Raw genomic sequence first — 60,948 nt, forward strand, 5'->3', positions numbered from 1 at the left:
TAAAAGTTAAAACATTATCTATTCCATTTTCAGTGACTACCTAACCTTATCATAACTATTTTTATATTTCCTCCTCACTTTATCAACTGAATTACATACTACTTGAAAAATCAATTTAGTCTTACCACTACTAGTACGATTTTATACGGAGAGTAGTTGTAGATCTTATATAGGAGTGTCGAAACGGGTAGCGGGCAACGGGTAATCCCGAATCCGACCCGTTAACCGCCGGGTATCGGGTACCCGTTACCCGACGGAATCGGGAAACAGGTCGGGGTCGGGTATAATAATTTTGGGTTTTGCGGGTATCGGGTATCCCGATACCCGACCGGGTAATCCCGATAGTCCCGAAAATACCCGATATATATTGATATTTTATAATTTTTTATTTTTTTATTTTACTTGCTCTTCATGATGTAATTTTTTTTAATATTTTAAATGGCTTGATCTCAATTCTCAACAAAATTAAATAATAATAAAAAGTTTCAAGTGAGACTATTACATTCATCAAATAGTATTTTTAAAAAAACATCTAAAATATACAAATAATATTTAAAAAACGAAGATTTCAAAAAAAATGTTTCGGGTCGGGTACCCGCGGTGTCGGGTGCGGGATACCCGACTAAATGCGGGACGGGTATCGGGACTAACTTTTCGGCCAAAATCGGGTGCGGGTACCCGCGGATATCCATTTCGACACCCCTAATCTGATATATAGGAAATTTCACTAATTCTACAGTATCAATTGCTATTATCGAACACATTGGTTCACTGAAATTCATTGTAGCTAGCAAGTTATACTAGATGTCAATCCATATGTCAAAATGTTCCGATCATCGAGCTTGTCAAAGCTCGATTCTCGATACATGAATTAATTTGAAAGTGAAAAATTGATAACTAATTATGTTAATCAAGGTTAATATAATTATATAAAGATAATGTATAATTGTGGGGATTCCGGTTGGACCATGCCATATCCACTGAAGTATCACAAATGGAATCATTCTATGGTTTTAAAGCAGTCTACAAAGGGAATATTCTTATTTAAAATATTGTGCACCTTTAAAATCTCGAGTGCATTTTAACCACTTAAGTGTAACTTAATTGGTTGTTTCTTTTTAAAATGTATCACCGATTATTGTGTAACTATATTTATTGGAAGCCACCGTGTACCTATGTTTCGTTTTGAATTCCCTCCCAATTGGATTGAGGCATACTATTGATTAATCATCCATCTATTTTTCTAGGATGTGAAGAAGGATATAAGGCATCTATAATGCAAACACTATTTTTATCTCATCATTTCATTTGTAGTATTATTTAACTATGGGGGGGCATATCTTACTTTTAAAATTTGTTAATATTTATTAAATACAATTTGTGTATACAATTAATTGTTCTTCCTTGAACTAGTTAGAGAAAACATCGCCTCATTGATGTAGAAATTATCGACATTGTAGAGATCCATACAAACGGGACGCATTTAAAAGAAAGAATGATTTAAATATATATCTCAATTGGAAAAAAAAATAATTATAAAAGTTGAAATTATGGCATGAAAACGAGTTGAAATGAAGAAATTAGGAGTATATATGAAAATGAAAATGAAAAAAAAAATAGAAAAGGGCTTTGGCTATGGCTAATTGAAAAATGGTAAAAGTAAATTCAAAATCGGATATGGCTAGTTAAAAATGGTAAAAGTAAATCAATTCAAAATAAAATTCAAGATGTGATTTTGACGGCGTTATGAATGCCCTAACATGATTTTTTTCAAAATAGAGTAATTTTTTTCTTCTCGACATTTTAATAGCTGTACTTTATAGTTAGTACTACTAGTTGAATGGGAAGTCGACTAAATTGATGAAAGTTTACTTTCTGGTATTAAATAAGATATTTTTATTTGCATAACCGTTTTGATCATTACTTAAATATTAAATATCTGAGCGCGAATATTGTATTAAATATTTTTTACTATTATATCATTTATTTGAAATAAAACATAGTACTAGTATTTTGTAAAATTCAACGTATCAACTCAAACATTCTATAAAAAATTCTATATATAATTAAAACAACGCAGTAGTTTGATTATTTTTTATAAGTAGTTGAATTGAATTTTTAAAAATTAATTCATGCTAGATATTTTTATGTATATCTTGTAAAACGGTCCTTTTGAACAAGAATATCTCCAACTGATTTACATTCAGCATTAAATTCACTAATATTTCTTATGTATTAATTGATCATTTGATTAGATGTTATTTTCGCAATCAATTGATATATATGTGTGTGCGTTTGTGCGTGTGATATCATGAAATTAGGCCGTGAGAGTGAACCACTTTTTGTGACAAAAGCATATATAGACTATTATTGGTCAACTTAGCAATATGCATATCACATATTTTTGGGGAATAGACTAGTTCGACTATATTGAATTTTAACCTCTTTATAAAGTTTGATTTAAATTTAAATACTGTATAAATTACACTCGCAAATTAAACAAGGTGTGACTGGCTCATACTCAAAAAAAATTGGTGTCGATTTTCAGACATTTGATAAGAATATATATTTTCTGAGCTCAACCATTTCTCCGATAAATTTGATGTCTTATATTGGAATAAAAATTTAGTAGTCCAATCATATTATCACATATTAGTACAATTGAATAAATATATTTTTTCTGAAATTATGATTAGTTAGACCCATAACAGTGGCAATATTTCGCGAACATTGAATTTTTACTCCTTATATTGTTGAAAAATATCATACAATTAAAATAAATTATATAATATTTAAACGGATTATTGTGCTTTAAATGGAAATCCAGTAACGTACGTAATGCGTTTATAGATCTCTTGGAAACTTTATTTTGTTACAAAAATTTATTAGGGGTGTGAAAGTTTAGTGGAAGACTACAATTTGATTTTTTTCAATCATATCATCTATTAGAGCATCCGCAATAGGGCGGACGATAGGCCGCCCGATGCCCGATGCATCGTCCGCGCCATCGTCCGCCCACTGTGGGCGATGGGGACGATGCAACGCGTTTTTATTATTTTTTATTTTTTAATTCCAAATTATTTATATAAATACCCTCTACCTCACCTTCATTTGTAACATTTCCATTCACTTTCCCACACTCAAATTACACTATAAAATGGATTCCAGTGAATACTCAAGTCCGAATAGTCCGATGTTTGGGGGTGGTGCACGTTGGCCGGGTACAGACCCTGACAAATATCGGTCGTTCGACTCCAACACGCAGTACGATCCCGAATTCAGTACGGATTCGTACGGTCTGTCTGACATGGAGTCGTCTCCAACTCCAACCGAAGGACGTTGTTGGACACGCACAACGCCCCCATGCAATGTTAGGACCCGGCCAAAGCCGAATACCTCCATTGGATGATCGATGAGCTGCGCCGCAAGTTGGGACATTTGTAGAGTAGTCAACTTTTTTTCATTTCTAACTCGTGTAAAACTCTTTTTTTAATCAATGTAGGATTTGCCGTTTTTAATTAATCATGGTATTTTTTAATTATTTTGCATTGACATATTTGAAAATATTTAAATTAATTAACAAAATAATAGTGAAACCTTTAGGGCGGTCTTTAGAGCGGCTTATAGGGCGCCTCACTGCAGGTGGAAATGTAGGAGGATAAAATGCTGACGTGACGGTGCATAGGGCGTCCCTTAGGGCGCCCCATTATTAATGCTCGCTGGGAATATCATCTTTAAATATAGTATTTAATTTGGGTGTTGGCGATGAAACATTTGACTATTTTAACTTCTAGTTATAGGATATTGCTTAAATTTTATACCCTAAATTTTAGATTTGTTTACAAAATATCTTAACTAGCTTTTGAGAATCGAATTACCAATCTAGTAATTGTCGTTTTCAGAAAAAGAAAAAATCAAATGTACATAATATCAAACATATTATTCCTCGTCGATAATATGACTTGACTAGACAATTACATAAAAAAAGTGTTTCTTTAGTGATTTATCCTAAATTTTTGTACTCTTTTAAAAAGTGTAATGAACTACAAAATATTGATTTAAGTCCAAATTTGATCTTAAATACTCCAATATAATTATATTATGATTTTGATCCATAACATTATCTTTTATAGCTCCAAATCCTAAAATATTTATAATTCCATACGTGATGTGCTAACTACCAACAAGCCGCCACATGCAAATTAAATTTCTTTATCAGAGATTTAGATATGGTGGTGCACTATTTTTAATGTATACATGCATATTAATGAGTACTCTCTTCGTCCCACAACATTTGTCTCATTTTACAAATTTCGTTCGTCTCATAAAGTTTGTCTCAATTGGAATCTTTCCAGAAATAGACATTAATGCACCCTCAATCTCCTCAATGTGGGACCATTATTCCACTACACACCTCCATATAATATAAAGTCGAACAATTTCTTAAAATTCGCGTCGGGTAAAACTATAACAAACTTTGTGGGACGGGGGGCATTTACTAAATTTACACTGTGCACTTACATTATTCTAAAAAAAGATTCTTTCAAAAAATTATACTCCACTAATAAAATAATATTGTCTTTCGTCCCATAAAAATAGAGACACTTTACATTTTCATCAATCTCATAAAAATAGTTCATTTCTATTCATGGAAAGTTTTCCCTAGCTCATTACGCATATAAATTAGTTTATTTACAACTTATACCACTAGGGCCCATTGTTAAACATTAATAAGAATGTGGGTCTTACTATCCACTGACAGTATTTTAATTACTTTTCTCCTCCTCTACCCCTACTTTACTATTTACACATTGATTCTTGTGTCATCCCAAATGTCCCTATTTTTATGGGACGGAAGAAGTAAATTAAATATTCTCTCAGTCCAATAATATGAGTCTTATTTTGTCAGGTATGTCTACCAATAAAAATGTCATTTCACTTTTTAATATAAATGATAAGTATGTAGGTCGAATATTTCATTAATTCATTTCATTCACCTTATATTACAAAAATAGAGTATAGTATTAAAATGATATTCACATACCGTTAATTTTTTCAATTCAAATTTCTAAAAGATCATATCAAAAAAAGTAGAATGCTTATTGATAGAAGAGAGTACTATTTGAATAAAGAATTGGGTCATTTTCTCCGAAATGAGAAGAAATAGTAATAACCAACACAGTGAAATATGATAGTAATAAGAGATTGTATATCTTTGTTTTTCCGGCAATGAATCACAGATCAGTTAGTTAGACGTTTCTCCTTAAATATATAAGTCGGTATTCAAGTTATTACCACTAGATGAGGAAATTGTCACAAGCACATTATATATGAATAGAAGAATCATAGTTGAAAAAAAAAAATCGAAAATTTATGTGAAATTTCGACTATATACGAGTGGCTTGGTGACGATACCTTAATTTGTGTTGTGCCCTTTAAGAATCATAAGGGCCTAATTTTATTAAATTGACTTGTAAGAGAGCCACCCAACATATTGGGTTATTTCTAATATTAGTAGATTAATTGGATTGGGACTCTCGTCATCCATTAATCTTTCTTATAATTGGTTTGTAATATCAAAATATTTGATATAAGTAAAACGTCGCATTAGAATGTTATCTCAAAATAAAGATAGTTGGCAATACATTAGTGGGACAAATCTATGGTGCGATGTAAAACGTGTATGCATTCATTGCCACAAACATGTCATTTAAAACTAGGGGTAAGAGCACCTGCAACGCTGTGCCGTTGCGGTGCCTATGCCGTTCTGGAGGAACGGTTCCGCGGCGGCACGCATTGTAGCCGCCGTGTCGTCGCCATTCCGTGCCTATGCCATGCCGGGTGTCGTTGCCGCGGCACGCGGCACGACACATTCCGCCACGCGCCGAGGCGACGGGGCGGGCTCTCAGCGCACGCGTGACGCCCACTCGCTGCCCCGCGAGTGGGTTTCGTCACGGTGACGCAATAATTCTTTTTTTAAAATTCGAATTTAATAAAAAAAAATTTGCAACGGTATTGTGACCGTTTTTTTTATCCGTTTTGTATTTTTTTTTATTTTTTTAAATTTATTTACTCTATAAATACTCCTATTTCATATTCATTTCACTCACAAACACACATTTATTCCTCTCAAATCCTCTCTATTTTCACCCCAATTTTCATCTCAAATCAACTCTGTTTTTCTTCTCTCAAATTTAATCAAGCTAATGGATCCTTTTGAACAAATGCGTCAAATATTGGAACTATCACTTGAAGAAGATCGACGACGGGAGGCGGAAGAAGCCGCGCCGCCCCAACGACGCTCCCGTACGTACATCCATCGTAACCGGGAGGAAGCCGCCGCAAGGTTAGTACGCGACTACTTCTGCGATAACCCGGTTTGGGGAGATACGTACATCCGTCGCCGTTTCCGCATGGGGAAACCGTTATTTCTCCACATCGCGAATACTTTGGCAGCCCGGGAAGAGTTCTTCCCGGAAGGGTTCGACGCGGTCGGCCGTCCCAGCCACACGACGCTGCAGAAATGTACTGCAGCAATCCGCCAGCTTGCGACTGGACAAACGGCCGACATGTTCGACGAATACCTCCACATCGGAGACAGCACTGGGCGAATGTGCTTGCTCAAATTCTGCAAAGGCGTCCGGGCAGCCTTCACCGACGAATTTCTCCGGCGGCCAAGCACGACAGATTGTCAGTTCCTGCTCGACCTTCACGAAACAGTGCACGGATTCCCCGGGATGCTCGGCAGCGTCGATTGCATGCACTGGCAATGGAAGAATTGCCCGGTGGGGTGGAAGGGGTCCTACACGAGCGGCCACAAAGGCACCCACCCAACCGTTATACTCGAGGCCGTTGCCGACTACCGCCTTTGGATCTGGCACGCTTACTTCGGGGTCCCCGGGTCGAACAACGACGTAAACGTGCTCCACCAGTCCGACCTCTTGACCGAAGTTTTGGATGGTAAAGCGCTGGCCATCAACTTCGTCGGCAACAACCGGCTTTATAAAATGGGGTACTATCTCGCCAATGGCATCTACCCGAAGTGGCCTACCTTCGTGAAGACGTGCAATGGGTCTGCGAACCCAAAGCAGGCTCTTTTTGCGCAGAAGCAGGAGGCTGCTCGCAAGGATGTGGAGAGGGCGTTCGGGGTTCTCCAAGTGCGCTTCAACATCATCAAAGCCCAGGCTCGTACGTGGTTCATGGAGAACATGGTCGACATCATGTATACGTGCATAATCTTGCACAACATGATTGTCCAAGACGAAGGACCCGAGGCGGGAAATTGGTTCGACCCCGAATCCCCCAGAAGCTCAACCGCAAGTAGTCCGCCTCGAAGTGGAGCGCATCCGTCTATACAAGAACGGTTATCTATTCGTGCAAGGACACGCGACTCTAGCGCCCACACCCAACTCCAACAGGATCTAATTGAGCACATTTGGGCAAACTTTGGCGGATGAAATTATTAAAATTGTGTACTTTTATTTTTTTTAGGATTTTAAGTGTGTGCTTTTTATTTTTTTAAGTTTAAGTTGTAACTTTGTTTTAATGTTGTGTGTTTTTTAATAAAGTGTGTTTGTTTTTTATTAAAGTGTGTTTTTTAATTGAATTGAGTTGGAAATAAAAAAAATGAAATTGAATGAATAGTAATTTAAGGAACGGTTAAGGAACGGATGGTTGCAGGTTCCGTTCCTTAGTTAAGGAATGGAGTAAAAAAGTACAGTGGGGCCCGCAAATAGTAGTTTAAGGAACGGTATAGGAACAACGTTGTGGATGGCCTAATGTCCCCTAAATATACGAATTTAAAGCATTTTGATTTTGAACAGAACTTTCATGTTTGATTCAATTTAATATTGTTCCATATGAGGGGTAATGTCCCCTAAAAATGCTAAGATTATGTTGTTTTGATGAAGTGGTGTCATAGTAGATTTAGTTTTGACCAATATTTAATTTGTGAAATTTCTATAGTAATAATGTTTGAGTTTTTTGTATTTATTCATAATTTTCAAAGTTCATATACAAAACAAAAATCAAAACTCATGCATTTCAAAGTTTGTGTACAGTACAATATCTCAAATGAAGACTTTTTACTAATGTTCAAGGCAAATATCAAGTGAAGACTTTTTAACATATATTAGTGAATGATATTGCTGAAATTGAAAAATATATGCATAAACTACAAAAAGGAGACATACTTTTTCACATATTCAAGACACTGAAATTAAAAATTGACACTTAGGGTGCGTCTGGTAGCCACCACAAATTTTAACATGATTCTATTGTTAATGGGCTTTCCTAAATTGGTTGGTAGGCTTATACATTGTTTGGTTCAGCCCATGTAGGCTGATTGGGCTTATATATAATGTTTGGTTCAAGCAGGGTGTGAAGGAAACAAAATCTATTGTGACTAAATTACCCTCTCATCGTGAGGAAGTGGGCTCTTAAATAACAGTGCGTTGAGCTGTGATTTATAGTTGCTTGGCCACTTTACCTATACAGCTTCATGAATATCAGTTGTTTTGTGTTCCAAAAAACATTTTTTTGCATGATGAAATATCATTCACAGCCCTTGATGTTAGATTTCTCAGAACGATTTTGCTATGAGAACTTACTTTTAATCCTGGAATTCTCTATTGGGTTTTGACATTTGCTGCGTAGGAAGTGGTTTTAGCTAATGTGTTCTTAGGCATATTCTTTCTACTAAATTTTGCAATTAATTTTCTGCAATTTGTACTTGTTCTTTTACTTTATTTGAGCTTTATATGTATAAAGTTTTCACATTTAGTTTGCTTTATGCATGTGAGGCCTGAAATATTTATTTCTTTGGCTCAGGATTTCTTCCACCAAAATCACCTCAAAATCACCTCAAAATCACCTCATAAAATTCTTAGTTCGCTAATCTTTATTCTAAAATCACCTCAAACTCCATTTTTTTCTAGATTACATTATAGCTTTGGGAAAAAAAACTTAATTGATTTGGGATTGAAAGGAAATTGAACAAAAATTGAGGAAATTAGAAGTTGACTTTGGGGGAGATTTGAAGTGAAAAAGAAGACGTGCCGATTTGTGTTGATGAATTGTAAATTCTTCAAGCTTACTTACTCCATGAATTAAAGGATTCTTCTTCCATTGTCAATTGCTCCTAGTTTGATTATGCTTGGCTAAAAATCGTTTTATCCGTGAATGTTTGGAGTAACACGTTCTTCTCTTAATTCGCCTTGCTTGTTTAATCTTTTGTAATTGTTTTAGCTTAATTTTGAAATCAAAATCCTCAAATCAAATCATCTTTTAGTATGTGTTTTCTATGTCTTAGAGTTAAATAATCTTTCCTTCCCTGTGGTTTTATATGCAATTTCTCCAGCTAAACTATCATTTTTATAAGCTAACTGTCATTTTATCCGCTTAGATTATCATTTTATAAGGTAAAAGTATCATTTTATTAAACAAAAATGTCATTTTATACACCAAAAATACCTATCATTCTATCGGCTGAAAGTATCATTCTATCGGCTGAAAGTATCATTCTATAGGCTGAAAGTATCATTCTATCGGGCAAAAGTATCATTTTATCAGTTTTATGTCATTTTGTCACGTTAAAGTATCATTTTATCAGCTTATATGCAATTTCTCCAGCTAAACTATCATTTTTATAAGCTAACTGTCATTTTATCCGCTTAGATTATCATTTTATAAGGTAAAAGTATCATTTTATTGAACAAAAATGTCATTTTATACACCAAAAATACCTATCATTCTATCGGCTGAAAGTATCATTCTATCGTCTGAAAGTATCATTCTATAGGAAAAAGTATCATTTTATCCCCTCAAACTATCATTTTATGATATAAAAGTATCAGAGTTGAATTGAAAAAGCTTATGGGCTGGTCGAGTTTTCCCTCTTTCAACTTAAAATGCTTTTCTATCTTGTTAGTTGCTGTTAATCATAAAAAATGTGCAGGTTTAAAATTTTATTCACAAAAGCATATGCTTTAATATGTTAGGGCTCTCAACTCAATCTGTTGGTAAAAGACTTGATTGTTTAGAAACTGAGTTTTTGATGGATGGAAGCACACTCTGTTTCAGATGAGCAGAAGAATGTTGAGGTTGTGAACAAATAATGAAACATTTCGACATCATTTTATCCCCTCAAACTATCATTTTATGATGTAAAAGTATCATTTTATCATCCAAAGAACTAAAACTATCATTATGAAACAAAAATATCATTTTATCATTTGAAACTATCATTTTGTCCCCTCAAACTATCATTTTATGATGTAAAAGTATCATTTTATCATCCAAAAATCTAAAACTATTATTCTTTTTTTCATACTTAACTAAATTTACATTAAAACTCGCATAGTCCATAAAATCTTTATTTTTAAGGAACTAATGAGGTAGAATAAAGAAAAATAAATAAAGAACGAAAGTTTCAGCTGCGAACGGTGCACAAAACAAAAGGAATTAACGACTTCAAAGGGCAAATTGGTACAAATGTAAACTTTTCAGCCTAATCGACGGAAGTCGAAAACTAATACCACACCCTCACCTTGATAGAGTTGACACAAATGCGCCGATAGTAGTATGTGAAAGCCTGAAACCCGGCTATTGTTTTCCGGGTCGGCCGATTGGTGTGAGGCATACCAAACGGTGGATTAGGCGTGATGGAAGTTGGGTTTCACAGCAAATGAGGGCTACCAGACGAGCCCTTATGAAATCATTATTTTAGAATACGGACGCTGTTCAGTGGTTGTTAGGCGCAGTGCTGACTGCTGAGCGGCAAGGTGATGGATAATGGTGGGAGGGATAATGATGAAATGCAAATTCATATATTGTACAACTCTAAACTATGATTTGGATCGTTAAAAAATATCAACATATGACAAAATAATAGCAACAGAAAATGTCAACACAATATAACACAACATTAACCGTTGACAAAAAAAAACATTAACCGTTGACACTGTGTTGACATTTTCTATTGCTACTATTTTGTCATCTATTGACATTTTCTAACGGTTCAGATCATAGTTTGGAGTTTGTACAATATTTAGAGTTTGCATTTGATTACGTTCCAGGGTGGGAGTCATTAAATATATTTTTAATGACTATGTTATATCATTGGCTACTTAGGAAATAGTTTAATTAATTGATAGTATGTTCGAGCAAGAAAATATTGATTTCTCTTCCAAATGGGTGACGTTAGAATAATGTTCCCACTCTTCATATTCCTACACTAATCGTGAACATATAATATGATAAATAGGAACCATTCTGTCTATTGGATTTTGGATAATCTGAGTTTGAATTATACTCACTTCGTCTATTAGATAATTTTTTTTTTAAAAAGGTTGATTTGGATAAAATCTGAGATTGAATTAGAGCACCCGCAACCGTGCTCTTGCTAACGAGCACGGTTGTGGGCCAGACCCCACTTTTTCTGTCTGCTATTAAGCAAGAGCACAACACCCACAGCTGTGCTCTTCCGCAAGGACGAGCACAAGGGTCCCACCATTCTATTATTCAATTTAAATAAAAACATTTCCATAATATTAAAATTCATTAAAAAAACCGAAATAATATTACAAATAAAATAAAAAGACATAATTAAAATCCTAAAAAATAAAAATTACATAATTAAAATACTAAAAAATAAAAATTACATAATTAAAGTTAAAAATATCCCCGTGGAAGACTATTCATCCGGCGGCACTACCCCCAATTGTTTTTGGAAACCCAATATGAGGCCTCGTGCGATCGAAGTTGCACGGGGTCATAGTTGACCTATCGGCCATATTGAGTTGGGCCAAAATCCCCCACAACGAGTTGGTGGGGGTGGAGGTGGCGTATAGGGCACGGGAACGGGAGCGGGTTCGGGAGCATCGCCGGATGGAGTCGCGGCGCGATGGCGGTTGGCCGCCGCCTTCTTCCTTCCTTGCGGTCGGCGTTGGGAACTGCTCGGGCCGGCGTCGGGGCTACCCAAGTTAGCTCCGGCGAGTTGGCTAACCACGTCTTCGGGGCCGGCGTCGGATAGGGATACCGACCTTGACCTTTTGGAGGAGCCGCTAGAGGAGGATGTTACGCCTCCCCTATACTTCGGATGCGACCGCGTCTCCTGCCAAATGTTGAGGTACTTGAACGGCTTGTAGTTCATGGATTGGAAAGTGTTCATCGCAGCAGTGATGACGTCGACCTCGCTCCGGCCGCTTCCCGCCGACCGCTCTTCCTGGAGGTAATACCCCTGGAACTTTTGGATTTCTTCGTTGGCTCTGTAGATGGCGTTGCGCACCATACTCTAGTTGCGCTCGATTGTTCTCTCCGGCCGATTTTCATTATACCGGCGACAAATGCGCCACCAAAAGTGATCGCCGGATTGGTTCGTGCCAACCTCCGGATCTTCGGAGATTGACAAGAACACCTTGAACAATTGCTCCATCTCCGCCGGAGTGTACGGTGTGCGGACACCGCGAGTAGGAGGAGTCAGAGTTTGGGAGGGGGCGGTCGACCTCGCTCTAGGCTCGGGTGTCCACCCGTATAACCCTTCGGGGGCATCTTGGTCGTTGATCGGGTAAGGCCGGTAGCCACCTGGAACGCCCGAACTTTGGGTTTGAGGAGGGGCCGAATATTCCGTTTCCAGACTAGGAAACATTTGTGAACCGAACCAATCAGGGTTCCAACCGTGGGAGCCCGGAGGGTGATCGCCTTGGCCGGACATCGTTATGTTGTAGGAGTGGAAGAAAGATTGAGAATGTAGATGAGAATGGAAATGAGAGAATGTAGATGAGAATTGTGTAGAGTTGTGTGAATTTTTTGGTGTGAAAGTGGTGGTATTTATAGATGAAAATGTGTATTTTTGGGAAAAAAATTAAAAAAACAAAAGTGGGTAGAAAACAGATATATTTTTTTTGGGAAGTGGGAAAATATTTTTTTTTTATTTTTAATCGGTTTTTTTAATTAAAAATTGATTTTTAAAAAAAAATCAAATGCAACGGCTATGCCGTTGCCCAATCAGAGCCGGTCGCGTCACCTGCTCCTGGCACGGACGTGCTCGATGCATCGAGCAGCTCCGTGCCAGCTGCGCGAGCGCAGTGGCGGGCGACGTCTTCCGTGCCGCTGGCACGGACGAACGGACGCCTTCCTTCCACCATTGCAGATGCTCTTATACTCACTTTGTCTATTAGATAAATTTTTTTTAAAAAAGTTGAATAGATAAATTAGTGATATAGAGAAAAAATTTACACCAAACAAAATTCCCTAATAATCAGAGTGAATTCACTAAATCAAAACTTTGATTGACATCTTATATGTTTTTTTATTTATACTCGGTAGGTTATAAAATAATAGAGTAGCATACATCAGCAGTTCAAATAGAAATAGCAATAATAAAATAATAAAATCAACATATAGACAAAAGTAAACATTATACCGGTATCAGAGATGAATGGTCTCACATTAGCTCTAAGCAGAAGGATAAATTTTAAGCGACAATCACAAATAAACATGGTATTAAACACTCATCATGCAAACAAACTAAAATAAAGAGGCAAAATTCACACAAAAACCAGCAAAAAAGTAAGACGAAAGATCAAAAACCAAAAATGAAACACTTGAATCGAAAATTCGAAACGATGAATAAAATTTTATGATTAAGATAATAATAATAATAATAATAATAATAATAATAATAATAATAATAATAATAATAATAATAATAATAATAATAATAATAATAATAATAATAATAATAATAATAATAATAATAATAATAATAATAATAATAATAATAATAATAATAATAATAATAATAATAATAATATAATAATAATAATAATAATAATAATAATAATAATAATAATAATAATAATAATAATAATAATAATAATAATACAAGAGATAAAATCTTATTCAAGAGCCTAAAATAGAAAACTACAACTATTGATTGGCAGCAAATATGGCTTATTAAAGACCTAGGACCTCTTTTGTTTTGTAGTAGTTTTTTGGGTTTTTTTTTTATTTTGAAAACCTCTTTACCTTTTTAGGGGAAAAGACCTTACTCTTATTTAAACCTATATTAAACTTTGGTAGGTGATGTTCAAATAAAGAAATAAATATTAAAATAAATGTGGGGTAGGGAGGTCTACATACGTCAATAAGCAATACTAATACGAAATATTGAGCGATTTTATTTTCATAGTCACAGATTCTAGACTTTTGCAATAACTTATATTTGACCTACCATATAAATCCGAAGGACAATATCAAGTGGGCATCACTATAATTTGTAAGTATTAATATCCTATTGCATGACGTCATAATATTGATCTTCATTATATATAATTATCATTCTGGAACATTTTATAATTAGAAAAAAATAGTTGAAATAGAAGAAGAAAGTTTTGGGATGTGGACCCTCAACTTTCAAATGGGGAGCATTAATTGATTTTAATAGTTAATTAAGGCTACCAATAACTGAGCAAATCATACTCCTAATTAAAAGCTACATTCCTCTCTATTATTGTCTAAAAATGAAAGTTTTAGTGGACCCTTTTATTCAAATATTGATAGACACACGATTATACTCATGACTAGTGCAAATGATAACATATTCATATGATAATATAATATAAAAAAAATTGGGGTTTTGAATTGAAATATACTACTACAATATACACAAATCATTTAAAAAATTCTAAATCCAAAACCTTGATATTATGAGCGTTTATCATCCCACCATAAATATTTTGTATTCCTCCCGTTTTTTTAAGCAAAATGTTTTAATTTATTGTCTCTTAGTTTATACTCTTTTCACTTATCTACTTTATTCTCTTCTCATTTAACTATCTAAATGTCATTTTCTAAAAATTTCCAAAAGAAAAATAATACGGGCATTCCCGTATTATGATCGACCGGTGACGGTTCACTGGGATTCCTCGCGCCAAAGAGGGTTGGCGGCGTAAGAGAGTAACTTGCGAAGAAAGGAAAACAAAGAAAATAGGGTAATTCTGATGTATTGATTAATTGTTTTCAATTACAGAATCCCTATTTATATCTAAGGACCATAGGTTTGGTTCGACTCGATCATTCCGGGAAAGAACCAATAAGAAAACCTGAAACGGAGCTTATAATTACGCTCGACTCTAAATGTTTTTAATTCAAAAAAATCCAACAATAATTAAATAAATAAAGTACTAGAACTGCAATTAACGAGAAACAAAGTCGCCATATTTTATAGGCATCTTGGACTGGCGCTGGGGTCTTCCGTCCCTCCGGGTTGGCGCCACCAGCTGCATCTCCAACTCTTCCTCTTCCTCCTCGGACTCCCGATTCTCTGTAGCAACAGTATTAGTCAGTGATACGATGGTACTCGTATCAACTCCCTCCCCGATAACAAGCTCCTTGTCTGCAAGGAGATCAGGAAAACGAAGACGAACATTGGCCAACGATTCCCACGATGGCTGCGCATGCAGATCGTCGCTCCACTCCACCAAAACCTGCTCGATTGGGATCCCGTCCTGCAGAGCCATTCACCGATCCAACACTCGAACTGGTTTAACTACTGGTTGAATTCCCACCACCTCACTCGGCAGATCAGTCACAACAACCCTTTCATCACCTTCCACAAATGGTTTAAGTAAACTTACATGAAAAACGTCATGAATCCTGGCCCCCGGTGGTAACTCGAAAAGATAAGCGACTGGACCAATTCTTACAAGAACCTGAAAAGGACCATAATATCGCCGTGCTAGTTTTGCCGACAATGGTTTCGCCATAGAGTGTTGGCGATACTGTTGAAGTTTAAGGAGTACCTTGTCCCCTACTGCGAAATTAACATCTCTTCGCCGTTTATTAGCCACTAACCGCATCTTTTGTTCTGCGCGTTCCAAATTCTTGCGCAGCTTCACCAATAATTCTCCACGCTGCTGAATTATTGATGCACTATTTATTAGCTCTAAAAATACCTGCAAGTTTACAGCGTAGAACTAGTATATCTAAAGGTCAGTACCGGGATATCGAACACATGGAATAAGATTGCAACTGGATATCATATACTAAGCGTCATATACTATCTAGAGACACGGAGTTTTGGGATCCAACTATAAAAACAAATATAAACAAATATAAAAACAAAATAATACAAAGCAGGCTAAAGAAAGCAGAGTTTTAGGATCCAACTACTACGACCTAGTGATGATTAATCTCACAGAACCTTTACCTTTATGTGTCTCCATGATTATTAGGAAAGTCGCGATTTTCAGATAAGCTCTCTCTCGAGTGCACTTATCCAGTAGATTAGACTCTAACTATCAAAGTCTCCTTCCAATAGATTAGATTCTAACTCCTTAAGTTCCTAAGACTCAAGCCCTCACAAAGGGTCCCCTCTCTCGAGTGCAGATAAACCTATGTGTTGTACTCGTTCCTTTTACCGCGTAAAACTAGCTATCTCTCGATTAATCTAGTTAGACGGACATAGTTCTAAAGTTGACCAGACAAAAGAACAATAAAAGCACAAGAACAAGCAAAACAATCACAAGAGCTAGAAAAAGGTTCAATTCAATAAATCAAAACATATTCATAATAGTTTTCACCAAAAAAACTACAAATGATGTTTAACTACTCATAGACAAGTAGTAAAAACAAAATTAAAAGTATAAGACATGAAAGAAATTGATAAAACCCAAGGTTGAATCTTCAATCTTCAATCTTCTCTTTCCTGGATCTGCAGAGCTCCGCTCTAATGGAAGATGGATGAATTATGTGTGAAAGATGGAATGGAAGAAGTGTAGAGAGGGAGAAGGATTGGAGGCTCTGAGATGAAGATTATAATTTAGGTTATGAGTATTTATAAGCTAGAAAAAAATTTAGAATGGTAAAAAGTATCCTCCAATTAATTGAAAGTATAATATTTTCGAATCTGCAATTAAAAGGAGGGATTTGGGCAATAATTTCTTCATTCCTTGAATTTTCGCCTAATTTCCGTCAGCTTTAATTGCACTGCGCCATGTTCGTAGAATTGTCATAACTTTCTCCACAGACCTCCGATTGATACATGCAAGATATCCACGCGAAGCTCTTTCGAAGACGAAGAGAATGGCATGTAGTAAGCACTGACTGGACTTCAAAATCGCTGGAAGAATGAGCTCGAACAGAGGCTGCTGCACTTTGGCCTTTTTTCACCTTTTTCTATCTTTTTCTATCATTTATCAACAAACACGTCAAAAATACCAAATGTATAATATATGTAATTTAAGAACATAATTTGCATGATTGACATTTAAAACAAGTCAAATCTAGTCCTTAAAAACATGCAAAATCTGTGTTTGTTAATTATCTCCAGTACCTCGGGGTCATGCCTCTTTGGTGACGGTTGTGCCACTATCAGAGCCGGTGGCTCACGTCCATATAGAGCACGAAAAGGCGACGTGCCAAGGCCTTCATGGTGAAAACAGTTCAACGCTAACTCCACCCATGGTAAAAAAATTTGCCCATTTAGACGAACAATCTACTGTGAAAGATCTCAAATACTGCTCAAGTCCACGATTTCATACCTTCGTTTGACCATCAGATTGCGAATGATAAGCTGTAGAGAAATGCAGTTTCGTCCCGCTAAGACGAAGCATGTCCTTCCATATCTCCCCCAAAAAAATAGGATCCCTATCAGACACCAAGGTCTTTGGAAACCCATGATGTTTCACAACTGTCTCAATAAAAAGCTTGACCACCCTCATCGCGTCAAACCGGGCTGGAAGTGGCGCGAAATGAGCATATTTCGACAAACGGTCGACCGCCACCATAATAGTTGTGCAACCCCGCGAAGGTGGAAGACCCACGATAAAATCCATAGACATATCGTTCCAAACGTCCGTGGGAGTAGGCCCCCGGGTTTTTGTGTAGAATATTTTGTCGTTTGGCACTCCATACATGCTGCAACAAAACGCTTGACAGCTTTCTGCATACCGGGTCAATAAAAGTGGCCAGACAGTCGGCGTAGTGTTCGGTTGAAACCGGGGTGACCCGCTTGTGGTGTGCTGTGATGCTCATAGAGAAGGGCGTTGGTCCGACATCACGTTGCCAAACTGAGGTCGGAAAGGGGGAGGTCCCCAGCACGATGAAGCGTTGACCATCTGCGGACGTTGCAACGGTACACGGTCGTATAATCTCATATTCCCGTGACCTAGTTGTCCCGACGAGGGAATCCCAAGATGTGGTCTGATTGGGCCAAACCCTAAACCAGAACACTCGGTTGCACTGATTTGTGGGAAGGAGACTGGTGGTGCAGACGCCAAAAGTCCGAAGTGGGGTGTAGTGTTACCCCCAGATTGAAGAGGAGTGGTATACTATTATCCGAATATGAAACCCGACCTTGTAGTTGTGTAGGGTAAGCCTAGGGTTTGAGGCATCGTTGGTCTTTGGGTGGTGTTTGGAGCTGGTCGTTGAGTGGGGCTTTAGACCACCCCAAACTCCACGCTATCCCCGACGGGTCCTAGTTCATGTCATGTTCCCGTTGGACCCTGACGCATAACGGGAGACAAAAGGTCCCTGCTGGATCCCGACAAATAACGGGAGACAAAAGGTCCCGACGGTCCATGGTGTATCCCGTCGTGTAGCATGTCCAGGTGCGTCGTATCTCTTCAGCTCCCAATGGCTAGTGCACCAGTCAATAACCCCCGGCGGTTACAGTCAAGCCATCACGGCACACATAATGGTTGTTGACTCCATCAATGCCCCTGCGGGTGGACTTGGCCTATAAATAGGTATGCATCCATTGCATTCTTTACAGAACATACACAAGCATCCTTGTATACACGCTCTCTCCCTCTCTGCATAATCTTCCCGTCGAAGCTCTGCCCCCGCCTTACTCCCGTTCGCCGGAGCTCTGCTGCTAGCGGTGCTACTACTTCAGAGACGATGCCGTTTTATCTTTGGGGACGACACGCGAAACCGAGAACACTACCGGGGCGTATCTCGTCTTGCGGAAAGAGGTCTCCTCGACTCGGCTTACCACTTTCCACAAGTTTTCCGTGTAATTTGTTCAGTTATTTTCCGTGTAATTTTCCTTTATTTTCCGTGTAATTTTTCGCCCGGTAAGTTTGTATCTCATATTTTCCAACATATTTCGATTATGAATTGTTTATGTAATGCTAGATCGTGAATTGTTTATGTAATGCTAGATTGCCATATTTTATTGGATATGTGTTGCTCTTTTGTTTCTGTTTTTTTTTTCTTCTTCTACAGTGATTTTGAATATATTAAGTTTTTTATATTTTGTTTATACATTGATTTTATTACTTTGTGTGTGTTTCTGTTTTTTTTTTGTTTGAATGTTTCATAACACATAAAAAACAAGTTGAAACCTAACAACCCACAAATTATCAGATGTTGGACTTCTTATATAATTATATAGCTAAAGATTTTGAGTAGAATAAAATAAGATTACACTATGCAATGATTACCTTATTTGGCCAATTGCATTAGTTGTGGGTAGATCTAATTTACTTGAACCATACATATACCAAAGCCACCCCACAAAGTCATTATCATACAATATTATTCTCCAACACCACACCACCACGTAAATTTAGTGTGTAACAACATAGATTCAACCACTAAAAAGGAAAAATTAAATAAAGCAGTGTCACAGTGCAAAGCACTTAAATTAGTTGGATGATGCAAAAACAATGGAGATTGAAATTATTTATGGCCCAATCAAGTTATCAAGTGTCAAGTTATTGTCATTGAACAACTGTTTCAAGAACAAAGAGTCACCAAAACACTCTCAACTATAGTACCCACATTTAATTTCTACAGTAAAAACAATCATAGTCCTATTAAAATTATGTTGGAACATAATGAAATAAATTTCCTATTTTGTGAAGACCATGAGGATTGAAAGAGGATAATTTCGATCTTTATTGCGTAGTATAGTGTTTTTGTAAATATTTTCATTTAAATTTTCAAAAAATAGTTCATTAAAAATAGGGTAGTATTCAAATTGTCAAATGTATAAATAGGAGAAAGTAGCATAGAGAACTAAGAATCATTTTCACCAATGTAATACCAAAATTAACATTTGCATCACTGATAAAGCCTATTTCATGCATCAGTTTAGGGGTAAAAATACACTACTTGATTGGTTTATCGCGCAAAAGCAAGTGTTAATTGTGCAGGAATGCCGCTTAACCAAGGCAACAAGATCAAACTGATCAAGCAAATACAACAGGCGAAAAATGCAAAAAAAATTGGGGTAGTTGATCAAGGGGAGTAATCAGGCAGTTAAGGAGGGGACCACTGGCTTCCAGAGGAAGGACACGTGAGGCTAATTAGCTGGATGGTGCACATCATTCTGTTAGCAAGGACGACGTTCTAGAAGAGGACACATGCTGATACATGAGACGCAAGGACGGAGCTGAGTCATCAATCTGTTATTGAAAAACGCCATCATTTTATAAGGAAAGCATGTAGCAATCGATAAGTCGCTCGCTCACAGCGTGAGCGAATATCCTCTGCCAAGATCGTTATTCAGCTGGAGATTACGTGAAGTGCCTATAAATAGAGGATGTACAACCATAGTTAGGGAGTTCCTTTTACAGTTCTTCTTTTAGTTTAGTTTTAGTTTTAGTTTTAGTTTAGCTCAGTTCTAGAGATAGCTTAGATAGAGAAGTTTTTAGTTAGAAAGGACGACCGAAGGAAGCGCTACAGAATTCTCGATATCTGTCGGCGTAATCTCAAGTTTCCCGCCGAGGACCTCTCGGTTTTACTTGCTTTCGTATTCTCCCAAATGTTAGCTTAGTTTAATTCGCATGTTCGCTATACTGAGTTCTTAGTATAAAATTGAGTTGTTTTGTTTTTGTTCTCGCGTTTACTGTTTTCAAGTTCAGAACTCTTAGTATAAAATTGAGTTGTTTTGTTTTTGTTCTCGCGTTTACTGTTTTCAAGTGTACAATCATGTTGAGTGGCAAGATGCTTCATGTTTTCCGTAGCGTGCTTAGTTAGTTGAGTTCTTATTTTCAGCCTGTCATTACTTGATCCAGTAGTAATCAGAGACTTGATCCAGTAGATAGTTTACTTTTTGCCTAGTGTAAACTCAGTAGTTAAAATTCCCAAAATTAAAGCGTAGCAGCAGCCGAACCCTATTCACTACGCACACACTTGATACACCCGCTTCTCTGTGAGATCGACCCTAGTGCAAAATTGGGAGTTATATAAATTACATTAGTTGGCTAGCGAGAGCGTGGACGACTTGATCAAGTGGCAATGACATTTGCTAACTGATCCATCCGGTTCAGTTATCTTCCATATAGCTTAATCCAATCCTAAATCCGCGCTCGCTCTCGTCAGGCACCCTTCCAATCACCAATATCTTTCATAGTACTATAAAAATTGGAATACAGAATAATTTTTTTTTACCATAAGTCATAATAATACTCCCTCATTTATGACACAGAAACCTATCTACACTCTTTTTCTCATGCCATTTATAGGCGGCCACCAACAAAAACACAATTTCTGTATCTAGTCTGAAACAACTAGGAAGCCACCTATACAATGAGAGATTCATCATTTACATAGAACTTTTGATGCAAAATTGCATGCCATCCTCAGTTGTGGGGCTTTTTGCTCTTTTTTGGTGCAGTTTTAGTTAGGCTCTCGGGTATATCTCGCTTTCGTGTGTTATTGCAGTTCTGATTGTTGTCACCGTTGTTGTTCCCTCCAGTGCTCGTTGAACTCTTCATCTGCAACTGCAACGTGTCTTTGACGAAAAATCTCAATCTCCACAAGGTGGATTCACTCTGCAAAAGGCACATCCAAAGTCGGAAGTAGTCCGAGTTAGTTAAAGGATTTTATATGTAAGGGTGTAAAGAAGAGGACTGTGATGTGATCGGACGATGTTGGGAGACCTGTGCATCAATGTCAACTTCCACAGTATCTCCTGATGCTTGAAACGTGGGGTCGTTCTGGGAAATTATTTCTAAAGCCTTATTAATGTCCTCAGGAGATAGACGAGTGATAGCAGTCCCAAGTCGTTTCTTCTCCAGTTGTCATCTTTCTGAAACAAAACATAAATTTAAGCATTACAGATATGTTCAGACCATGACAATCGATGTACATTCAATAATAATATGAACTCAAATGATACAATTGTAATGATTTACAAATGATACTACCATATATCTGATGCCAAACTCGTCCCAGCTGCCTAAAAATGGTGCAACCTGAATTCATACTAGTTATCTGAGTGTCACTACCCATACTATTAATGCAAAGTCTCTTTTCGTGCCTTTTTCTTGTTCATCCCTACCATCTGTTCATCTTGTCGATGGAACCTATTCTCCATCAACAGGGACTAGTGTTGTCAAACATACTACTCATATCACTCTTGATAAAGTCCTATTTTCTCCTAAACTCGCTATAAGTTTTGTTATCTATTGACTATTAGTCATCTCACCAAAACGTACAACTGTTGTTATCCTTCCTATTGTGTCTTTCAGGATCTATGGACAAGGAGGACGATTGGTGGAGGACATGGACATGGCTGTTTGTATTACATGGCACCTGAAAAATGCATATGAGGCAGCACCTCACTTGCTGCAAACGAGGCATAGATGGATCTTGGGTTTAGGGTCACCAAAACCAGTCTTCTCTGGGGAAATGGATTTCCATTCCAAAACTGGGAAAAGAAAATACTTACTAGACAATGCTATCCTGCCCTTTAGTTTATAATATGGGTAGTTTTCATATCTATTTGTTTTAGGATGAAAGTCACTGGGGCATTAATTCATAACTGCAACCATAATTGCTAGAAATTACAACGAGTCAACAATTAATAGTGAAAGTCGCCCTAGGATAAGAGTATCCTAAAATGATATGCCGCATTCAAAATTACTAAGTAAAAAAGCCAAAGATACTATAACAAATAAGGAAACTAAATAACCCAAATAAATGTCACTTTGGGGAAACTCGCGCTTTGGGTTCAACCCCATTGCTTTCCTCTCCCATAACACCAAAAAAAATGAAATTCTTATTTTCATCGTCAAATTAGAATGTCATAACCACACCTTGCAGTGGATATATCACAAATTAAATATACACCAAAAATAGTCAAGATATCACTAAAATGTAAACACTTTATGTAAGGTGTATCATGGACTACATTGTTATAATAGAAGATCCAAGAAATCTATAAAAAGTGATGGAAGGCAAATATGAAAGGGTAATCAAGATATTATCAAACAGAGCAAATACGTACTAAGTAAATCAATAAGTTGTGTTGAGAGAGAACAAACCTGCATTTCTGAAGAACCAAATCTTTGAGTTCCTCAATATGTGTGTCAACTTCATCTAGCTGGAATGGTTAATAAATGCTTTCAGATCATTTCCATGAGGATATCTTAGGTAGAAAGAAAATAGAGGTGGAGAACAAACTAACTAATAATTTCCCTTTCCTTTACGCTATCTATCAAAGTGCAAGAGTCTTTTTTCACTTACTTCAAAACATAATTCTCTAGCCATTTTGGCATGAGCAGCCTCTTGTGCAAGATGCACATCCAGTTGCATCTCAGCTTCTTCTTCTTTCCGCCTTTCTTCCTTTAAACCAGTGTTGTCAAAATGTCGTTCGGGTCGCTCGGGTCGCCCGGGTCGCCTGGGTCGAGACCATCACCGCCCCAACATGGGTGGGTTGATCGAGATACAGGCCGTTGGGTCGAGTGGGTTGCCTGGGTCGCCATTGGGTCGAGTGGGTCGCCTGGGTCGCCCTAAACATATGCTATCTCTGATTTTCTCAAATCTCTTACATGTTTTCTGACTCTCTGAATCACAATTCTCTATATATATGCATGCACCACATCAAACTTTTCAAACCTACTTTCTACACTTTAGAATTCGGCCTCTTCACTCCTAAACAAATAAACAATTTAAAGATCTTTTGTTGCCACCCTTCATATATTCCTTTGTTTTGATATTTTCAGACAATGGTATCAATTATTTATTGTGTTATAACTTATGAATTGTTTTGATATTTTGATCATTTCTATTTTCCACTTTATCTCTATTCACATGAATTGCGTCTACATTTATATTATTTGATATATTATAAACATTAGAGCAATATATTTATTTTATTTAATATTAAAAGGCAAAACAATTAGCCTAGATTTGTGGGTCTCTCGACCCAGTCGACTCGTCGACCCGCGACCCGAATTTTTACCTCATCGACCCGATGCGCCCCGCGACCCTAACAACACTGCTTTAAACAAATCTAGATGTCAAACAGTGAATTTGAAGGAAAAAAAAAAGAACTACTGAAATTGTTCTTTATTGTAAGCATAGAGGCAGTTATAAAGAAAGAAGTCAACATTGCAACTACTATGGACTTTTCAAGGAACAGATAAAAATAACCTCTTCATCAACTTTTGGCAGAAGTTGCAACCATTTTGTCTCAAACTTGTCCAACAAAGTTTTTGCCATAACATGAACATCATCTCTTTCTTCGTTATATTTCATTGCATTCTTGAATATCAGCCTCACGTCAGCGCATATTTCTCGGACATTTTTATATCCAGTACCATCCTTGGCCTCCATTCTGCATTTGATAGTGCTGAAATCCATGGGTTTTATAAGAAGTTATAGAAACATAGGAGGAAACCAGAAGATTGAACTCTGGTGACTTAAGAGGCCGAAACAAGCGATGGGATGGAAATATACTGAACAAATTCTCCCATATGTTATTATTCAAAATCCTTACTAATTTATTCATGAACATATTGGTAAACAGATCTTCAAATTTCTTCGTAAGCATTTCGTATTTTCAGCATGCATGAATTAAAGCATGACAAGCAGCAAGTAGTTTTTTGTTTGTTTGCATGTGATTTTTTTATGGCTTTTTATCATTATTATTATTATCTTGTGTAGTACACGTTTTTATTTTTATTAGAGGGGAGAGGGAGTTGTTATGAAAATAAAGAAAATCAGCTTAACCTCATAGTAGTCATGCAAACCAAGACCTACTACATCCACAGACTGCAAAAATGGTCCCGCCCACTGGTGTTGAGTTAACTAAAATTGCAAAAACCAGCAACAATAATTAAGCAGCAAACTAAAATTAAGAACTACAATCTCAGCACACTTGGAAGTTAGAATATAATAGAGGGCTAACATTGTGATTCAGCTTGTACTATATACAACAGCACTCTTACGAAATTTATCAAGGACCAGCAAACCACCACCAAAAGATTTCATTCACCAACAATTTTATTTAATTTTATCCTACAGGGAAGTTCTTTCGTCAACATTATTTTCTGAGTTCATAAGCACATTCCCAAAACTTCTAGATCGTTAAGAGGAGAAAACGAGAGTCAAACATTACATTTACGAAACCAACCAAGTCCAATGTTACGTCAATCTAAAGCTAGCGCGAATGAAAATTGTGGAGCGACAAATAAAGTATTTCCTTCGTTCCTTATTAATTGAGTCGTTTTTCATTTCAGAACATTCCAAGAGAACTGAGTCATTTTTATTTTTGGCAAAAAGTAATACATCTTCTCTTTCCTACTTTATTATCTCTCTTACTTTTTTCTCTCTTAATCTCTCTAATTTTTTTCTCTTTCCTACTTTATTCTCCCTCCACTTAACGCACTAACCATCTCTTTCCTAATCTTCATGCCGAAAAGAAACTACTCAATTAATAAGGACCGGAGGTAGTGTTAAATAGATTCACAAACTGGGCATCACATTTACCACAAAAGAAGATTAAGCTGGAAGAACCAATAGGGTTTACCTGACGCAACATCGTCCCAAACTGGCCATAAGCTCCTGCATTCTCAGAGCAGCAGCTGCTTCCCTACTTGCCATATCTTGCTGCTTCTTCTTAAAACTGCCCGCAGAGAATTTCTCCCTTTCTTTGTCCTTCGCTAAAGAACCACCTCTTGGAGTGTTCGGGAGTTTCTTATTTGAACTCGAGTAGAATCGCTCAATCTCATTGAGTTTATGGTCAAGCTGCAATTGCATAGATACAAACTTCATCACATATACAGTTGCCAAAACTGTTAAAATTGAAAATAAAATGTAATTAGTTAGGTTGATTAGTTGGTTTTTGATTCTTTTTACTTAGCCTATATATAAGGCTCCCTATTGTATTTTGCTGAAATAACTCTCCAAAAATGTAGTCCATTAAGGAAAATTTTCCTTTTCTCTTCCTTCTCTCTTCCGACGTTTTTCTTCCTTTCCATGGAATTTTCTTATTCCAGATTTCTCTATCAATTTGATTCTCCATTTTTCACAAAAACCTTCTTTTGTCTCATAATTCACTCCCTTATTCGATACAAATAAACCATATACAATCATTATTACTAAGAACGCTTCCTTCCACCACCCATTTTTGACACATTTCCTAAAACATTTTTTCTTCCTAATCAAACCTATTAGTTCAGAAGTGTAAAATTCACTAGAAATTCCAACAAAATCCAATGAAATATACAATGCAACCAAAATTGTAGTAAAAAAAGCTCAGAAAAAATGCACCTGGTCAACTTTTATGAACAATTCATCCACGCCTTGGTTCAAGCTCTCCGCTTGAGACACATCCATCGCCGCCGTTTCTGGCGGCGCTTCAAGAACTGAATCAGTCTTTGCCTCCATCGCCTTTCAAGCCATAAGAAAAGGTCGTGAATCAGAATCTTAAAAAATCCTCCCTAGAAAATAAAGAGAATACATAACATTAAAGAAATTTGAAGGATTAGCCCTAAAACTTACAATCAAAGGACCAAATTTTTCCAGGAAAATGAGAATGAACGCCTACTCTTTACTAAATTGAAAGCTGCAATAAGCAATTTATTAGAATTATTCAATCGCAAAGAACCAAAACAATTTTTCCCAATACACTGAATACGGATTTCTGTTTGCCTGGGTTTTAGCAGATTTTTAGAAACTTAAGCAATTAAAATTAATTGTACTTTTCCTTATGACGTCGCATGAGCTGTTTTTGGGAATTTGCCGGGAATTCCGTACCACTATCGATGCTCTTATGGCTTCAACTACTTGAATTATGTGTCATATTTTCGTGTTGGAGGAATATTAATTTTTTCTAATAATTTTATTTCTTTCGACTCGATAATTTTTTTTAATTTTATATTTTATGACACAATATGTGTATCTTTGGTTGATCATACGAAAGTATTCACCATCTCCAATAATACACTAAAACTTAAAATGATATAAAAATTTAGCTTTAATAGTATTCTAAAATCAATTCTATTTTTTAGTTTTTAAAAGTAAAAAGATATTTATCTTTAGCTTTACATTAAATTAAATATAAAAACTTTTTAAAATTTTATGAATATAAAAAAACATGATATAAAGAATATTGTTTAAAATTTGAGTTTAGTGTAAATAGTTGAAGTAAAATCATATTTGAAGTCATATTTACACTAAATAAATTAAATTTTAGTGTAAATAGATAAGCAAATTTATTGTAAATGTTAGTATTTAGTAATATTTCAAAAATACCTAAATATTGGTAAAATTATTCAAAACAAACCGTTTTAATACTCATCGTTAAAATATCTCATATTTTTAGTAATATTTCAAAAATACCTAAATTTTAAAACTTTTTAACTAACATCTATATTATTAATCAATTACTGCTATTAAACTTCATCATTCCCATTGATATTATCCGTATGTAAAATAAAATGACAATCGACGTGCATAATAAACCGAAGCGGAGACCCGACATGGACCCGAGACCAAGATCCGCCCGACCCGGTTGTGCCACATGCTATCTTACGTGTCAAGTCAAAGCCTCGCGCGAGAAGTCACGTGCCGCCACCGCTCTGCATGCCCGCCACGCATTCTCCTTCTCTCTCGCCACCGCCCCGCCATTCTCTATATCTAACTCACTCTCTCCTTTCTCAATACGGAAAATCAAAGGATTTAGCTCAGAATCAGCGTTTGCGATGGCAAAATCTTACGCTGTTGCCGCCGGTAGTACGGACAGAAATGCCGCATTGTCGCCGGAGGCTCCTCTCGCTCCGGTCACTATGCAGCGCCCTGTGCGGACCGACTTGGAAACCTCCATCCCTAAGCCATGTCAGTTTCTTATCTTTTCCGTTTTATTTAATTTTCACAAGTTGATTCGGCTCGAATTTTAAATGAGTAGAGAAGTTAGTGGAACGTGGATCTTATTTTTTTAAGTATTAATTTTAATATTTTATAATAAAATGTGAGTGAAATGAGGTAGTGTCACATGAGATTCATGGTGAGAAGTAGTATAAAAATAAGTATTGTCAGATGGACCAAAAATGAAACTGAAACTAATAACAAGTAACGACCAAAAATGAAACTGAAACTAATAACAAGTAACGACGGACATATATAAATAGAGTAATATTATTCTTATTTTCTATAAGTTATGATTTGATTTCATTAGTTTATTTACCTTTGATTTATTTCCCTTGTAGCGATAATTATTAATCCCTACGTATCGGTTACATAATACTTCAATTTGATGAGTAAAAACTTATTTGGAAATTTTTACTTTATTACTGTGGATCTGGCCTTGGGAATTCTTTTATGGGGGTTTGGTTTGCAAGTTTATATCCTTTGATTAAATTTGTGGAGTACCTAAGTTTGGTTCGCTAGACTGAATCTCATGACTCAGTCCTAGATGGATAGTCATGTGGTAATTAACTCTCCCAATTTAATTCTAGATTATATCTTGCTAATACTATTTTATCTTGTAAACCAAACACCACCTTCCTTAGCAAAGTAAAACATGGAACATATGGAGATACGCTTATTTTGAGGTTTTACAATTGTAAATGTGAAAATCTATTTAAATACTTAGTGAGTCGCTCTTTCAGATATGGCTAGGGGATTGATAGCCCCGGATATGGACCACCCGAACGGGACGCGGGGTCTGGCACACAACAACTTGAGTGTGTTGCAACAACATTGTGCTTTCTTTGATCAAGATGATGATGGCATCATATATCCATGGGAGACTTATTCCGGCTTTCGCCAGCTCGGCTTCAACATGATCGCCTCCTTCGTAATGGCGATCTTCATCAATCTTTCAATGAGTTATGCAACACTTCCGGTAAGTTCTCGATCTACCCACTTATGCTATACATGCATGCATGTATAGTACCAAATGGTTTTGGATTTTGTCAGGGGTGGATTCCGTCTCCTTTCTTCCCGATTTACCTTTACAACATACACAAGGCCAAGCACGGGAGCAGTTCGCGAACATACGATAGAGAAGGAAGGTAGGTATCGATTCGAACTAATTACCTGATTAATGAACTCTGATTGGAGATTAATAATCAGGTACTGCCCTTCGGAATTTGAGAACATGTTTAGTAAGCACGCCGAAACATTCCCGGATAAACTCTCGTATGGTGAGATGTGGAGCATGACCGAAGCAAACCGAGAAGCATTCGACCTTTTTGGGTGGTATGAATCATCATCTTCATCTAATCTTTATTTGAATTACTCATGTGATGATGATCTTCTTCCTCCCTAAATAAGTCTTATCATCCCCTTAATTGAGCTCAAATCATTTTGAAAATTTTCTTAGAATATTATAGTAAATTTTTTAAATTATATTTTTTTGGGGGGTATGTATACTCTTGATTAACACATTTTGAAAATTGAATATCATTTAAATGCATATTTTATATTGAAAGTTTTAATAGTACTATAATTAATGTATTTCCTTGTTTTTGTTGCAAGATTAATCTAAAAACTATAAGAACTTAATTTTTCAAGCTTAATTTAACTTTTATTTAAAATTTTGATTAAAAACATTGAATGTGCAGGGTGGGTAGCAAGGTGGAGTGGACAAGTCTGTATATTCTAGCGAGGGACGAGGAAGGTTACCTTTCGAAAGAGGCGATACGACGTTGTTTCGATGGGAGTTTGTTCGATTACTGCGCCAAAATGCAGATGGGTGCCGAGGGCAAGATCAAGTGAATTTGATAAGCTTATTTCAAGATGTTGTAGTAGTAAAATATAAACATCTATCTTTGACTATTTATGAATTAGCAATAAATAAAATATGGCTGAAGGTTAAGCGTTTTTTATCTTTATTTTTTCAAAAAAATTAACTAGGGCATCAAATTTTTTGTTTTGAAATAGGGCATTATTTTTTACACGGGTAGCTTAGCTAGTTTTTAAGAAGGTAGGAGTAATTAATTAAGTACTTCTTTTGTTTTATGAAAATAGAAAAAAAAAAACTGTTTGGTCCACCCTTGAAAAAGAGAAATTTTTTTTTATCGATTTTGCATTAAAATCTTTTAAAAGTTCCTATTTTTAGGTTTATTTTTAGGGGGAACGAGGGAGTAGATTTTAGGTTTGATTCATTGGCATGAGGAAAATAGCTTAATTGGTTTTTAAGGAATTTACTAAGTGTTCCTATTTTTAGGTTTATTTTTAGGGGAACGAGGGAGTAGATTTTAGGTTTGATTCATTGGCATGAGGAAAATAGCTTAATTGGTTTTTAAGGAATTTACTAAGTGTTATAAGATTTTAGGTTAGCGGTAATATGGAAGTTTCATTTGTAGTGTTGTGTTGGCTTCTTCTTAAGCGGTAATATGGAAGTTTCATTTATAGTGTTGGTTTCTTATTATGTGCATCGGGTATGAGATCATTTTCTTGAAGAATAACTTGAAATCTACTGTGATTTATCTCTCACTATTCTATTGGACTTGGGGTTAGGAAATTGTCATTTTTGAATTTGTATAAGAGAAGATTTGGGGTTTAGGAAAAAAAAATATTTTTGAGGATAAGAATAGGTTTGGGTTTTAGGGAAAGAAGACATTTTGGTTGGGAAATTTATTGTGCAGAAAATGAGAACTTTTATACCGTAGAACTATGAAGTGTTTTGTTTTTATGAAAGATAAATAAAATCATATTATAAAAATATATTGTACGAACTATTTGACACTAATTTGATGAATCGGTCAAATGTAATTGATCTTTTGCAACATATTTTTACAAATATCACTTACTTATATAACGTGTAGTTTTACTAATAACTAATTACGTGTATATATTTACTCTATACAAATACATTGCTAATAACAACTTCATGGTGGTTGTTAATATAAAGATAAAATAGGTCTTAAGATTTATCCAAAGCATCACATATGCCAAATTAATTGCTCAAATTAATCAACTCCCTACTTAGATCCAAGATTGAATTGGATAGTTACACTTCAAAGAATGTACTCCACTTATATGTGCCAAAATATCCGAGGAGTCATCTTCTTCTTTCACAACCTAAAACACCACATATATACAAAATTAAATGCACATTATAAAAATAATAATAAAGTTTGGTCACATTCAAATTCATTTGATAATTGAATTTGAATAATTTTCAAAATTAGCTGGAAAATTCATGGAGCTTGAATTTGTTTCAATAATTTCACAATAAAAGTTTTTAGTGAAACTGTATCTAATATGTCCACAAGGAAATCAAACGCACCGGTTAAATTAAACGACGTCGTCATTTTTATAATATGGTGTTGTTTTATTGAAAAATAGCAGCAACACCATCCAAAAAAAATCGGCATGCAATGCTCAATTTTTTTTTACAGAAAAGTGTCATTTTGTTGAAAGTTACAGGACATACTCGAATTTGACCAAATTTAACGGGTTTTCAGGCAATTTGCCTAGAACAAAATATCAAAAATGAGACGTACCTTTCTTCGACGATCCGGTATGGAAGTTGAATATAGACCAAAATCTTCATCCACATCATCTTCATGGTTGTTTCCCATATGTCTCCCAACTTCTCCCAATTCATCATTCTTAGCAAACCTTCCTCTCACTCTAGGCCTGCTGTCTGCGAGGGTTTTCCGACAAGCATACTGCATCCATGCATGCATTCATATACATATATGCACGTGATTATATATATTGCAGAAAAATTTATTAATTTAGAATATATATATATATATACACGAAAATGATGACCTTGATTTTCTTACTGAAGTTTCTTTCATTCCTCTTCTTCAAGTATCTATGAATCTTTCTTTTCCTTTCTTCGACTGAGATTTTGCCCACTTTGTATGTGGGATCTTCCAAGCTTGAAATCTCTGATGCTAGAGATGAAGTGGTGGCTGTGGTTGCTCCTCCATGGTATAGATGTTGGCTTTCATTACTAAGTGTCTTAGTTAAAGAGTCCCACAAAAAATAAGTGATTAAATAAGAAATAATAGAAAATTATAGTTAAATAAACAAAAATGTGAAAATAGTAGCTAATGAAATCGAGAAATGTGAATATTACTAGTAGTCAAAATGAGTTTATTATTATTTCCCCATTTTTACCTACATGGATATAATTTGTTTTTGCTATATGGAAAATGTTAGCATGGCTCTTTCGTTCGATTTCACAAGGGCTAGGCTCGATCCCATATATTGAAGCGTATCTAATATATGAAGGGGAGATAAATCAATATAATGAGAGTAATATCAAATAGGCTGATCTTTAAATATCATATTCACTGTGAGACAACTCATATATGAATATTTAAGCACGCTTATGGATGAATCTTAGAATTAAGCTAGAGGAGCAAATGTTTCATCTCAAATCCTCCTCCTATATACATAATCTATTTATTTAAATCTTTCATTAAATGCCCCCTTTAAATTCTTAACATTTATTGTATATTTTTGTCTTCCTCGGTATAAATTTCTAATTTCGTCTTTTTTTTGTTAGATTCTGAGCCCGTTGGCTTCGATGACCCGTTTGGTTTAAACATAGAGCCTGCTCTAATACTATGTTAGTTTTGATATGTGAAGTTAGATTAACCGAATCTTAATGAGATTCTATCTTTAATTCAATTAATTATAGAAAAAGTGATGATCATTATGTATAAGTAAGATCTATTTTTATTCATGTATTTTTAGGCAACTCACACATCTTTAATTTTTTTTATTTTTTTGTATTAGTTCATTCAAATAAAAACCTTTCTTATTTTGTCAAGTGTGAATTACCTGGAGATCGGTCGAGCAGTTGAAAACTCTCTGCATATTATCAGGGATGAAAAATCCAGTATTATCTACTTGAAATTCCAAATCTTGAGATGGCAACATCCCCATGAAAGCCCCTGAGCTTTGCGCCGATGGGAACGGAACCGTAGGCGGCGGCAGATACGGCACCATCATGGAGTCCATCAGAGAGGCCGGCTGCGGCTGAGACGCCTTCAGCCGCATGAAAGACGGCATGCACTCCTCCTCATACCCTGGCCACCGCTCGCCATACGAAGATCCGTTTGGCGCCATGTCGAGCTGGCTGCTCAAGGAGGATATGTCGAATGCGTCTTGATTAGCATCATCGTCGTTGTCGTTGTTGTTGCTGCTGCTGCTGAGGTATTGGTGATAGGAGAAGGATGGGGAAGTGGTGAAATCTATAGCGGCCGAAATGTCACTGTCGTCGTCGAATAGTATCGGCGGGGGCATGGTGTTGGTGGATGGTGGCGGCGGGATTTCATTGTCGTCGAGTATGCTCATTCCGGCGGTAATGCTGGAGAGCTGTATTTGATAAGAAGGGTGTTTTTCAAAGATGGTTGACCCAACATCTGAATTTGGGAATAATTCAGACTCGCTGAATTCCAATACATGGTTTCCACTGATTGCCTCCTGCTAACAAAATAAACAAATTAGCCATGATTGACCTAATTAAATACTAAGTTCATGTATCAACCCTATTTAATTATATACTCACTCCAAACATATTGCTTGAAATCATTATTATGTACATGTAGTAGTAGTGATGGATTTGGGGGGAGCGTCGAGTATCGTTCTCTCAATCCTCATAATTATTATTAACAATATCATGTTGGGATTTTTTTTTTAATTTGCATTGAAAATTATAATTCTACTCTAATATAGTGGAAAACACCTTAAGCCTCCTCCACATTCGTTCATTCCACGCAATGGATATGCACAAAGGCGTAGCCACCAAATTATTTATTTTAATCTAATGTCTCTCCCAATTCTAACAAATGTACTTTGTCATAAATAATAGGCTATGTTTCTGGTTCTGGATCCGTTGATGTGTACGTATCTGTATAAATATGCGATCATCCATATTCCAAGCCACAGACTCATCTCACTTTTCATTTTTCCATTATTTTGCAATTTTATGCATTCATTTTATTTTCGTTATTGTAAATATAAAATAAATATTCAAAGATTACCTCATCAAATAAGAAGGAGAAACCAATCTATATTATTGCAGATATAAACAAATTATACCAGAAAAGTATAACCTTCAATAGAAATGGCTTAAGAAAAAATTGCATGAATATATAAAAGAATATTAATCAGAAGCCAAAGGCAATTACAATGGAGAGTTGCTGATCTTGTGGATGAACCATCTCCTGCAACATTATTCTCTCCCACAATTAAATTTAGAATAATAACAAACTAAAACACACAAAAAAAAGATCGGATCGGCTTTCCTAGGAATACATGCTTACAACATTTTTCTCATCGCCACTTTCGATTTATTCAGAGGTTGAAATTAAACCCCAAAAACAAATGGTAGCTAAAACTTCAAAACCATATATGTATCGGACAAGAAAGTAAGTAAGATCTTTTGTTATTTTGGGGGGTTTGGTTTTATGAGAGAGATTATGAAATGATGAGAGAGAATGAAAGAAGGGTACTAACTCTCGAAATCAATATTATTATAATGTGTGGAGGCAATAATATCCTTATATATAGTTTGGTGGGACATCTAGTCAAACCGATCTTATTGCTTGTCCATACGCGTTTCTTACAACCAAATCTTCGGGAGAGGGCGAGAATGAAAACGATTAAAAATTAAATGTAATGCTCTGATATAATAGTGTATTTTTTTGTAATAAAAGAGTTCTTTCATTGGAAATTAGCATGGACAAATAGAGAGTGAGTCCTTTCATTGTGTGTCACCAAATTTCCATTCAACCACGCGATGAACTAATGGAAATTTTTCTCTATTTTAATTAGTTTCAACAATCTCCTAAGAAATAAATTTCTGCTATTTGGTTTTGTTAGGGTGAAATAATATGACAACGATGAATATGAGTAAAGTTGCAAACAATATATAAATGTTACCCAAATTCAATTAGTACGAGGCATTTTGGAGAGCAACCGAAAAGCAAAACCGTGAAAACTTAGCTCAAAGCGGACAATATCATACTCCCTCCGTTCCATGCTACTCGCACTTTTCACTTTGACAATGTAAATTTGAACATGAGTAATTAGTGTAATTAAATTAAAATTTTAAGTGGAATAAGGCCACACTTGATAAAGGAAACACGAACTAACTCTAATATTTTAATTAAATACCAGAAATTTTTTTTTATCTAAAATAGAAATAGTGTAAATAGTTTGGGACAGTCCGAAAATGAAATGTGCAAGTAGCGTGGGACGGAGGGAGTACTAATTTGAAGTTTGAGTGTGCATCGATGAAAAAATTATTTTCGATCACTCAATACACTGAACCACAACTGATTGCAAATTTGAAAAAAAAACTTAAATATTATACATTTTTTTGGCATTATATACATTGCACTTAAGTCATTATACAATGACTTATAACATTATAATAATTAAATGAAGAACATTATATTCTAGGTCGTTATTAATATATATACAAATTACATTTTCATGCAAATTTCTTCGTCCGAATGTTTGTGATTGATATTTCATTAGACTTCTAGTAAAATTACCTTCAATTTAATTGGTATGCAAAAACATACTTTTGAATATAGAGAGTTACATAAATTTTTTAGAGCATCCGCCACTGTGGCTCCGCGGACGACGGACGATGCGTCGTTCGCGCCCTAAGCTTAGTCCGCGGACGAAGCGCGGACGATAGGGCATCGTCCGCGCACTGTGGGCACCACGGACGATGGCACGGACGATGAGACGCGTTTTTATTTTTTGTTATTTATTTTTAAAATTCGAAATTTGTCTATTGTCACTCTATTTTTCATACGAACATTTCTCGCATCTCTCATTTCTCTCATCTCTCACGTTTCTCCATCTTTCATCACAAACCAAAATGAACCACGACGACGACCGGAGTTCCTCGGAGGACGGTAGTCCAACCTTGACTCGAGCCTTAAATGCAGCTGTGCACGACGCAGTGGAGGAATGCTTAGCCATAATGCAACGCGAGGAGGCGGAGGCGACAGCGGCGGCGGAGCAGATCCCCAGGCCTATTCGACGTCGGACGTTTGTCCCACGCGAACACGACGTAGCTCACGAACATCTATTTGCAGACTATTTTGCCGAGCAACCACGGTGGGGCCCTACGGTTTTCCGTTGCTGGTTTAGAATGCCTCGTTACCTTTTTCTCAGCATTGTCCAGACGTTGGAGTCACGTGATAAATACTTCCAGTATCGAGAAGATGACATCGGCAGACCTGGACTTACGCCGTTGCAGAAGTGCACAGTTGCACTCCGTCAGTTGGCCTACGGTACCAGAGCTGACATGTTCGACGAGTACCTCCACGTCGGGGATACAACAGGCCGCGAGTGCCTGAAGAGATTTTGTAGGGGAGTTGTGGAGGCATACAACGACACATATTTGCGAAAGCCGACAGCTGTAGATTGCCAGGGCCTAATGAGAATGCACAAGACGGCGCACGACTTTCCTGGGATGCTAGGGAGCATCGACTGTATGCACTGGAAGTGGAAGAATTGACCGACGGCGATGAGAGGCTAATTCACTAGTGGATACAAGGGCAGCCACCCGACGATGATCCTCGAAGCAGTCGCTGACCATTGGCTCTGGATCTAGCATGCTTACTTCGGTGTAGCCTGGTCGAACAACGACATCAACGTCCTCAACTCATCCACCCTCTTCACCTAGCAATGCAACGGCAACGGCTCAGCCATCGAGTTCACTGCCAACATGCGCCAATACCACATGGGGTACTATTTGGCCGGTGGCATATACCCAAGGTGGCCTGTTTTTCTGAAGACGATCAGCTGCCCAATTGGTGAGAAGAGAGTTTTATTTGCGCAAAACCAGGAGGCAGCGCGGAAGGATGTGGAGCGGGCATTTGGTGTGCTCCAAGCACGCTGGGCAATAGTGAAAGGGTCGGGCCGTCTCTGGTTCAAGGAAGTCCTCGCCGATGTCATGTATGCGTGCATAATCTTGCACAACATGATAGTTGAACATGAAGGTGGGAGCATCACCGATTGGACCGATGACGAAAGTGCATCTAGCTCCTCCAGCACGGCGACCGAGCCCCCCGCTCGAGGATTACCGACGGGCTTCAATGAGGTTCTATCTAGACATGCCTCAATGCGCAACCAACACGACCATGCGCAGCTCATGAACGACATGGTTGAAGAAGTGTGGGCCGTAACCGCCGTCGATGAGTTTGCGTTTTTTTTAATTCGCATTGTAATGTATTAATTTTATAAATGAAATGAAGGTTTTCCACAATTTTTGTAGTTATTTAAGTATTCAAATATAAGAAAATGCTTAGGGCGCCCCTTAGGGCGCGCCTTAAGGCGTCCCACTGCAGGTGGAAGGGCAGGAGGATAAAATGCTAACGTGGCGGTGCATAGGGCGGGCTTTAGGGCGCCCCTTAAGGCGCCCCATTGTAGATGCTCTTAAGTTTTTTTGGGATCTTTAGAGATTTTTAAGGATTGTTAACTAAGTATTATAGAAAGAAATATTTGATATTAAAGATTTGAAAAATCGATAAAATTATAATAACGCATCGAGTTCATCATGCACATTTACAATTACAATATTGAAGAAGAATACTTATTTTTATCAAGGGGAGTTTCTATGCGAGTAAAGTTTATTTCATATGAATATAGAACTTCCAATGTAAGTTTACACATCGTACACAAAATTAAAATTATGTGTAAGATATAAATAATGGTATTAACACCATGATGTTGTACATAAAATACTAACACATATTAAAATTGTGAAGAAGATATAAATAATGATAGTACTATTGTTGTACATAAAATGTTCTACAATATATAAATAATAGTAGAACTAATGTTGTACATAAAGTATATATTAGTTTTAAATGAAATGTTAGTGGAATGAGTTAGTGAAAGGTGGAACCTATTACTATTTATAATAAAAGTGAATCAGGACTCCTATTTGCAGACTGACTAAAATGAAAAAAAGACTTCTATTCGTGGACTGAGGGAGTATCTATTTACTGAAAAATAAGGGTAAATAAGGGAAGCTAAGAGTATCCACAATAGTGGACTAGCCAGCGCCCTAGCTACCGGTGCGTGGCTAGGTGCTCGGCTACTCCGCTATTGCGATAGACTAGCCGAGAGGACAAAAAAAAGCCCTAGAGCTAGGGCATGGACTTGAGGGCTAGGCGGTGGCTATTGCGAAGTAATAGGCGAGCCGAGCCAATTTTTCATTTTTTTTATTTTTACTTTATATATATAACTTATTGCACTTATTTTTTAATATTTGATAAAAATCAATTAATTCAGTATTTGTTATTAATTTGATAAAAAGAATGTTAGGGCTTACTAGGATGTGGGGAGGCTAGGACATTGGTTAGACTGTTGGAAGGACATGATAATGTAGTAAGAGTATCTCTAAGGGGAGAAGGTATATAGAAAAGATATATTATGTATTTATCTTCTTTAAAGTGAAATATACCAATATAATAAGTAACACATTCCAAATGGAAAAGGTATATAGAAAGGTAAATTATTTTTTAAAAATAAAATAATAGTATAAAATGCATTAAAAAATATAAAGTGTAATACCTTCTCGAATACCTTTCCCCTTGGAGACGGGTTTTTCATGAAAAAAAGACAAATATGGTAGTTATAAGATTTCCATTGATGGAGAGGTATAATACCTTCTCAGATACCTCTTCCATTGAAGAATAATTTTCATGAAAAAAGCTAAATATGTTAGTTATATTAGTTTACCTCTCCATTTACATCTCCCATTGGTGATCTCTAAGAAGTGTTTTAGGTTAGACTATTGCTAGGTTGTTGCTAGTCCTCTTAGGAGGCGTTCGGTTAGGTATATTACATTAAATTGTGTCTCCCCAGCTCACTAATTCGATGTTCGGTTGCCGCAATCCAAATTAATCTCAGCCCGCAAGGCCCGTGTCAAGCCCATCTCAATAGTGGCACTTTCAGTGTTTAAGGCAGACAACTTATCGCACCACTAACCCTCCGATTAATTTAATCTCACCCCTCTCTTCTCTCTCTTAGTTGATGTCATCAATTAAAACATTAACATACTAGTCACTTAATTTAGTACTCACCTGATTCATTCACAAGAATTTATTTCATAATTAATTAAAATTATATTAATTAACCACAATAAATATAATTAATATAATAAATCAAACAATAACATGAAAATCAATACTAATTTTATCCTAGACAAAGCCCATCCTGAGCTATCATATACTAGGACTATTTAATCTAACCCAAGGCTTTAGTGGATGCTCTAACAGGCTTGGCATTAGCATAAACCGCATTGGCAGTAGCAATTTCGCCCCTCCAAATTTATAACTTTGAAAGGCAATTTACGTTTCCCCTTTTTCTCTCTTTCTCTGTTGCAGGACCATTAACCCTAGCGGATCCAGAGCAAATTGACATACGCCATGAATTGTTCAAGTAAATCCACCATTTTTATTCTCGCAACCATTGCCTTCCTCTATTTTGCATGTATTTTATAATTTTACACATACATTTTGTTCGCAGTTTCTGGCGAGGTGCCGGAGGAACCTGTTATCTCAAAAAGTTCTGGACTCCTCTTTGAGAAGCGCTTAATCGAGCGCCATGTCTCGGTTCGTTTTTTTTTCTTTATTTTTGTTTTTTTAATAATTGTGGCATTTCTACGTTACGGTTGCTCGATTTACCTGTTGATTGAATTTCTCTTTCCTTTAGCTTTTTACATTTTTGTTGAATTGTCTCGTGTTTGGTTACAGAGAAAATTTAGGTCGGAAGGATTTTAAAGTCCCGGGGAATTTTAGCTTGTTTAATTTCTATACCATTTCATTGTAGTGAGTAATGAAATGCCTATTTTGTAATAAGTCGACTTTAGGAAGCTCCATATCTCGGTTCGTATTTTTTTGTTTTTATAATAATCTGTAGCATTTCTATTTTAAGGTAGCTCGATTTTACCTGTTGATTGGATTTATCTTTCCTTTAGCTTTTTACATTTTTGTTGAATTATCTCGTGTTTGATTACAGAGAAAAATTTAGGTCGGAAGGATTTTGAAATTCCAGAGGGAAATTTAGCATGTTTGATTTCTAAACCATTTCATTGGAGTGAGTAATCAAATGACTGTTTGTAATAAGTCGACTTTAGGAAGTTTGTATAAGTAAGATATGCGATTCTTTGATATTCATTGTAGTATCCAAGCTGGTGAAGTTCTATACGAGTCATTTAGCTCCTTAAGGAATACTTGGATAATCATTGAATTTAACCTGCATAGCCTTTTTTTTCCGCCTTTCACAGTGCTGGAGAAATGTCTAGATCTGTGAAATAAAATATGTAGTGGAGACATTTTAAAATTTTTTAGACTAGAATGATTTTCCTAATTCAGTCCAAAAGAGATGTAGGATGATGTTTGTCCGGGTGATCTTTTGGTATTCTCTGTTCCCCGGAAGTCTTAAAATCTTCCATTGGTGAATTATGTTAATAAATCTGTTAGTGATGGAATACACTATTTTTTACTTTCTTCTGTCTTATTGTCCTTTTTAATTCTTTCTTCTTTTTGAATTTGTTCAGGACTTTGGTAAATGTCCTGTTACTGGAGAGCCTATGACAATTGATGATATTTTACCTGTCAATTCTGGGAAGGTATGATCGCTGAATATCTAATAGGTTGGGATGGATATTAGCTACCTTTTGTTGTTTATTTCTTAGGATATGTATCACTTTCTCATAGAAACTGTGCTTATACTTTGGGCTTGGTTACTCTGTTCCAGATAGTGAAGCCCCGACCAATGCAGACTGCTAGTATCCCTGGGATGCTGGGAATGTTTCAGATAGTACGTCTTTCTCTTTCTCTGCTTGTTAACACTGTTTTTTAGTCCTCGGAAAATATCAGAAGTTTGAACTTAAGAGGTTCATGTTGCAAGTTATTGCTTGGGCAAAACAATAAATTGCGTTGATAAATTCCTGGTGCTTACTGCTTCACATGCTTGTTGATGTCCTATGCAGTGAAAATATATGGATTGTTTTATTTTTGGTTTACATCCTATATCTTTGTTCATCTTGTTTAAATTGTTTAGACTAAAATATAGGAATACCTGCACAAATTCGGCATTGTTTGTGCATAAGGACGGATTTTATATATCGCTTTTTACAATGATCATTGAACTAAATACTTTGTAATCATAAAAACATGCACATTAAGTTTAATTTGTTTATATAGATAAGTGTCACTGTGTCAGTCTTTAAGCCACAATGAGACTGCTGCTATTTAATTATTCATGAGTTGCGTATATTTATACTAGACAATTGATCTATTGAAATGTAATGTTTCTTTGCCGTTTATTAGATTTCCACTCTTTCCTTGTTTGATCTTAGTTTTGCTTACATTAGGAATGGGATGGTTTGATGTTATCAAATTTTGCATTGGAGCAACAGTTACATACTGCCAGGCAAGAGCTTAGCCATGCCTTGTATCAGGTATGGATTTGTCAAATTGTATCTTCTTGATGTTGGAATGGTATATAAATATCATTATATCACAAACATTTGCTTTGTTCCTTGCAGCATGATGCGGCATGTCGTGTTATTGCAAGGCTGAGAAAAGAAAGAGATGAGGCAAGAGAGCTATTAGCACAAGCTGAAAGACAGATACCCATGTCAGTATCTGCACAAGATACAGTAAATGCTGCTGCCTTAAGCAATGGGAAAAGAGGTACTTGATTTCTCAGATTCATGTTCATTCTGTGTTTGAGTTCTTGTGTGGGGTTCTTAGATTTTCTATCGTGCATGTAGCAATCGATGACAGTGAGGTGGGTCCTGATGGGAAAAGGATTCGGCAAGGAATCTCAAATAGTATTATTTCCGAGCTTACAGATTGCAATTCTGCCCTTTCACAACAAAGGAAAAGGCGACAGGTAAGCCCTAGGTTACTCTAGTCTTGCGCCTCTTGTCAAATAGAGTGGCCTTGGATCAGTTTTTTTTTTTGCAGAAACTTCTGTTTTGATGTTCTATCATAGATGTGTATCTGATATTATGATGTTTTCATGGATATGTGTTTGTTTGTGTGTTTTGCTAGATACCATTAACATTGGCTCCTATTGATGCTGTGGAGAGGTACACTCAGCTCACTGTAAATCCTCTTCATAAAACCAACAAACCTGGGATTTTGTCGATGGACATCTTGTACTCTAAGGTACGGAAACTTCACTTTCTATCTATATCTTTATGTGATGGATTTCCTCGAGTATTCAACTCTCAACAGTTTGCTTCCTTCCGATTTTGATCTTTCTTGGACCAATAAACCCAAAATCCCAAATAAACATGGTGGTGATTATTCTAGAGCTGTTGGCTTTTTATGTTATTGCCAAACTTTGCTATAGCCATAGCATATGTTGTTGATTAGTACTCTGCAATTTTCCCTTCTGATATTAGTAGGTATATATTTTTCATTAGCTGTTTTCTTATTTATTCAAATTCTTGATATGAAGACATTTTGCAACTTCTTCTGGATGTTTCTCTTAGGATCTCATTGCCACTGCTGGGGCTGACTCGAATGCTGTAGTTTTTGATAGATCGTCAGGCCAAGTAGTATCTACTCTCAGTGGCCACTCAAAGAAGGTTGGCACTGAACATTGTCTTGTTCTTCATGTTTATTTTTTTATCTCCTGTTTAAACTTGTTTGGACTCTTTCATGAAGATGGATAAAACATTCTTTGGTACTTCTCTAGGTTACAAGTGTCAAATTTGCTGCGGAAGGTGAATTAGTAGTTACTGGCTCTGCTGACAAGGTAATACCAACCATGATTTTAGCCCATTTTAATCTCTTTTAATAAAGCTTAATATTGGTACAGTTTAGCTTATTATTTGCTCTCTTGTTTCCCTTCTATTTAATTATTCCATTACTCCATGTTTTGTTAGTTGCTAACTTTCTCTGAGCATTTACTCTCCTTTTAGGTGACTTAACATTACTCAACTGTGGTTATGCTATTTGCTCCTATAATTATTGTTATCATAATAATGATTTGAGAGTCTGTCAAATACTATTGGAGAGAGCACTAATAATCACTTCTTCTGTGGGAACCTTTTCTTGTTAGGCATGTACTCTGTTATCCATTATTGTAACTGTCAGAATGTTTGTAACAGCTTTTGGTCGAATTAGGTTCTTTTATGTAAAACTGACACGTGGAAATTGAGTGTTTTGTGATAGTTTGGAACAATGGAGTGCTTTGTGAACTATATGGCTTTACTTACCCTTGTTAGCATTCTGCCAGTTATATTTCCTAGTTCCTACAAGTGGTTTATTCTGCAACATCATATCATTCTACTCATTGCAGACGGTTCGTGTATGGAGAGGTTCTGAAGGTGGAGATTTTGATTGTAGGCACATTTTGAAGGATCATACTGCTGAGGTAATTTACTTGAATGCTGGTTAGTTAATTCTAAATCTGATACAATTTGATTGATGGCTTCTCATGTGTTTTGATACTTTGAGACAGCACCGTGATGTTCTCTATTACTTGTTCACTCTAATTGAAATATAGGAATTTTAGAACTACAAAAGTGGTATTGCAATAGCGAAAGACGTATAGAAAATAAAGTTTAAAATTTATACTTAGTAGCTACTGGATTAAGATTTGGCTTGAAGCTGGTGAATTGCTCATATGTGTATTTTGTACCTTTTTTTATTGATTCTTTCTTCCTGACTAATTGTATAATGCATAGTAATGATCTGATTAATCTCCATGCTTTTTATTCTTTATGAAGAAGAAGATGCATTTATTGCTTTTTGATTGATATTTACTGTTTAGTTTTGTTAATGTGGGTACGGTTGCCTTCTTTACTAAATCAAAGGTGGGCTTGTTTTTGCTTAAGCACCTTTTATAATGATGTATTTAATAGCTCATCCAATTAAAATTTGATCTTTCTTTTCATGTACTCTGTTTTTTTGTTCTTATCTATGCTAAAAGCTAGGTGACACTTTTAGTTAAGGTTTATAAACCGAAGTGCCCACATATTTTTGCTACATGTCTGCTGCTTGAATTAGCATTAGTGCGGTATGCTTTTTCTTATTTATTCATGTGAGCTGTAAGTGGTTGTTGGATCTAAGAAAGTCATCTCTTACATGCAAAATTCATGTTAATTCTTGTCTTTTATACTTGTTTGTCAAGCTTTTTCCTACACAAGACTTTTAAAGGAAGGTAATGGCTGACAGTTCTACTTTTCATGCACCTGAATTGGCAGAAAATTTACACTTCTGCAGAAAATGAGAGTGCTTTTATTTTGTATGATCCTTCCTTTACAGTTTTTTATATCTTCACATCTTGATTGCTTGCCACCTGATTTAGCTTTGCTCAATACATTTGTGTGACAGGTGCAAGCTGTTACAGTCCATGCAACCAATAACTACTTTGTCACTGCTTCTCTTGATAGCACTTGGTGCTTTTATGAACTTTCTTCAGGTTTATGTCTCACTCAGGTACAGACCTTGTCTCTGACCTCAACACATAAAGGAACCAAATATGTTTATGTCTCTGCCTTTTTGATTATATATCTGTTCTGGCTAGAATTTTACTTCCGACTTGTGCTGTATCCTCTTTGCAGGTAGAAGATACATCAGGATCTGCTGAGGGATACACGTCTGCAGCCTTTCATCCTGACGGTCTCATCCTTGGAACGGGTACATCTAGAGGGCTTAGTAAGATCTGGGATGTTAAAAGTCAGGTGCGGATTCATTTATATAAATTTCCGATCAATCTGGATATTTCCTTTTTTGATTCTGTGATTAATCTAATCGTCATTGGCAATGTGCAGTCAAACGTTGCAAGCTTTGAGGGGCATATGGGGGCTGTAACAGCCATTTCATTTTCAGAGAATGGTTACTTCCTGGCGGTAGGTTTTCCTTTCAAAGAAAGTGAACAATGTAACATCAAAGTTTTCTATGCCATCAGTATCATGTTCGAACTTTCAGACTGCAGCACATGATGGAGTTAAGCTTTGGGATCTGCGTAGGCTCAAGAACTTTAGGACTTTTTCCCCTTATGATGAGAATACGCCTACACATTCAGGTTATTTTTGTATCCTGACTGAATATCCCTATATATTTATATTTATATGTACAGGGGGATGATCCAAACAAGAATGCATCTAAATCTAGAAATGCATATATATATTGATGGTTCTGCATGTGGGTCAACATATGCATATTTCAGAGGTTTATTAGTATTCTCTCTGAGGACTGTATATATGATAGGGGACAGGAAACCTGCAAGATTGATTATCGATTAGTTTTCTCATTCCTCACCTGAGACCTTCTGACTTTGCAGTGGAGTTCGACCATAGTGGAAGTTACCTTGCTCTAGGAGGATCAGATATCAGGTACTGAACTACCACTATTTGGCTCCACTTAACATGTTGAATCCCCCCACCCATCCACCATCCACCACCACCAATTAAAGAATAAAGTAAAAAAATTACACAACTGCCACTTGTAAAGTTCTCCTCTACACACCTAGCAATTTATACTATAACTGAGTATATCAGGGATATTCTGTTTTCTTCCATTTTTTCTGAAGTTTTTCAATCAAGTTGCTGTTGGCATACATATACGTGAAGATCGTTAATAATTAGTTTTTTCTCTTCCGCTGATTGTGAATGATTCATTTCATCCATGGTAATATTACAGAGTCTTTCAAGTTGCGAACGTCAAATCTGAATGGAATTGCATAAAAACATTCCCTGACTTGTCCGGCACAGGTATATTCCTCATACATGTTCACAATCCATGATGATAATGATGCATGCTTTGCCAGTAACTTTGCAGTTTGCACTACAAATATTAGTTGTATCTTAGCTTTTCAAGCAGAGGTATTTACTTGCTCTAACTGTTGGGTCTCATATCGTTCACTACACGGGTGCAGGCAAAATATTAAGTGTCAAGTTTGGCCCTGATGCAAAATACGTGGCTGTTGGGTCGATGGATAGAAACCTTAGAGTATTTGGGCTGCCCGAGGAAAATGATGATCAGTCCGAGGCATGAAGAGTTTACTGCATCCTACATGGAATGGTACATGTTCTTAATCCCACATAGCTGTGGATTTTTTGGGCTGGAGAGCCGAGATAGAACCCGACTTCACTAGGCTTTTGTTTGGAACACAACCTAGAGGGATAAGAAATTTATATCATCTTAATATTAAGTTCATCGATTGGTGGTTGTGTAAGAATAGATTCTCCCATTCCGAAGAGCTTTCTTTGTTTCTATTTCAATTGTTTCCTATTGTTTCACCAGTGTATTAATGTCACTTTTACTTGTCAAATTTATGCAGTATGGTAGTATAAATACTTCTTAATACTATTAAAAGTTCCTGCCAGTTTTTGGTAACTTGGTATTTTGAATGACACAGACAAATAACCTAGAGATAATCACGCATAAGAGTGGTTATGCAATCTGTATATACTTTTGACTTTTCAATAATTTTGAAGATATTTTTTACTCCTAGTATATTCCCTTCGTCCCATAATAGATGTCACACTTTCCTTTTTAATTTGTTCTATAAAAGATGTCACATTTTCTTTTTTGGAAAAAATTCTCTCACATTAATATAAATATATTATTTTCTCTTTCCATTTAATACACACAACACCTCCTCCTAAAATCTCGTGTCAATTCTCAAGTGTGACATCTATTATGGGACGGGGGAGTATTATTTAAAATTCGCATGATGTATCTTTTTAATTCGTCAATTAGTTCATAACATTATTATTTGATTATTAGTTTAAAATTATTTATTCATAAAAATAATCTTGTTTATCCATTTTAGCAGGTGCATACAAAATAAGTCTATATCTATACTCCCTTCGTTCCAACTTAATTGTCACTCTTGGAATGGGCACGGGTTTTAAGAAATACAAAGAAAAGTTGGTTGGAAAAGTTAGTGAAATGTGAAATCCATTTTTTGATATGGTTTTATAATAAAATGTGAGTGAAGTGAGTTAGTGGAATGTGAGACCTACTTATGATTTATGGTAAAAAAAATGAAGTGTGAAAATTAAGTTGAGACGGATCGAAATGGAAAATAGTGATAATTAAGTTGGGACGGAGGGAGTAGTAATTATTTTTATTGCATTTTTTTCTCTTAATTTATTATTTTTGATGTTATCAGTTCTCCTCCCCTTAAATTTTGTCACACTTTTTCATTTCCGTCAATTCCACAAATATTTCACTTTTAGTAGTAGACTCAGTACATATTCCATATCTCATTTCAATTCACATTTTATTATAAAACTAATATATAAAAGTAGTATTCATTCTCTACTATTAACTTTTTCAATTGATATTCCATTACATTTTTAAAATACATGCCCGATCAAATTATGACAAAATTTAAAGGACGGAGTGAGTGGTTACATATTTATGTAGGCGAGGTATAAATTTTATATTACTACAATATCATTATTTTTAAACAATAAATAAAAAAAACACTATTACAGTTTTGGAGTAGTAGTATTGAGAAGAAATTACAGGAAGTTGCCGGCCAAGTAGTCAGTTTTCGAATAGTCAACTTGTTCCCTTCATACAAAACACACACACAGCCAACCCATGATTCTCCCAAATTTGTTCAAGATTCCGATTACACTCTAACGATCATCACTCTTTTGGGAAGGGAAATGTCATCAACATCCTTGGCAACCCATCTCACGGCCTCCCTCTTCCTCTGCCCTCTCGGCCTCCGCCGCCTCCTCTTCTCCTCCTCTCTCTACCTCAACAATCCCTCCCTCTTCCGATCAAGAACATGGTATCTCTCCGAATCCAAGTGGAAAAACCTCGACATCTACTCCCTCTTAATACTCCTCCCCATCGCCTCATTCTCCCACCTCGTCTTCTTCCTCGCATTTTCAGAAACCCCAGCTCACAAATTCTCATTCTTGCAGCAGTCCGTCATCGTTTCCCTCTTCTGGGCCATCTTGATTCTGATCTATGTCAAAGAAAGTTTCGATCTTTTCTCTGTACCCGACAATCTTGTATTCGCATTCACTGCAATTGCATTTCTGATTGATTTTTACATGACTGGGACTGGGCTTGTTGGGATTGGCGGTTGGGTGTATCGAATTCTAGGCTATTTGACTGCTCTTTGCGCTGCGTGTTGTGTGCATTTGTCGGTTAGGCCGGGGGCGTTTTTCGCGGAGTTTTTGCTTTCGTGTGGGCTTGTTTTGAAGGGGAGTTGGGTGATGCAAGTAGGCCTTTCGTTGTATACTGATGCGTTTGGTTTGAAAGGGTGTGGTAAGATTGGTAGAGGGGAGGCTGATGTCAAGTGTGAGCTTGATGATGATGTTTGGAGGGGTGTGGCATTGATTAATTTGGTGTTTGTTGGGCATGTGGTGGTGGTTATGGTGATCAGCTTCGTGTCGTTTGGATTGTTGCATAGCAGGAAACGTGGCGAGGGGAGCGCGCAAGGGTCTGAGAGCATGCTTATGCATCAGCTTCCTGAAATTGAGATTGAATGAGAGGTTTTGGTTCTTTTGCTGTTTTGGTTGCATTGAACCGTTGTAAGTATTGAGCTATTAACGGAATATATACACGTTCTTACTACATTTAGTTTTTGCATTGCTGCCATCTTTTGTTTAACATGTTAGGCTAGTTATATACCCTTTTGTTTTACCAGTATTAATCAGTTACCTATTCATACGCTGGATTTCTTTCTCAGAGTTGTTGCTTTCATTCTGCTACTGTTCATAGTTTTCACTTTCTAGTTATGCCAGACACATAATCACATTGAATCAACACAGTTTGAGCAGACTTTACGTTTAATTATGAACATCAACCTGTAATGACATTAACTGTTCATGTTACTTATTTATTTTGCTAGTGTTCTTCGTTTTCAAAGCTACCGATTCCATACTTAATGTCATTGAATCTCAGTTCATATGAAGTTTGAGCAGACTTAACGTTTAATTATGAACATGAACCTATAAAGAACATTTACTATCAGTGTTGCTTCTCTTTATTTTACAACTGTTCATAGTTATGAACATTAATCTCTTTATAAGTTTCTACTGATGCCAGATAAATAATCTCATCGAACTCTAGTTCAAAAAGTTTGAGCAGTCTTTACATTTAATTATGAACAATAACCTATTAAGAACATTAATTATCAGAGTCGCTTCTTTTTATCTGCTACTGTTCACAGTTTTTAGTTTCTACTGCTGCTAGATACATAATCTCATGGAATCAGTTAAAAGAGAAGTTCGAGCACACTTAACACGTGATTTTGATTCGCTTGTCGCGAGGCCTAATGTAATCCCATCAGCTTACAGGAAATGGCTATCCCATAGTAAACATCTCAAAATTTGAAATAATCCAATCAGCTTATAGAAAATGGCTATCCATGATAAACATCTTAAAATTCGAAGTATTAGTCAATTTGTCGACTGTAGAAAGCAGAGAATGTGAGAAGAGATCTCTTTGCTCAAGCTGTTACACCATTTTACATCAATTACCTGTGAAATATGGGCATTCTTTTGTGTAGTAAAGTTTCTTAGTTATTGGTAGTTGCATTTTATTGATGTCGAAAGAGATTCTAGGCATCGGATCTTGCAGGTGGGAGATGAAGTTAGGGCTGCCTTAACAGGTGCTCTCACAGTTTCTACATTTCATAAATTCATATTTTGACTACTTACAGAAAATTGATAGAATGCTGTAACAATTCTCCAAGCTTGAAATTTGATGCTATTCAGTAACAACAGCATATGCCTTATCTAACTAGGAAACAACAAACTGTTTATGATTGTTCTCTTTTCATGCCTTATGAAACTCACCAACGAATGACCAGAAAAATATGTGCCAAAACCAAAGAAAAACTGCTGCCACAACTCAAATCAAACAAAGCAGCAAGGTAGAGTTCTCAAAATCCCTTGAAAAATAGTATACTCTTATATACCTCTCCTGCAACACTCACATGAAATGTTTGATATGCAGCTTCTTACAGGCCTAATCTCTGACCTGAACTGCTGCTCTTGACGAGAGGACTCATTTCCAACGAGCTCAACCAGTTTGATAGACTCGCATCAACTGCAACATCACTTCTCCTTTTCGAGTCAGAGTGAGGAGCCGCGGATGAAGGAATTAAATTCTCCTTCTGCAGCTTCGGCTGCACTATTGCGGCCTTGGCTTTCACTGCTCTCCATTGAGATAAATTCTCAACCGGACAAAGCACAGAAGAAACATATCGTCCAGCATCCGATATTGATTCAGTCGCCTGCTGCTCTACACTTGTTTGATCCTGATTCTTAACATCATTATCTGATCCAATATTATCACTCTGAATGCTACTAAAGTCATCATCGTCTTCATCGAGATCTATGTCCCCGTCTTCTTCACTGTCGCTGTACCTGCAGTTTTGATATCTGTAACTTGCAGGGTAGGACGACGCGATCACATCCTCTTCGTAGTGCAAGCCCGTTTCTTCTTCGCCATCGACTTCGTCGTCATCAGGGATCGGTTCGTAAGCCTTGACATTCAGATTGAACCTCACTTTCTTTTTGAGCTTGAGTACTAATGGCTTCTCCTCCCTACAGAAATGTGAACCATAAATTGACAGATCATAAAATTTTAATTTAGATTTGGACTTACTTGAGCTGAGATGTATCAGAAGTGAGGTTTTGTTTGAGATCAGAATCAAGAGGCACATAGCTTCTGCTGTCCTAACAGATTTTGAAGGAATGCAAAGCCATAAATTTCACATTGAAAAATGGAGTTTGATGTTTGAATGTGAATGTGAATGTGAAAGGGAGTTTGGCTCTTACTTGTTCGAGCCAAGAAGGTTTTCTGGTCTTCTTCTTCTTCTTCTTGTTGTGTTTGAGTACACAGCATGAAACAAAGCATCCCATTTGATGTAATGAAAAACAATGAAACCAATTTCAGCAAGACTATAGAGAGAGAATGTGACATATATATTCATTGTCACTCCATCGAATTTTGAAAATAATAACGTTGAGAAAGAGGAGAAAATGTAATAATGATAGGTTGGTACACATGAGCTAAGCACCCAAACATAAAGACACTGGAATACAACTGCTTTCTCTCTCTGCATTATTTGACTTTTATGGAATCAATAAAACTAGGAAGGGAAACCAGGTGTGAAATAATAGTCATTTTAACCATTTAAAAATGTGGAGTCTTGAATAAGGCTGTGTTGTCATGAATATTATAAATCCATTTTAATAATTCAATTAGTCTTGAAACTTATTATAAAGGTTGCTTTTTTGTGCTATCTACTTTGAATTTTAATGAACCTTAAAAAAATATTTCTCAGTTTTGAAACATTCATTTAATTAAAGCAAAAAAGTGTTGGTCATATTATAGTGCGAATAGAATTTTGGAGTTTTTAAGCACACACTTTTACATTTAGTAATAGGAAATCTAATAAAGGAAATAAGTACAAAAAATAAAACAAATTTAGTAGCAAGTTCAAATAAAGGAAATTAAAGACAATAAATACAAAAAGGTTTTTAAAAAATAAATCAGAATGAAATTAGTAGCAAGTTCAGATAAAGGAATTTAAAGACAATAAATACCAAAATAATGTTTTTAAAATATAAATCATAATTAAATTAGTAGAAAGTTGGATCGAACACGTGACCTTCAGATCTTCAGTCTGACGCTCTCCCAACTGAGCTATCCCCGCGATTGAATTTAAATGACGAAATAATATATATTATTAGGAGTTAACTCTTCCTCTCAGTTACTTACTTCCATCCCATTCTTTCATTTATAGACAAATGAATACTATAAATTTATAGACCGTGACCATTCTATTACATTCATCACATAAACAGGGAAATATTTTATTTTCTATGCTTAGAAGGATCTTGATTTGATTCGACTTGATTCCTCCAAAAATTATTGTTTGACAAACTAATGTGTAGTCGACGATCCTAACACTCATTCCAATGTTAGAAAATAGAATGTGGAAAAATATATATTTTGTTATGGTAATTTTATCTTCATGTTGACACCAATCTATGGTCTAATGCTTCAAACTTGATGGAGATGAAATATCAAAAAATTACAAAATTAACCAACCAAGATTGCATAAGTATTCGAAATAGATTATCAAGTAAAAGGATGGCCATCTAATTGATGTGTATTTATCAGAGAATCAGAAGGTTATATATTTAGGTTGATTCTGAGTTGCTATGGTAAAATTATTAGTACTAAAGCTTTGAGATGAACTAATTCATCTTGTGTCAAGTATAATCAAACAAAGAAAATGTATAATCTGCATAATTTGGTTGATTATTGCAACACATGATAATTACTAACAAGCATAATCAGATTCTAGCCTAACATGCTGCATAATTAACATCGCAACCTCTCCCATCTTGTGAAGTTTATATAAATAAAAATTGGGGGGAAAGGGAAATACGTTGTGAAATATTTTTAGATTTTTACTACATTTTCAATGCAATTTCAGATTTTTCATATCAAATTTCATAGTTCAAATTTTGATTTTTTATTTGTATGTCACACTATAACATATCTCCATCCACCAAAAATAATAGTGTTCTGTTTTAATACAAAATTGGTAGAGTAAGAGAGATAAAAACAATAGCTCGAAGTATTATTAATAGAAATGAAACCCATCTTATGAAAAATAGAAAGTTAAAATAAATAGATACTCCACAAACTTATTTGATGGATGCAAAAAATGGAAAACAAAGACTAATTTCTTGTGGATGTAATACTACTCCACTTTTTTCTTCTTTTTTGCATATGTATTATGTAGATTTTCATTAAAACAAAGAAAACCTATGTAGGAAAACCATAATGAATTGAAAAAAAAAAGTGGAGAATAACGAAGCACAAACCAAAACCAAGTTTATTACTCCCATTGAGTTCGACAAGTATAACATAGATTATAAATAGGAATACATATTTGACAAAGAGTAATCAAGAAAGCTTGGGACGATAAAGCAATTATGATAACTTTGGCTTGCCATCTTGCTGTTCTTGCCTTTTCAGTCTTGATACCATATTCTCGGTAAGCTGCAAACGATAGAGATATATCGCAAACTTATTTGAATTGCGATAAAATGTGGCATGGCTATTTCAAGTTATGTTGTTTGTGCAGTGTATCTACATGCATTCGAGAATCAGGGAGAAGGATTACTGACCTGCTCAGTGTGTGGAAGATACTTCCCATCAAAGGTCAAAACAACACGATCCTTTCCATCTACGCCTTTCACTTTGTCGACTGAGCAGTAGAAGTCGATGGCAGACATTCTAGCCAGCACGAGAGGGAGAGAGATGAAAAAGGGTTCAGTCTAATTAAGAATGTAATTAGAGATGAAATCACATATGATATGACATGGGGCTGGTTATTATCATGTGTACATAACCTCCTCTCGTGAACCAAAGTCAACTTGTGCTTGTATAATTAAACATAACGTCCGTGGACACAGCAAAACGAGATTACACTAAGCAATATGGTGTAAAGTATAATAAAATTTGAATAAGAAATCCACCACCAACTTGATGGTGATCACAGCATATTTGATTGCTGGAGTGCAACAAAAAGGCATACTACTTATTCCGTAAAAGTTCTCTAATTTTTATGTTAGTTATCTTCATGTTGACACCCTCTGCTCTATGGTTTAATCCACACGAGCTTCAAAACTTCAAGAAGATGCGATATCAGATATTCTACATTAACCAATTTCGCTATATAGATCACACGACTTGAGAAGCATTCTTATACAAGAAAGGACGGCAATCAACTTGATGTCTATATATCAGGGAATCAGAAGGTTATTTAGGTTGATTCTGAGTTGCTTTCACGTTGTCAGGGTCTTTCTTCTACGACCCGTTCTTTTTTCCTGATAAAATTATTACGGCATCTTTGTACTAAAGCCAAACTAGTAATTCACCTGTTCACCGCCGTTGCAAATATTTCCTTTGTTAAGTGTTTATCAAACAAAGGCATAATTTGCTCGATTATGTAAATCATGATTTGCTTGATTGTTGCACTTGCAACACCACAATCCCTTACTAGCTCAATTAGATTCTAACCTGGTGCATAATTTAGAGCTAAGAATAACATCTCAACCTAAACAAGTGAATTTCATAAATAACGGCAACAAGTAAAATAATTGGGGGGAAATATCTTACATGCCATCGCCAAAATCTTCATTGATGATCTCTTTAATGCTCTCCCCGAAATGCATAACTGCTTCATTCAATCTGGAAACAAGAAAGAAAAATCATAATCATGAATTCATAATAGCAGTCATCACACATATGAGCACATCAATCAGATTTCTAAAGCAACCTCTATTTTCCAGAAGTACTAGAATCGAATTACCAACTATATTCTAAATCCAAGCTGAATCGAGTTAAGGATTCACGAATTAACGAGTTGAAACGCCAAAAAGAGGAGGATCGAGATAACTTGCCAAAACCGAAAAAAGGAGTGCGAACCTATAAATAGTAGGATCCTGAATTAAGTTGGGATCGTAAGAGCGAAGGGGAGGTTGTAACATTTCGATGAGGTGGTCGTCGGTGAGGGCGGGGAGGGCGGCGCGGAGGAGAGGGGCGGTGGAGGGCTTGAGCTGAGCTTGGCGGCGGAGGAGCTGAGCCACGTAGACGTTGGTCAAGCCGGTCTCATCCGCAATCTGAGCGTATGTCTTGCCCGATCTCCGCTTAACGGCTTGGAGCTCAGAGACTATCCTCGCTTTCAAGCTCGCGGCTTCCATTGTTAGCTGTTTTGGACTTCCTGATTTGCGATGATGGTAGTGGTGTGGATAATGACGACGCTTCATTATTGCATTTATTATGCTTTTTTTTAAATAATTCAATTTTATTTGGGCTATTCGCATCCGTGGATTAGGAAAATGCCGCCAAATAACGACAAAAATTGACAGTGAGTTGATTATTATCAGTGAAAAAGAGATATATATATATATATATATATATATATTATTAAATAGTTATAAATAAAAACGAATTATTATATGAAATAAAATTATTTTTTTTCTATATTACTGTATCATTTAAAAGATTTCACACATAAACAAAAATATAAGAATTTAATTATAAGTAAATAATCTGTGCAAATTCTATTACTATATAACACGAAATTATACTCCATTAGGTTGAGGGTGGTGCACGTGAATACTAGTATAAGAGAAATTGACATTTTATTAAAAGTTAAATTAATTAGGTTGGATGAGGCTAATAATGGAAATGGTTTTATTTTCGTGACTATGCTGAACCTATTAAATGTGTTTATCAGTTTAGTTATTCTTCATCCTAAGTTTTATACTAATAATAAATCCTTTTTGTGCTATTTTACAAAATAAAATTTTTTATAAAGATTGTGCCATGAGTTTTGATCTTCTGATTTTCAGTTTTTAAATTTTCTAAAACAGCACAAAATGTTGACAACAAGGGTGATGTGCCCCCTTTCAATCAAAAAGCTCTTTCTATCCCATGCTATGGAAACAAAGACTCCATCAACAACAATCAAAAGCAGTTCACTAGGATGCTTGAAGGGGAAGAAACAACTTTAATTTGGCAATAAATTGAACTATTGAGAAGCTTCATGCAACACCAGAACTTTATATTCCTCAAATCAAATATTTAACTTATATTTTTTCCTTACTCTGTTGAGATTTTGTCCCATTTCAATTGATCAGAACACCTTTGGCATTCCTGAGTATGTCTCATTTGATAGGCAGCTGTGGACCGGTATTGCATCTGAAGTCGTCTGAAGTTTGCACGCTCGTGCGATCTTCACGACTTCTGCCAATCCCTTGGTACAAGTAATGGAGAAAAACTTTGGAAAAGTCCATTGTATGATTTCCCTGTCAATGAAAGAAAAATGTCAGGATGGTTGAAGTGAAGAATGTTCATAAATTCTGCACAGGATACAATACCTGAGAGTTGAGTCTCAAATTTTTTCATGTAAGTTCTGTTTGTATCAGCAATGGTGATCGATGGAATGTGGCCGACTATATGAGTGTCCTTTCCCCCTTGCTCCTGCACCTTCTGAACCCGGCTCTTAAAGGAATCGAGCATGTTAACAATCACCAATTCCCTAAGTGAAGCAATGAATCTGACTCCTTCCGGAACCATCCTCAACTTTATACATTCATCAATCTTTAAACAATAGAGGTTAGGCATAGCTCCTTCATCTATTCTCCACTTCTCCAAGTCAGTAAGCCCCTGGAGCTCCAGAACAGTGAGACTAGGGAAACCCTCAGAAGAACAGCAAATCGCATTCCCTGCAAAAGCGTTCTTGCGTAGTATCAATGTATGCAGATTAGGGAGTTTCTCTAGAGTAGTCATAGGATCTTCTTTTAGTTTGCTACTCCTCAGAGTTAACTTCATGAGGCTTCGACCAAAATGGCGTTGCTCTGGTAGCTTGTTTATAATGCCAATCAGATCTAGTTTCTGAAGATGGACTGACCCTACTATCTCTCTCAAAGCAGTCAGCTCTTTTTCAGACTGAAAGTCATAGCGGATGCGGAAAGAGGAGTCTTTGATATGCAAAGTATCCATCTTGAGGTGACTGAATAGTGCTGCTAAATGATCTATCTCCAAGGATAAGATTGCAGCAAGTTTCTGAAGCTTAGTTAACTTGGTGAGATCTCTATAATCTGAGACTCGGGAATCAAAGTTTTTCAAGATTTCCAACTTGCTTAAGCTGTGTAGCTGCAGTTTGCTGCTACACTCGTGGGATGGGGGGAGATACAGATGTTTCAAATGATTCAGCTTCCATATGACATTGGGGATGGCCATGCATACAAGGAAAGGTACCCTCAGATCAAGACTTTGCAAGTACTTCAAATTGCCGATGGACGACGACAATTTGTTTAGTTGACAGCCTCTTAAACTTAGGTATCTGAGATGAATCAGATCTCCAATACCCTTGCATAGCTTATCTCCAAAGTCGAACCTTTCAAGGTCTAGCACTCTGATCAGTTTGAGCTCACTGCAAACGAAGTCCAGTGCAAGATGAAGATTTTTCCGGTTGCTGAGCCTAGAAAAGAACAATGCTGATCTAACACGTTCAAGATTCTCCTTTCTGTACTCAAGTATCTCTTTTCTAGGAGGAAAATAAGTATCAAAATCACAATCAACGGCAATGGAAAGCCTGCGTGTTTTACTGATTGATGGCGCTATAGATGACGGAGAGGGTGCTCTAAGTAGTTCAGGTTCATACCGTATAGGAATCCTTTTCAAAAAGTTTTCCTCCTTACCCTTGACAAGACATAGTTCTCGGGTAAGGTCATGAAGTTGACAAGACTTGAACTTACCAGTCACCTCATCTGCTCTCACTTGAACCATGCACCTTTGCACAAGTTCTACTAGATATCTTTCTGCCACGTCCATGATCGATTCCCCTTCCTCAGATTCTTGTGATATGAAGCCTTCAGCTAACCACAACTGGTACAACTTCCGAGTGGGAATTTTGTGATCCTCTGGGAAGTTTCCTAAATGCAGAAAACATGGTTTGAGCTGATAAGGCAGATCGTGGTAACTTAGAGCTAACACTTCATGAACTCTTCCGTTCTCTCGAGAAGTTCTTCCCCTCCGTAAATAAGAATTGAAATTTTGGTGCACTGTTCTCCACTCGCTTATGGTAGACTTTGTCATCAGGAGTCCTCCAAGCACAACTATTGCTAGTGGCAATCCTCCACACTGTGCAACCATCTCCTTTCCTAGTCTTTCCATGTCCATCTGATTTCTGAGATCTTGATACAGTGATAGGCAAAGTTAAGACATATAATTAACGAGTGGAGAAATAGAAATGGATCTGTCAGGCTGAGAGCTTAATCTTATTTTCCTTTCACAGTACTGTGCAACTTAATCATGAAAACTGAGAGATCTTCAGCAAGATAGCATCTTCTTCATGAATCCGACAACGAGATCAATAAACATCAAAATCAAGCAAAAATGCTTTCCGATTAACAAGCATATAGTATCATGTAACAACATAATCAATGATGGGGCTCTCATTTGGTAGACTATCCATGTTATGGCTAGTTAGGATGATGATCATGATACGTATTATGGTTGGCACTAGTTATATTTCTAATTGATATGTTTGGTGCAAAATATAGAATTTTATGCTAAATTTATGTAAACTAAAATAACCTCAATAATATATATCTAAGGGGTGTCGAAACGGGTACCCGCACCCGATTTTGGCCGAAAAGTTAGTCCCAATACCCATCCCGCATTTAGTCGGGTATTACCGGATACCCGAGTCGAGTATCCCGCACCCGACACCGCGGGTACCCGACCCGAAACTTTTTTTTTGAAATCTTCTTTTTTTAAATATTATTTGTATATTTTAGATGCTTTTTAAAAAATACTACTTGATGAATGTAATAGTCTCACCCGAAACTTTTTATTCCCGATTCCGTCGGTAACGGGTACCCGATACCCGGCGGGTAACGGGTCAGGTTTGGGATTACCCGTTACCCGCTACCCGTTTCGACACCCCTAATCTACAAGTTGAGAATTGGAAAAAAGGAGGACAAGTTAGTAATTTTGTTCCACTATCTTTGTTCAATTTATAGAACTGTTAGCTAACCCACCAAAATTGTGGATTAATAATCTAGGTGAAACATAGACTTTAAGGCGGGCTTCCTTGGGCCATAAAAATAGCACAGGACTATTTACTAAGATTAAGATAAGTACCATACGCACAATTAAAGCTAGAAAAGAACTTGCAACTTATTGTAACATAGCTACCAAACGCCCCATTAAGATGTAACATTCTTACCTTGAACCGTATCCTCAGAACTTGAACTGTGAATTCGAGTCATCCGACTCACGAGTTCATCCTCCTCGTCACTGTAGCATGAGCGAAAGCTTTCGACTCGTGATAATGCATCCTCGTCCTCAAAGCCGGAGGAATACTCCGGCTCTTCTACAGACCTGCTGCTGGGAAGACTTCTGTCAAGTGAAATACCTGAACAAAATTGATGCATCATTGCAAAAACTACTAGCTGGATGTAAGAATAAATAGAATTGATCTGGATTATGCTCTCAATCTGTGGCTTCCAATAAATGTTAATAGCAGACGATGATATACCTGCCAAACTGAGATTGCGAGAAACTTTCCTATTCAGCAGTTCCCAGCTTTCCTCTTGATCCAAATGCCTCTGCTCATAGAGATAACAAGGAGCATCCAAATCAATGTAACGGGCGATTTCCTTATTCCGCGTCGTGAGCAACACTTTCATGTTCACAATTCTGCTTGCTTGCCTATTGACGAAGACTGGTTTAAACACTAGATCCCAGGCGTCCATATCCCAAACATCATCAAGCACGACGAGGCATCGTTTTCTCCTCTGCACTTGAATAAGCTCCTCAACAAGATCATCAATCTTCATAATACTGATTGCCTTCTTCTTCTCAGGTTCAAGCTTGTTGAGGATCCTCTGCAGCACATCATCCGGCTGCCCCTGCTGAGACACGCACGCCCACGCTAGGGCATGGAAATGGCCGCGGACGTCGTGGTGGTGGTAAATCCTCTTCGCTAGGGTTGTTTTGCCTATACCTCCCATTCCTGTGATCGACACCACCTGATCCGCATCCTCGCTCACCAATCTGGAAACTAGCTGCTCGACATGGTCGTCTAGCCCTACCAAATCATCCTCCACGAAGTGAGAATAGGTCCTCCTCTGCTGAAGCCGCCTCCGCGCGATCGGGTTGGGGCTTCCTCTCTGGCGCGGCCTAATGTTCCTGACGCGCAGATCGGATTCGAGAGCGGAAACCTTAGCTTCGATGAGCTGGATTTTAGGCTCCAGGCTGTGGAGGCTGGTGGCTTCTCTGAATAGGCCGGTGTACCTTCTGCGGCTGGCGGAGGAGGAAGAGGAGGAGGAGGAGGAGGAGGAGAGGACTACGAGGAGGAGATCTTCGATGTCGTAGGCGGCTTCTCTAGTCTCGGCGATCCAGTTGCGGATTCCTTCGTCGATTTCCTGCCTGGCGTCGGCGATTTCGAGGATGGATTGCAGCTGCCGGAGCTTCATTTGGATCACCTCGATTCGGCTGCGGAGCTCGGGGATGTGGCGTGCTTCGTATAATAGGAGCTCGCTAAGGCTGCGGATTACGCAGAATACGACGTATTCCGCCATTGTTGGTTGGGGATTGATTCAATTCAACTGCAGATTTTTGAGAAAATGGTTGTGTACTGCAAGTTGACTTTGAGTTGATGCCCAACCGTGTTGAATTTTGGACTATATTATTATAGTATTGCAAGTTCATATATTCAAGTTTCTGGAATTTGGATTGGTGCTTACTAATTGAGATTGCATTGCATTGCATTGCATAGCGGAACGTTAATTGAATTTTCCAAAACTTTTATGTATATATATTATGCATGTTTATGTGTTGTATGTGAGCGCATGTTGGGTTCGTTTGTGTGCAGTGTGTGCGCACAATATGTGTGTGTCGTGTGTAACATGCGAGTGTATATGTGCATCTTTGGGAGGGGTCAATTTTACAACTATGGAAATCCAAATATTTACTTTAATTATACACAAATATAACATTGGAGAAATTCTAAACCAAAAAAATACTCTACCCCAAGCTTAAATTTGTCTTGTAAAAATTATGGGCGAAATTGGCCTTGTTAGATTTTGTTATAGACGTACTCCGTGACGTATCCGGATAACTGTCGTCTCGCAGAGGTTGTCGAAATATAGTCCGATCGCAGGAGTGGCTGGGCGGAATAATGGTCGACGGCTGGCGCGAAACTTGGGTT

The 60,948-nt window shown here is 36.6% G+C and overlaps 7 protein-coding genes and 1 pseudogene across 9 annotated transcripts; 3 read left to right on the forward strand and 5 right to left on the reverse strand.

Annotated features, from left to right (window-relative positions):
* Nucleotides 1-21,339: 21,339 nt before the first annotated feature.
* Nucleotides 21,340-26,881, reverse strand: LOC121774036 (annotated as a pseudogene).
* A 1,063-nt stretch (nucleotides 26,882-27,944) lies between these two features.
* Nucleotides 27,945-29,961, forward strand: LOC121774530 (peroxygenase-like). The gene is made up of 5 exons (XM_042171389.1): nucleotides 27,945-28,077; nucleotides 28,851-29,086; nucleotides 29,161-29,255; nucleotides 29,317-29,442; nucleotides 29,808-29,961. Exons 1-5 carry the CDS (start codon nucleotides 27,945-27,947, stop codon nucleotides 29,959-29,961), a joined length of 744 nt encoding a protein of 247 aa, XP_042027323.1.
* Nucleotides 29,962-31,077: 1,116 nt separating this feature from the next.
* LOC121774688 (zinc finger protein CONSTANS-LIKE 4-like) lies at nucleotides 31,078-33,095 on the reverse strand. The gene is made up of 4 exons (XM_042171551.1): nucleotides 32,992-33,095; nucleotides 31,969-32,163; nucleotides 31,695-31,862; nucleotides 31,078-31,269 (listed from the first exon to the last, which is right to left on the reverse strand). Exons 1-4 carry the CDS (start codon nucleotides 33,088-33,090, stop codon nucleotides 31,174-31,176), a joined length of 558 nt encoding a protein of 185 aa, XP_042027485.1. The 5' UTR covers nucleotides 33,091-33,095; the 3' UTR covers nucleotides 31,078-31,173.
* A 6,382-nt stretch (nucleotides 33,096-39,477) lies between these two features.
* Nucleotides 39,478-46,456, forward strand: LOC121773342 (pre-mRNA-processing factor 19 homolog 1-like). The gene is made up of 18 exons (XM_042170169.1): nucleotides 39,478-39,627; nucleotides 39,715-39,800; nucleotides 40,748-40,819; nucleotides 40,948-41,010; nucleotides 41,567-41,653; nucleotides 41,741-41,888; nucleotides 41,969-42,090; nucleotides 42,252-42,368; nucleotides 42,698-42,793; nucleotides 42,904-42,963; nucleotides 43,510-43,584; nucleotides 44,547-44,651; nucleotides 44,777-44,896; nucleotides 44,987-45,064; nucleotides 45,144-45,240; nucleotides 45,499-45,550; nucleotides 45,858-45,928; nucleotides 46,093-46,456. Exons 1-18 carry the CDS (start codon nucleotides 39,615-39,617, stop codon nucleotides 46,209-46,211), a joined length of 1,581 nt encoding a protein of 526 aa, XP_042026103.1. The 5' UTR covers nucleotides 39,478-39,614; the 3' UTR covers nucleotides 46,212-46,456.
* A 1,383-nt stretch (nucleotides 46,457-47,839) lies between these two features.
* On the forward strand, nucleotides 47,840-48,676 carry LOC121774531. Its single transcript, XM_042171390.1, has one exon. The coding sequence runs from the start codon at nucleotides 47,840-47,842 to the stop codon at nucleotides 48,674-48,676; it is 837 nt and encodes a 278-aa protein (XP_042027324.1).
* Nucleotides 48,677-50,151: 1,475 nt separating this feature from the next.
* LOC121774827 lies at nucleotides 50,152-52,905 on the reverse strand. 3 transcript variants are annotated; one of them, XM_042171687.1, is made up of 3 exons: nucleotides 50,975-52,905; nucleotides 50,802-50,867; nucleotides 50,152-50,740 (listed from the first exon to the last, which is right to left on the reverse strand). In XM_042171687.1, the coding sequence occupies exons 1-3, from the start codon at nucleotides 51,259-51,261 to the stop codon at nucleotides 50,152-50,154; spliced, it is 942 nt and encodes a 313-aa protein (XP_042027621.1). In that variant the 5' UTR covers nucleotides 51,262-52,905. The 3 variants fall into 3 exon arrangements, with proteins under 3 accessions (XP_042027621.1, XP_042027622.1, XP_042027620.1); XM_042171688.1 differs by having other exon boundaries at nucleotides 50,802-50,872; XM_042171686.1 differs by having other exon boundaries at nucleotides 50,152-50,872.
* Nucleotides 52,906-53,023: 118 nt separating this feature from the next.
* Nucleotides 53,024-54,994, reverse strand: LOC121774828 (cyanate hydratase-like). Its single transcript, XM_042171689.1, has 4 exons — nucleotides 54,648-54,994; nucleotides 54,339-54,410; nucleotides 53,345-53,453; nucleotides 53,024-53,216 (listed from the first exon to the last, which is right to left on the reverse strand). Exons 1-4 carry the CDS (start codon nucleotides 54,986-54,988, stop codon nucleotides 53,148-53,150), a joined length of 591 nt encoding a protein of 196 aa, XP_042027623.1. The 5' UTR covers nucleotides 54,989-54,994; the 3' UTR covers nucleotides 53,024-53,147.
* A 665-nt stretch (nucleotides 54,995-55,659) lies between these two features.
* Nucleotides 55,660-60,498, reverse strand: LOC121773222 (probable disease resistance RPP8-like protein 2). Its single transcript, XM_042170036.1, has 4 exons — nucleotides 59,275-60,498; nucleotides 58,963-59,151; nucleotides 56,105-57,925; nucleotides 55,660-56,032 (listed from the first exon to the last, which is right to left on the reverse strand). Exons 1-4 carry the CDS (start codon nucleotides 60,317-60,319, stop codon nucleotides 55,962-55,964), a joined length of 3,126 nt encoding a protein of 1,041 aa, XP_042025970.1. The 5' UTR covers nucleotides 60,320-60,498; the 3' UTR covers nucleotides 55,660-55,961.
* Nucleotides 60,499-60,948: the final 450 nt, after the last annotated feature.

This window comes from Salvia splendens, chromosome 17 (genome assembly GCF_004379255.2).
Source record: "Salvia splendens isolate huo1 chromosome 17, SspV2, whole genome shotgun sequence".
Taxonomy (NCBI): Eukaryota; Viridiplantae; Streptophyta; class Magnoliopsida; order Lamiales; family Lamiaceae; genus Salvia; species Salvia splendens.

Bases quoted from the DNA above. Each gene is read 5' to 3' on its own strand.
- LOC121773342 (XM_042170169.1), top strand. The intron at 42,794-42,903 runs GTTGGCACTGAA...GTACTTCTCTAG, and splicing joins TCAGTGGCCACTCAAAGAAG to GTTACAAGTGTCAAATTTGC. The intron at 45,065-45,143 runs GTAGGTTTTCCT...TCGAACTTTCAG, and splicing joins AGAATGGTTACTTCCTGGCG to ACTGCAGCACATGATGGAGT.
- LOC121773222 (XM_042170036.1), bottom strand. From the start codon at position 60,319: ATGGCGGAATACGTCGTATTCTGCGTAATCCGCAGCCTTAGCGAGCTC. The intron at 59,152-59,274 runs GTATATCATCGT...AATTTTGTTCAG, and splicing joins TCGCAATCTCAGTTTGGCAG to GTATTTCACTTGACAGAAGT. The intron at 56,033-56,104 runs GTATTGTATCCT...TTTCATTGACAG, and splicing joins ATTTGAGACTCAACTCTCAG to GGAAATCATACAATGGACTT.
- LOC121774531 (XM_042171390.1), top strand. From the start codon at position 47,840: ATGTCATCAACATCCTTGGCAACCCATCTCACGGCCTCCCTCTTCCTC.
- LOC121774688 (XM_042171551.1), bottom strand. From the start codon at position 33,090: ATGTTGCCATCTCAAGATTTGGAATTTCAAGTAGATAATACTGGATTT. The intron at 31,863-31,968 runs GTCATCATTTTC...GCATGGATGCAG, and splicing joins ACTTCAGTAAGAAAATCAAG to TATGCTTGTCGGAAAACCCT. The intron at 31,270-31,694 runs GTACGTCTCATT...GTGGTGTTTTAG, and splicing joins TACCGGATCGTCGAAGAAAG to GTTGTGAAAGAAGAAGATGA.
- LOC121774827 (XM_042171686.1), bottom strand. From the start codon at position 51,261: ATGCAGAGAGAGAAAGCAGTTGTATTCCAGTGTCTTTATGTTTGGGTG. The intron at 50,873-50,974 runs GTAAGAGCCAAA...AAAATCTGTTAG, and splicing joins AACCTTCTTGGCTCGAACAA to GACAGCAGAAGCTATGTGCC.
- LOC121774530 (XM_042171389.1), top strand. From the start codon at position 27,945: ATGGCAAAATCTTACGCTGTTGCCGCCGGTAGTACGGACAGAAATGCC. The intron at 28,078-28,850 runs GTCAGTTTCTTA...TCGCTCTTTCAG, and splicing joins AACCTCCATCCCTAAGCCAT to ATATGGCTAGGGGATTGATA. The intron at 29,443-29,807 runs GTATGAATCATC...TTGAATGTGCAG, and splicing joins GCATTCGACCTTTTTGGGTG to GGTGGGTAGCAAGGTGGAGT.
- LOC121774828 (XM_042171689.1), bottom strand. From the start codon at position 54,988: ATGAAGCGTCGTCATTATCCACACCACTACCATCATCGCAAATCAGGA. The intron at 54,411-54,647 runs GTTCGCACTCCT...TCTTGTTTCCAG, and splicing joins CAGGATCCTACTATTTATAG to ATTGAATGAAGCAGTTATGC. The intron at 53,454-54,338 runs GTAAGATATTTC...CGTGCTGGCTAG, and splicing joins GAAGATTTTGGCGATGGCAT to AATGTCTGCCATCGACTTCT.